A 72,089-nucleotide genomic window follows, 5' to 3' on the forward strand; every position below is an offset into this window, starting at 1 on the left:
TTTATGATACGAGAACAACTCATCAATATTACTCTGAAAAATCCTGATATACCACCTAAAATCCGCATTCCAAACCATTCTCTTCCTATGAGCATCCATGAATTCAATCATTCATGTGCATAAATCTCTCTCACTCTTAAAATAGTCCTGCAAGTGCTTAAATTGCTCGTCCTTCATGCAAATATTTCTAGTAAAGAATTTATTAGTTTGTTCCAAGTCATGATGAAGAGAGTTAATAGAAGGACTAAATCTTAGGAAATTGAATCACAAAATATCTCGACTAACCGAAGGCATATCTCTAGGAACGGAGGGTGGAGGTGGGTTAAATTATTGCTTTGCTAAAGTCAAATGTCAATTCTCCTTAACATGGATAGTGGTCAAAGCCGGGTTGGGCAATCTAAGGGGAAAACTATCCTTAACTACAAGACTATACTCATATTCCTCATGGCGAATAATATGAGTGGTTAAACAAAAATTTAGATCCATTCGATAAACATCTTCAATCATTTCAAGACCACTCAGATCATAACCTAGTATTACCGCAATATGAATAAGCAATTCTCCTAAAACAATGGGGGTAGAGGAAGAAACCTTTCCTAATGTTACCAAGGCCTTTAAAAAATATATCCAGAATTAATAGATACATTTTCTATCATTGTCGATAAACAATACAAGTCAGAAAGTCTTACAATTCCTTCTTTACCGCCCGTCCAAATATCATGTTCCTCATCATCATATAGACATATCGAAAAATTGGGTTAATGATACTAGTACCATTAGAAACATGTGGATTAAAGTGAGACTACCCACAAATTTATTGCCATAAGTTTGAATTTTCAAAAGCACGTAGAATTTTATAAGTTCCATCCCTAGGCAAATCATAGCATGCATTAAAATCCTCAAGACTCCATTCATAATCATCATCAAACAAACAGAATTTTAATTTCCCTCCTCCTTGAACATTATCAACAATGATGGAGCTTAAAATTTCTAAAACGATACGAGGGTAAGTTGAGTATTTCATAGTCATTAAGGTAGTCCAACCTATTCTATCAAGCAACCAATCAATATCATTCCTAAATCCTAACACTTCCAAGGTTTCTTGGTCCATAAACCTAGTGCCCAAAATAGAACGTTTAGATAAAGAATAATAACGATGCAATTGTTCATCACTAGAGAAAGTAATGCTGAAGTTGTTAGATATACCTTTGAAGCATGCATTTCCCTTGTTTGAGACAGCCAACAACTCCTTTCCTTTCCTTTGACGAGAGCTTCCTTCGATGATATTCGACATCACGGATGATGGGAGAGGTAGATTTGAATGAAATGAATGTGGGTGATGGGTGGTAGCACTTTGGGAATTTGTGGGAGGAAGGAAAGAGAAAGAGAACATGAGGAAGGGGATGAAGTTGGTGGCACGGCCGTGTAGGTCTCCTCACACCTGTGCCCTAATAGAGGTGGGGTTGGGTCGGGTCGTGTAAGACTCTACACGGCCTCAATTTCTTGGCTTTGCACAGTCGTGCCTGTTGGCACGGCCCCTCCTTTATTCCTCTCTGCTAAGATAGCACAATCGTGTTAATCGACACGGCCCGTGCATTCTTCTCCTCAGGTGGCTTCGCACGGCCGTACCAGTTGGCACGGCCCCTCCTTTCTTCCTCTTGGCTAAGAACTCACGGTCGTGTCAATCGACACAGCCCATGCATTCTTCTCCTCGGTTGGCTTCCCACGGTCGTGTAGTATTACACGGTCGATTCCCTTGCGTGTGTAGTGCCTTGCCTTTCTCTTGTTTGACCCCTCCGACACCCCCACACCCACGAAACAATCACGGATAGCTCATGGAGGCTAATGTACACCCTGAAAACAAAGACCTAACAATAAAAATACTTGATTGAACTAATTAAAAAAAATATAGAAGGACAATTGGATAACGAATTAAAATGAAACCCTTGGGTTACCTCTCAAGAAGCGCTTGTTTTAGGTCTTCAGCTCGACCCTGTATCAATTAATGTGGACTAAACCCATGGAGGCACGGCTCTCCTCCAAGGGTTAATGCTACAGTTTGCTCCTTCAGTTTCACTCATGCAGGACAAATATACTTCTCATTGCTTGTTGGAGGCAACCTCTCAAGCTTTGCCGAATCATGCATCATGTCCGGTGGCCTCCCATGGAAACTGCATTCCTCAGCTTTGTGTATATTTGATTTGTTGGAATTTCCATGAGAAGAAGAGATGCAGTTAGGAGAATCAGATAAATCAAATTCTAACCTTTCTTTACCGATCACCAAGGATAATTTGTGACTTTTCACATCGATGAGGGCTCCAGCGATGGCAAGGAATAGTTTTCCAAGGATGATTGGGATCTTGGGATCCTCCTCCATATCCAGGACAACAAAATCTACGGGAATGATGCATTCGCCTATCTCTACTAGCACATCTTCCACTATACCCATTGGGTATCTACATGAATGGTCCGCTAATTGTAGTGTCATAGTAGTAAGTCTGATGTTCTAGAGTCTTAGTTTCTTGTATAACGAGTATGGAAGTAGGCTAACACTCACTCCCAAGTCGCAGAAAGCCTTGTGTATGAGCTTAGAGCCTATTTTACATGGTATAGAAAAACTTCCTGGGTCCTGGAGCTTCGGGGGAATGTCTACCGTGAGTAGAGCACTGCACTTCTCCGTCAATGCTACAGTCTCAAAATCACCTTTCTGTCTTCTGTTAGATAGAATAGCTTTTAAAAATTTGGTGAACTTTGGCATTTGGTGCAATGCATCTATCAGAGGTACTTCAATACAAATTTCTTTAATCTTCTTAAGGAATCGGTGGAACTCTTCATCTTTTTGGGATGTTATTAGCTTTTGAGGGAAAGGAATCGTCTCGTTTTGTGAGGGAAGTGGAAGAGCCCCTTTAACTTTCTTGGTAATCTCCCCCTATCCTTATTTTGGACCAAATTAGGGATGAGAGGAGAGGGCTCTTCTTCTAATTCAATTCCATTCTGGGCAGTCATCTGGAGATGTCCCAAAGTTTATCCGCTCCTTAGCTCAATGAGGTTACAATGTTCCACTGGATTTATGTTGGGCTTTCCCAGAAATGCTCCTGGCGTTCTTGAAAAGGACTGGGCTATCTGGGCGATCTAGCTATCTTGCATCTTTTGATACTTTTCAGAATTCTCCATTCTTTGATTCAATTGCTTAATTTTGTTCTTCATTTCTTTTTACTTCAAGAGAGCTTCTTCAAGCATCTTTTCAATTCTGGATAAGTTGAGAGGATTGCTGTTGTTGATGAGTCTGTTGTCCAAATTGGTAGCTTTGTCGCCCAGATTAGTAGCTTGGCTTTGCTGGTCCTTGATCTTGATTGCCCCAGTAAGAAAATTTTGGATGGTTCTTCCACCCAGGGTTGTATGTGTTGGAGTAGGGATTATTTTACCTTTGGTTATATCTGACTATCGCATCGCATTGCTCAAGTTGGTTTATCTGTGCTAGTATTGGCCCTAGGGGGCAAGTATCTTGAGCATGATCCGAACTTCCACAAGTTTCGCATACACACACTATTGCATTGGCTATGTTGTTCCCCATGGTCTCAAACTTCTTGGTCAGAGCATCCAGCTTTGCAGACATGAGCATGATTGCATCTACGTTAAATTTTCCTGATGCCTTGACTGGATACCCAGGGAAGGAACCTCCAAATCTCTCAGTTGCCCACTGATGATGATTCTGGGCCACATTCTCTATTATCTCTTCAACTTCATCAAGGCTCTTGTTCATCAATGCCCCTCCTGCTGCAGAATCGATGGACACCTTCGTGTGATAGTTGATTCCATTGTAGAATGTGTGTAGCACCAACCACTTCTTGAGGCCATGATGGGGACACTGTCTCAACATACTCTTGAATCTGTCCCATGCTTCGAATAACAATTCTGAGTCTATCTGTTTGAAACTTGCAATTAAATTCCTCGTGTGCACAGTTTTACTCGGTGGGTAGAATTTGTCTAGAAATTTCTGTTCACACTGCTTCCAAGATGTAATGTTGTTTGCTGGTAAAGAATTAAGCCACTGCTTGGCTCTGTCTTTCAAGGAAAATCCAAAAAGAAGTAACCTTACTGTTTTTGGCGGGACCCCATTCACTTTCATAGTGCTACAAATCTTATAGAAAAGCTCCAAGTGATGATTTGGATCATCATGCAGTCCTCCTCCAAATTGATTTTGCTGGACCATGTGGATTGTTGCAGGCTTGATTTCAAAATTGTTGGCTTCAATTGGTGGTCGGGTGATACTAGACCGAAGCCCTTGTGCATAAGGTGATGTGTAGTCCTTCAAAAGCTTATCAGCTATTTCGGAAGTTTCCTGTTCTGTTTGGAGTTTCTGCAAGTTTCTTCTCCTCAGGTAAGTTCTATCAATTTCTGGATCAAACGGTAGAAGTTTTCCTGAAAGATTAGCTCTTCGCATGTAAGAACAATATATTGAATAATCCAAGTATATAGTAAAAGAAACACTACAAGAAAATTGGGATTCTACAACACTTAAATGACAACGTTTTTTATAAAAAACGTTGTCTATTTTTTTTAACAACGCTTTTAGTGAAAAGCATTGTCTATTTCATTATTTTCTTATTAATAGACAACGATTTTCTAAAAACCGTTATCTATTAGTGATTTTTACGGGTCAAAGACAACGCTTCGTAAAAAGCGTTGTCTATTAGACTTTTTTTTAGTGTCTACGACAACGTTTTTTAAAAAGTGTTATCTATTATTATATTCTCATTTAAATCTTGATTAATACAAACCGTTGGATCTAAGTAAGGAGTAGAAAACCTGAACCCTTCTCCCAATTCCTATCTTTCAATCGTTTTTCATCCCGAACCCTTCTCCCAACTCCTCATCTCATGCGGCCTTCTCCATCCAACTCCCCTCCAGCAAACCCCTCTCTGGCGAACCCCTCTCCGCGAACCACTCCTCCGAACTCCTCTCCGGCAAACCCCTCTCTGGCAAACCCCTCTCCACGAACCACTCCTCCGAACTCCTCTCTGTCAAGACCACACCTTCGTGAAGCGGCAAATCCCGGTGCTGAGGCGATCGACCACGACAGATCGACCCATCTCTTCGCCTCCTTCGCCCCCAACGTTGAGGCGGTGATTGGTATAAGGAGGACAAGATGAGCGTGAGTCCAGTGTCGGCCTCGGACACCCATGGTAACCTGGACGAGCAGATCGCGTAGCTCATGCAATGCAAGCCGCTCGCCGAACAGGAGGTTACATCTCACCCTTTCCCTCGCTTATTTTCGTTCGATCACTCCTTCGATTTATTCCTTCTCTGGTCAGGATGTTTGTTTTGGGGGTTTTCTGCTCGATTCATACGTATTCTTTACATATCTGAGGTTGAGTGGGTGTTTAGCAATTTACAGATCTGTGATGCTATTATGGCGTGTGGTTTGGCTGAGATGTTTGTTTCTAGTGATTACTAGGATCTGTATATGTAAAATGGTAGATGTTGGCGTTAGATCTATTTTAATCTTTAGTCGATCTTTCTTCGTTACGAATTGGTTCGGTTGCAGGTCTTTGATCCGGTTCCCTGGATTGTTCCACATATCCTATGATTCAAGCTTTAAACAATGGAGTTTGTAGAGAAATTTGAGCTCTTCCCAGACTTGAAACTGCTAATGTAGAACTGGCCAGTCCATATTTCATTCCTGGACTGTAATGATTTTCTTTGTTGGACTATGGGGTTGGTTAGTGTCGCTTGTTAATGAATAATCTGATGATTTAATTATCCTATGTGACTTAATTTTTTCTCCTTGATACAATTATAAATGCTTTAATTTGTTAGAGACGATGGGAAATAGTTTATCTGATCAGCATGTCATTCGGAATTTAGTTTTTGATTGAACTAATTTTTCTTGTAAGTTATATAGAAAAAATATTCGTAGAGGTTTCTATTGTATCTTTTCATAAGCCTCTGGAAATTTATGAAATATTACTCAAGTTATAGGAGGACTCCTCTAGTTACATGCATTAACTATTTGTTCTATTAACAAGGAATAGAGGCAAATGCTTCTATTCCCTTCTTGTGTCTTGCTAATTGCTAAAAGTTCACAATGAGTTCACATTGTTAAGACATTAGCTTTTGCAGTCCAATGTTTGTTTAGTGTTCTTTTTTCCCTATGAAAATAATATTTGGAATTTCTTGCTTATCATTGTGAGTTAATAACTATATTTATAAGTTTTTAAATAAAATTTCAGGTTAGGGTGCTTTGCGAAAAAGCTAAGGAGGTTTTAATGGAAGAAAGCAATGTTCAGATAGACATTACTTCTTTTAAGTAAGTTATTCAATCGTTAAGGCCCTTGTTAAAGTATAACACTGTTGAATTTCCTTGAAGTTGTTCACTCGCATGCTGGCCATGATCATTCTCTATTAAAATTAAAAAGGAATGTAAACAACACAAACCTCAACTGAAGTCTCATAAGAAGTTCTTATAGAACTTCATTGGTTGTAGGCGTAGAAGCTTACTATAGATCTGTATTATTGATCTTTAGGATATTTGCTTGTATTACAAGATATATACTTTATGTAAATAGGAAATAAAAAACACAGATGTAACATAAGACAAAAACTGAGAAATGGATGTTATACTGAGTACTACAAACCATAGTTTATCATATTATAGTTGATTCTCTAGCAAAGTTTCACATTTTGAACTCGTTTATTTTGATTTGAAATGTCTAAAACTTTTACTAATGTTTGATGGTAAAATTTGGTGTTTGGTTCTTTATGCAACATTTTATTGTTTGCTATGAAGTCCCATAGCAATGTTGTAAACTTCACAACTCTAATGTTGATCAATACCAGTGGGTATTCTCTGAGTACCTCTATTTATGTTCGGAAGTTTCTTATATGGGTTGTTCACCTTTTTGGCATTTCTGTTTTGAATGTGGCTTTTGAGCTGTTTCTAGAACAGGACAATTCCTGTAAGGTCATTGGTATGTTGATTTGTTAACCTTGTATAATTGGTTAATGTGAGTATTCATTCATTCATCTCCAATGATTGTTTTGTTTCTTTTGAAAGCCATCAGTAATGCTCATGTATGGACTTGAAACATATTATTGCTACTTTTGTAGGTGGATACAGGACAGTCGAGATTAGTATACTAAGGAGCATTTCTGCAACAACAGTGCTTTTTGCAAGAAAGCGTTTGCAGAGAAGAAAGCGTTTCATTTCTGCAAGCTTTCTTTCTGCAGTTTGAAGAAACGTTGCATTTCTACAAGCTTTCTTTCTTTCTTTCTGCAAGCATTCCATTTCTGAGTAATGAGTTTTGGTTCATTTATAGAAAATAACTAGTAGAAGTAATTTTTTTGTTCAAACTATTGACTATAATTTTTTGTATATATTTCAGGCCAACTGTTCAATCTGTTCAAAGCTCACAAAAATCCTAGACAAAATCCAATTGCTTATTCCTGTAATAGATTGAGAAAGACCAGCTACTTCTTCAGTATTGTGGTAGTAATTATTGTACTATTTTGTCCCGTTCTCAAGCCGATAATAATTTTTAAGTGTAGCTAGTAGAAGTAAACAGATTGTTGGCTTCGAGGTCGGCTAGTTATTTTGTGCTCTTTTGTTTTATTTGTGAATATCACTATCTACTTTGAAACAGAATTAGTGTTAATTTTGATATTTACTAGCTTCACATGTAATTAAATACTAATATTAGTTCAATGTCATAATTCTATTATTTTGGTATGAGTTTGAAATCATTAGCTGAGTTGATTATATATAAAATTTGAATCTAGACATGGTAAAAGAAAAATAATAGTTTCGTAAATATAAGAATACTAATTTTTAAATAATTTTTTTTTATTTTTTTTCTTTAAAACGACAACGCTTTTAAAGCGTTGCAAAAAGTGTTGTCTTTGCATAAACCGACAACGCTTTTAAAGCATTGCAAAAGCGTTGTCTTCGCTACAAACGACAACGCTTTAAAAGCGTTGTCATTGAGCAGACTTTTAACAACAGTGCCTTTAACAACGCTTTTTCAGGCACAAAGACAACGCTTTAAAAGCGTTGTCTATTAGCTTTTTTCTTGTAGTGAAAGAGTAAAAAAAAATTTATGTTTTAAAAAGAATGCAGAAAGTAAAGCGAAAATAAAGAAAAACAAAGTCTAGTATAATTCAATATGATTATCACTCATGTTATAGACGTAGTCCCGAGCAACGGCGCCAAAAATTTGTTACGCTTCCATAAGTGCATGGATACGTCGTCAGTAATAAAAGATTATCGATCCCACGAGGACTGGTTATAAGCACTAGCGATTGTTCACGTAGAATTAGCTAAACTACTGATGGTTGTAGGTGAACTATTTCTTAAGAAGAAAATAACTTGGGAAGTAGATGTGAGAACTAGTGAGAGAGAGAGAGAGTTTTACACGGCTTGGGAAGAGCTCTAGGAGTTTGGTTTCATTGTGGTAGTAGTTGATGTATCATGTTCTATCCTTTCCTTATTGTCAATCAACACATACTCATCGAAAGTTCAAGTTACTACCCTTAAGCACTAAACAGAGAAGATTCCTGTGAAATCCTATTACGGTTAACCCCTGTCACTAGGGCGCCTCGGTAGATCACAAGAATGCGAATCTAATCAATATCATTAAGGATAGAGATAGGGGTTTGGTTTGGTTTCCTACTTCCTTGTGAGGAATTGCCTCTCCTTTCAAGGGAGTATCCTAGATGTCCGTGAACAGGTTACCCCTGTCACTAGGGCCCCACGGGTATACGATCTAAGATCCTATCTTTACAAAATTAGTAATTCCTACACAATCAATTAATACAACATGATAATCTGAAGCAAGTTTCATGAATATCAAATAGAAACAAGACAAGTGAAATCATTTAATGAGAAAAAGGCATAAACATTAGTTTTACATTAATACCTATCCATAACTACTCCTTGATCCTAGAACAAAGAATCTACTCCATAGACGCGGAAGAAAAACTCGAAGACATAATATAATTAAACATATAATCCCAAACAAGAAGAGAGAGGGAAAAGAGATGTTTATTCAATGTTGTCCAGTGATCTTTGGATCCAATCCTTTGCTTCTGGAGTTGATGCGGTGATGGAGGTGATCTCGGATGGTCGAACGGAGGTCCAGGATGGCATGGAACGGCACCAAGGTATATATCTCTCTGATGGCTCGCCCCCCCCCCCTCGGAGAAGGGTTAAAGGCCCTTTTTATAGTCTAGGGCACGGGTGCCACACGACCCGTGACACGGTCATGCGAGATCCGCTCGGCCAGCTCCTCCCTCTCTTCAGGTTGAATGGCACGGTCGTGCGAGATCCACATGGCTGTGTCTTCCTTTAGCTCTGGTTTGCATTGCACTGTCGTGTGAGGTTCACACGGCCATGTGCTTCTTGGCTACTGGTCGTGAGGCACGGTCGTGCGAGGTTGCACGATCGTGTGCTGCTCTCTCTCGGGAATGGCGATACGGCTGTGCAGGGTTGTACGGTCGGTGTCAAGTGGCTCCTTGCTTTGCTCCGATGCGTCGACAATCACTCCAAAAGTTATCCCTGTTAATACAAAACCAAACAAAGAGTAGATCTCTGACAAAAGAGTAATTAATGCAGAATAAACAATAGGAGATATGATTGTGTAAAGAATATATGCAAATTAAGCAAATGAATGTGCGTTAAAACATGCATAAACGATCATAATATTACGCACATCACACCCCCAGACTTGAACATTTGCGTGTCCTCAAGAAAAACGTTGCAATCTATGTCCATGAGTTCCTATAGTGTATCATAATCTCTAGTGCATTTGCCTAACTCTATCAATTAGTTTCATTGATAAGCATGATTGTGGAGTAACCCAAGTATGGCCTAAGTATAAGTTATTTGTACTCGGTGCAATAAGTGACTCAAACTCTTCAAGTTTCAATTTTCTGTCCTAGTCAAGTCGTCATACAATAAAGTTCCTAGTGTTCCTGGTGATAGGCACTTACCTACCACACATTTGGTTCATTTTCCTTAAATTATACAAGGTCTCCAAGGATACTACTCAGAATCAAGAGAAACATAACATTTATTTCCCCAGTAACCTAACTCGATCTCAAAGGGGTAAATTGTTAGTTTCTACTCAAGACAACTATTTTTTATCCCTTATTCAACTCTTTTTTTTTTTAGAAACATAGAAGTGTAGCACTAATCACAAATACACGATGCAAATGTTGGGATTTAGATTTTCATGAGCTTCCATGATCCGAGGTCATCCAGTAACCAAAATGTAACTAAGGAATACCCATGGGAACACAAGTACTAAACAAATTGGATGAATCATAACTATTTCAAAATATTTCCACTATTCAAGCTTAAGTGAAGTGAAAGTAAGATCCTTAAGGTTAGGCCAAGACTTATACTAAACTCCGTACAATACTTAGCTTATTTCATACTACTAAAGATAGAGAAAGGAGATACACCAAACATACTAACACTATCTCTACAACATATGAACTAAGAAAATACACGTGCTAGTCATTTTACTATCGGACAAGTCAACATAAAAAGTAGAAGGTTTGATGCTCTCAAGTATACCTCTAAACTATTTTTCATTTTTTTCAAAATAAACACAATGAAAAACTACAAGTAAGAAAAGAACGTGCAATATGAGAATGAAAGATAAAATGAAATGCAAGTAGATAAAGCAAACTAGATAAATATGCAAAAAGAAAAAGAAAAGAACTCGACTCAACTCAGGTTGTGCAAACACAATTCCCCCCCCCCAGACTTAGACTTTTCATCATCCCGATGAAAATCAAAATGGGCGATGAGGCTGAAGGTTGGGGAAATCGGGAAGCTCAGGGTAAATCTTAACTACCCATCTCAAGTCCCTTACCTGTTTATGATACGAGAACAACTCATTAGTATTACTCTGAAAATTCCACATATACCACCTAAAATCCGCATTCCAAACCATTCTCTTCCTATGAGCATCCATGAATTCAAGCATTCATGTGCATAAATCTCTCTCACTCTTAAAATAGTCCTGCAAGTGCTTAAATTACTCATCCTTCATGTAAATATTTCTAGTAAAGAATCTATTAGTTTGTTCCAAGTCATGATGAAGAGAGTTAATAGCAAGATGAAATTCTTAGAAATTGAATTGCAAAATATCTTGACTAACCGAAGGCATATCTCTAGGAACGGAGGGTGGAGGTGGGTTAAATTATTGCTTTGCTAAAGTAAAACGCCAATTCTCCTTAACATGGATAGTGGTCAAAGCCGGATTGGGCAATCTAAGGGGAAAACTATCCTTAACTACAAGACTATACCCATATTCCTCACGGCGAATCAAATGAGTGGTTAAACAAAAATTTATATCCATTCGATAAACATCTTCAATCATTTCAAGACCACTCAGATAATAACCTTGTACTACCGCAATATGAGTAAGCAATCCTCCTAAAACAATGAGAGTAGAGGAAGAAGTCTTTCCTAATGTTACCAAGTACCATAAAAAGAAATATCCAGAATTAATAGACACATTTTCTATCATTGCCCATAAACAATACAAGTCAGAAAGTTTTACAATTCCTTCTTTACCGCCCCTTCCAAATATCATGTTCCTCATCATTATATGGACATATCGAAAAATTGGGTTAATGATACTAGTACCATTAGAAACATGTAGATTAAAGTGAGACTGCCCACCAATTTCTTGCCATAAGTTTGAATTTTCAAAAGCACGTAGAATTGTATAAGTTCCATCCCTAGGCAAATCATAGCATGCATTAAAATCCTCAAGACTCCATTCATAGTCATCATCAAACAAACAGAATTTTAATTTCCCTCCTCCTTGAACATTATAAACAGTGATGGAGCTTAAAATTTCTAAAATGATACGAGGGTAAGTTGAGTATTTCATAGTCATTAAGGTAGTCCAACCTATTCTATCAAGCAACCAATCAATATCATTCCTAAATCCTAACACTTCCAAGGTTTCTTGGTCTATAAATCTATTGTCCAAAATAGAACGTTTAGACAAAGAATAATAACGCTGCAATTGTTCATCACTAGAGAAAGTAATGTCGAAGTTGTTAGATATACCTTTGAAGCATGCATTTCCCTCGTTTGAGACAACCAACAACTCCTTTCCTTTCCTTTAATGAGAGCCTCCTTCGATGATATTCGACATCACAGATGATGGGAGAGGTAGATTTGAATGAAATAAATGTGGGTGATGGGTGGTAGCACTTTGGGAATTTGTGGGAGGAAGGAAAGAGAAAGAGGATATGAGGAAGGGGATGAAGTTGGTGGCACGGCTATGTAGGTCTCCTCACACCAGTGCCCTAATAGAGGTGGGGTTGGGTCGGGCCGTGTAAGACTCTACACGGCATCTCCTTCTTGGCTTTCACGGTCATGCCTGTTGGTACGGCCCCTCCTTTCTTCCTCTCGGCTAAGATCGCACAACCGTGTTAATCGACACGACCCGTGCATTCTTCTCCTCGGGTGGCTTCGCACGGCCGTGCTAGTTGGCACGACCCCTCCTTTCTTCCTCTCGACTAAGAATGCACGGCCGTGTCAATCAACACGGCCCGTGCATTCTTCTCCTCGAGTGGCTTCGCACGGCCGAGTAGAATTACACAACTAATTCCCTTGCATGTGTAGTGCCTTGCCTTTCTCCTTTTTGACCCCTGCGATTCCCCCACGCCCATGAAACAATCACGACCAGCTCATGGAGGCTAATGTACACCCTGAAAACAAAGACCTAATAATAAAAATACTTGATTGAACTAACTAAAAAATATATAGAAGGACAATTGGATAACGAATTAAAACGAAACCTTTGGGTTGCCTCCCAAGAAGCACTTGTTTTAGGTCTTTAGCTCGACCCCGTATCAGTTAATGTAGACTAAACCCATGGAGGCACGGCTCTCCTCCAAGTGTTAATGCTCCAGTTTGCTCCTTTAGTTTCGCTCGTGCAGGACAAATATACTTCTCATTGCTTGTTGGAGGCAACCTCTCAAGCTTTGCCGAATCACGCATCATGTCCGATGGCCTCCCATGGAAACTACATTCCTCAGCTTTGTGTATATTTGATTTGTTGGAATTTCCCTAAGAAGAAGAGATGCAGTCAGGAGAATCAGATAAATCGAATTCTAACCTTTCTTTACCGATCACTAGGGATAATTTGTGACTTTTCACGTCGATGAGGGCTCCAGCGATGGCAAAGAATGGTCTTCCAAGGATGATTGGGATATTGGGATCCTCCTCCATATCCAGGACAACAAAATCTGCGAAAATAATGCATCCGCCTATCTCTACTGGTACGTCTTCCACTATACCCATTGGATATCTACATGAATGGTCAGCTAATTGTAGTGCCATAGTAGTAAGTCTGATGTTTCGGAGTCCTAGTTTCTTGCTTAACGAGTATGGAAGTAGGCTGACACTCGCTCCCTAGTTGCAGAAAGCCCTGTGTATGAGCTCAGAGCCTCTTTTACACGATATAGAAAAACTTCCTGGGTCCTGGAGCTTCAGGGGAATGTCTACCGTGAGTAGAGCGCTGCACTTCTCTGTCAATGCTATAGTCTCGAAATCGCCCTTCTGTCTTCTGTTCGATACAATGCCTTTTAAAAATTTGGTGAACTTCGACATTTGGTGTAGTGCATCTATCAGAGGTACTTCAATACAAATTTCTTTAATCTTCTTTAAGGAATCGGTGGAACTCTTCATCTTTTTGGAATGTTATTATCTTTTGGGGGAAAGGAATCGTCTGGTTTTATGGGGGAAGTGGAAGAGTCCCTTCAACTTTCATGGTAATCTCCTTGTTCTAGACCAAATTAGGGATGAGAGGAGAGGGTTCTTCTTCTAATTCAATTCCTTTCTGGGCAGTCATCTGGAGATCTCTCAAAGTTCATTCGCTCCTTAGCTCAATGCGGTTGCAATGTTCCACCAGGTTTATGTCGGGCTTTCCGGGAAATACTCTTGGCATTCTTGAAAAGGATTGGGCTATCTAGGCGATTTGGCTATCTTGCTTCTTTTGATGCTTTTTAGAATTCTCCATTCTTTGATTCAATTTGTCACGCCCCGGAGGAGTCCCTGTCCGAAGAAATTTCGGCAGCATCTCCCCAGTACGGTGGACAATCTGAAACTTTCTACATCACCATATACCTCATCCACATGTGGATGGAATAATAACAATAATAAACAAACAATAACACAGACATCCACGCAGTTTATATCAATTTCAACCTCTGGCTGACACAACCACGCAGTTAAATAGTAAACAAACTGAACAATGATAAGCAGACTCAAAACCAACCCTACTCCACTACACTCATAAAACTCAAATCCGACAATAAAATCAACTCACCTCTTCTGCCATCCAGGAAGGCTTGTAGTAAAACAAATCTGAATGAAAATCATCGACAGTGCAATATCCATAGTACAAAAACCATAATCCAAGTGTATCAAACAGAACTAGTATGATAAAGAAAACCAAAAGATAAACCACACGTCCTCGCGGTCTGTAGGGGACTAGCGACTGGAACTCCTCCGGACAGCATCAACCTGAAAATAGCAACGGAGGAGGGTGTGAGTCCAACACTCAGCGGGTAACAACTGATATACATAGTAAGGAAATAACATCTAGCACTAATCATGCATATAGTCTCCTGACGTAATAAAGGTAAATGCAAACTGAAATAAATAGGAGAATACTGTACTAACCAGAACCTGGTACAAGGATAAAAGTCCGAGAGGTATAGAAATTCTGTATGCATGTCAAGCATGGGCATCCAACCAATATGCAGCAAATAAATGCAGCAAACACAATCACAAGAAATAAATGCATCAATGCGTATGATGCCAATGCAGTCATGGTCACCCCTGACGTCAGTCAGCCATCTCACACACAATGGTGGGATCGAGTGGGTAGAGCTGTGACAACCGTGCACTCTGCATCATTACTCCTGATGAGTGACCGAGTGGATGGGATGCTGTCGGAGTACACACATACTCCTACCCCAAATCATAAATGGGGGAGCACAATGCTCTCATCTCCCGGTACACCATGACGGGGAGGGATCCATGGCGTGCTACCACGCTGCGTCACACCACCCATGAGTAGACCAACGGAGCACCGAACAGAGCAAAACTGACGTGCTACCACGCTGCGTCACGCTACCCATGAGCGGACCAACGGAGCACCGAACAGTAATGAAATTGGCGATGTGCTCGACAATAATGGAGCAATATATCACACAGCATGAAATCATGCGAATGGTGCAAGACACTAAGCATGGTAATATACTGAACTAATCTATATACATATATGATGTGCACCATAATCAATAAATCATATCAAGGGTACACAGATCAGATAGGGTATCACACATAGGTCCTAAACATGGTGAAGCATGTTTATATCACTAACCCTATAAGCATGTATAATCAGGTAAGTAATAACATGAGATGCAAAACAAGCAATCAACTAAGCATGTAACAGGTATCGGGTAGTGACTAACCGAAGCAAATAAGAAACATAATTATTACTATTTGTTAAATTCACTACTATGCATATCAAAGACATAAAGTCAAAAGTACCCGCCTTCAAATAACAAGATCCAAATCGGTCCAAATCTGACGTCGAGATGCTCGTCTCGCGTCAAGGCCCTGTGTAACCAATTGAATATATTTTTATTTAGCTACATTCTTATAAATAGCTAAATAAACTCTCTAACCCTAAATTAGGGCAAATCCCTAATGAACACATAAACCTAATTCAACCCATACATGATCAATAACATATATCAAATTCCTATGCCTTACCTTAAACTCACAGTCGTTTATCACTGTTGGAAGTAGGGTCGTTTGCTGCTGGAATCTACCTGCTACCGGAGATCAAACAATGCTGCAGGAAAACATTCACTACCATAGTGATCAGCCAAATCCGTTCAGCGCAAGACCCCAAATCAAAATCCAAATACCTAACATACCTTACCTAAATCTTCTTCCTCTCTGTCAATAGGCTATAGCAATCTGTTGATGCCCGAAATCCTGTGGCCGACCGCAACATAGAGGGAAGAAGGCTTGTTTACCGACACTAGGGCAGAGGAACAGGTTGGCTACCGGTACTAGGGCAGAGGCAGAGGCGGCACAGTGAGGCTAGGTGGCTGCGGCGGTGGAGAACTAAGGCACTACTAGGCGCATCGGTGGCACGACAGCACCTGGTGATCAGCAACCAGTGCCGAGGCGTGAGGTCGGCAAAGAGGGGCGACCGTCTGTCATCGCTAGGGCAAAGGAAAAGAGAGTTGGCTTGATCGGCACTGCTCAGGGCTTTGGCCGGCGGTAAAAAGAGAGGAGATGGGTCGGCGGCGGTGCTAGGGCTCGGATGCCGAAAGAAGGAGAAGGTGGCCGGCGTCGCTGACTGCCTAGCTTCGGGCGGCGGCTCACAATGGGAGTAGCGTCGGGCGTGCGTGAGGAAGAGATCGGCTTTTCCTTGGCTCTCGTCGGCCGGCGAGGATGGATTGACCGAGAGAAGGAGCCGACGGTGCTCTTGTGGTGGTCGGCTGGAGGCGCGCTGCAAATCTAGGGCACAACAACACGAAGAAAGGGGAAAAGAAGAGGGAAATCAGGTTCGGCGAGGAGGTGAAAACTGCTGTGTAGCGGTTAGGGCAGAAGATCGGGGAAGAAGGAGAAGGCACGAGGGGGAGGGGGCGCGGCGTCAAAGAGAAACCGGAGGAGAGAAATTAAATAAAATAAAATAAAATAAAATAAAAAGCAAACTTTTTCTCGCTTAAATGGGTAGCCTAAACAGGCTTTTCCGGACCCCATTTTTATCCCCGTTAACTCGTCCGTACGAGCTCCGAAAAATCCCCGAAAAATTTCCAAAAATTCCGAAAAATTCCCTTATCATTATTTGCCATTTTTTCGGTATTTTACACAATTGCTTAATTTCATTCTTCATTTCTTTTTGTTCCAAGAGAGCTTCTTCAAACATCTTTTCAATTCTAGATAGTTGAGAGGATTACTGTTGTTGATGAGTCTGTTGTCCAAATTGGTAGCTTTGTTGCCCAGGTTGGTAGCTTGGCTTTGCTGGTCCTTGATCTTGATTGCCCCCAGTAAGAAAATTTTGGATGGTTCTTCCACCCAGGGTTGTATGTGTTGGAGTAGGGATTGTTTTAACTTTGGTTATATCTGACTATCGCATCGTATTGCTCAAGTTGGTTTATCTGTGCTTGTATTGGCCTTAGGGAGCAAGTATCTTGAGCATGATCCGAACTTCCACAAGTTTCGCATACACACACTATTGCATTGGCTATGTTGTTCCCCATGGTCTCAAACTTCTTGGTCAGAGCATCTAGCTTTGCAGACATGAGCATGATTGCATCTACGTTAAATTTTCCTGATGACTTGACTGGATACCCAGGGAAGGAACCTCCAGATCTCTCAGTTTCCCACTGATGATGATTCTGGGCCACATTCTCTATTATCTCTTCAACTTCATCAAGGCTCTTGTTCATCAATGCCCCTCCTGCTGCAGAATCGATGGACACCTTCGTGTGATAGTTGATTCCATTGTAGAATGTGTGTAGCACCAACCACTTCTTGAGGCCATGATGGGGGCACTGTCTCAACATACTCTTGAATCTGTCCCATGCTTCGAATAACAATTCTGAGTCTATCTGTTTGAAACTTGCAATTAAATTCCTCATGTATGTAATTTTACTCGGCGGGTAGAATTTGTCTAGAAATTTCTGCTCACACTGCTCCCAAGATGTAATGTTGTTTGCTGGTAAAGAATTAAGTCACTGCTTGGCTCTCTCTTTCAGGAAAAATCCTAAAAGAAGTAACCTTACAGTTTCTTGCGGGACCCCATTCACTTTCATAGTGCTACAGATCTTATAGAAAAGCTCCAATTGATGATTTGGATCATCGTACGGTCCTCCTCCAAATTGATTTTGCTGGACCATGTGGACTACGGCAGGCTTGATTTCAAAATTGTTGGCTTCAATTGGTGGTCGGGTGATACTAGATCGAAGCCCTTATACATAAGGTGTTGCGTAGTCTTTCAGAAGCTTATCAGCCATTTTGGAAGTTTCTTGTTCTGTTTGGAGTTTTTGCAAGTTTCTTCTCCTCAGGTAAGTTCTATCAATTTCTGGATCGAACGGCAGAAGTTTTCCTGAAAGATTAGCTCTTCGCATGCAAGAACAAGATATTGAATAATCCAAGTATAGAGTAAAAGAAAGAGTAAAAAAAATATATGTTTTAATAAGAATGCAGAAAGTCAAGCAAAAATAAAGAAAAACAAAGTCTAGTCTAATCCAATATGATTATCACTAATGTTATAGACGCAGTCCCCGGCAACGGTGCCAAAAACTTGTTACGCTTCCCTAAGTGCACGGATACGTCATCAATAATAAAAGATTATCGATCCCATGAGGACTGGTTATAAGCACTAGTGATTGTTCACGTAGAATTAGCTAAACTACCGATGGTTGTAGGTGAACTATTTCTTAAGAAGAAATGAACTTGGGAAGTAGATGTTAGAAGTAGTGAGAGGGAGAGAGAGTTTTACTCGGCTTGGGAGGAGCTCTAGGAGTTCGGTTTCATTGTGGTGGTAGTTGATGTATCATGTTCTACCATTTCCTCATTGTCAATCAACACATACTCATCGAAAGTGCAAGTTACTACCCTTAAGCACTAAACAGAGAAGCTTCTTGTGAAATCCTATTACGGTTAACCCTTGTCACTAGGGCACCTCGGTAGATCACAAGAATGCGAATCTAATTGGTATCATTAAGGATAGAGATAGCGGTTTGGTTTGGTTTCCTACTTCCTTGTGAGGAATTGCCTCTCCTTTCAAGGGAGTATCCTAGATGTCCATGAACGGGTTACCCCTGTCACTAGGGCCCCTTGGGTATACGATCTAAGATGTTATCTTTACTAAATTAACAATTCCTACACAATCAATTAATATGACATGATAATCTGAAGCAAGTTTCATGAATATCAAATAGAAACAAGACAAGTGAAATCATTCAATGAGAAAAAGGCATAAACATGAGTCTTACATCAATACCTATCCACAACTACTCCCTGATCCTAAAACAAAGAATCTACTCCATAGACGCGGGAGAAAAATCCGAAGACATAGAATCCCAAATAAGAAGAGAGAGGGAAAAGAGATGCTTATTCAATGTCGTCCAGTGATATTCGGATCCAATCCTTTGCTTCTGGAGTTGATGCGGTGATGGAGGTGATCTCGGATCGTAGAACGGAGGTCTGGGATGGCGTGGAACGGCACCAAGGTATATCTCTCTCTGACGGTTCGCCCCCCCCCCCTCGGAGAAGGGTTAAAGGCCCTTTTTATAAGCTAGGGCACGGGTGCCACACAGCTCATGCCATGCCCATGCGAGATATGCACGGCCAGCTCCTCCCTCTCTTCGAGTTGAGTGGCACGGCCGTGCGAGATCCGCACGGTCGTGTCTTCCTTCAGCTCGGGTCTGCATTGCACAGTCGTGTGCTTCTTGGCTACTGGTCGTGAGGCACAATCATGCGTGGTTGCACGGCCGTGTGCTACTCTCTCTCGGGAATGGGCACACGGCTGTGCAGGGTTACACGGCCGGTGTCAAGTGGCTCCCTGCTTTGCTCCGATGCGTCAACAATCGCTTCAAAAGTTATCCCTGTCAACACAAAATCAAACAAAGAGCATATCTCAGAAAAAAGAGTAATTAATGTAGAATAAACAATAGGAGAGATGATCGTGTAAAGAATATATGCAAATTAAGCAAGTGAATGTGCGTTAAAACATGCATAAACGATCATAATATCTATGCACATCAGGGATCTTAAGGAGTGACCCGCTCAAGCTTCCTTAGGAGGAACCGGAGACTTTAAACCTCCATTGTCAATTGGAGATCTTAAGGAGTGACCCGCTAAGGCTTCCTTAGGAGGAACCGGAGACTTTAAACCTCCTTAGTCAATTGGATATCTTAAGGAGTGACCCGCTCAGGCTTCCTTAGGAGGAACCAGAGACTTTAAACCATAATACACAGTCGATCAAGGATCTTAAGGAGTGACCCGCTCAGTCTTCCTTAGGAGGAACCGGAGACTTTAAACCTCCATAGTCGATCGGAGATCTTAAGGAGTGGCCCGCTCGAGATTTCTTAGGAGGAATCGAAGACTTTAAACCATAATATATAGTCGATTGGGGATCTTAAGGAGTGACCCGTGTTGCTGCAGTGGGGCTGGCAAGAGGGGAGGGGTGAATTGCCTAAAAAATATACCCTCTTCAAAACTTTCAACTCAAAAATAATAGCAACAATAAAATAAGACAGAATAACAGAAAAGAAAAAAGACTCAGCATTTTGACTTGGTTACAAGAAGGTTGTTAATCCAAGGCGGTTGAAAAAAAGCGCACTAGAAAAGTCTCCTTCTCTAAAGGCGGAGAAGCCTTTTTACACACTAGAAGCTCAAATAGTTGCTTGGAAGTTGATACATAATTGATTGAATTATTTCCTAGCTCCAGGGGCCTTTATATAGCTCCTAGAAAACTTATCGCGAGCCTTGAGGGTGCCTCCAATCGAGGTGAACGGATAAAACTTTATCCACACGCAAACAATCGAGTTAACCAAGTTGAGGGCGCCTCAACAATATTGAAGGTGCCTTCAATGTTAAGGGTGCCTCCATCAGTGTTAAGGGTGACTTCAAAGTTTAGGGTGCCTTCAACAATGTTGAGGGTGCCTCCAATGGTTTCTTCAGCTTATCTTCATCTTCTCGAAGGCTTCCGAAGTTCCGATCGCTTGGGTGATTGTGGCCAACCGAAATAGGGCTCACCTGAACCTAATTTCCGGCCTTCTCCTCGAGCAAGCTTTCATCCAAGCTTCTCGTCCCTTGAACACCGTGCATGTTCTTCTCGTCCACCGGTGTACTCTTCCGCAGCTCTTTCATCTTTCGGACGCAACGAGCCTGTCGTCTCCCTACCCGTGTCATCCTTCTCGCTAGCTGCATTTTCCGCTCGACTTCCAGTGCTCCTAAGCTCTTGCACACTTAGACACAGTGATCAAATAACAAGCAGGACCTAACCTAACTTGGTTGATCGCATCAAAACAATCACGGGGTCCAACAATCTCCCCCTTTTTGTTGTGCATCAACCCAAGTTCAAGTTAGGGAAAAAATAGACAAGTAATTAAAGAAATTACTAAACTAACATTTTAAGCAAAAAGGTTGCAATAAAAGAATTTGCAACACTAAGTAAAAAATTTTAAAAATATTAACTCCCCTAAAGCTTGTTGGGTTTTTCGGGCCGCAAAAATCACTTTTTGCGTTACGGAAACCCTAAAATTCCCATGCCACGGATCCGTGCGAAGTTTAATAAACAAAATTTCATGTACGAGTTTCTCTAACCTAGATCTACACTAGATTTACAAAGGAAAGGAGGTTACCCTTGATGCAAAGCCCTTCGCGTAATCCCGCTCGTCCAAAGGTTCGTCAGATCTCGAGAGTATCAAGGTAGATACTCCTCTCTGTGTATCCACACAAGCAAGAGATGGAGAAACCTAACACAAATGTGTGCTAGCACCTTTGTAAGGTTCGGCCAAGGGTGGAGGAGGAGAGGGAGAGAAGAGAGCCTGAGGAAGAAGATGAGAGTTACAACTCAAAGCACACAATTGCACTAACTCTCTCATCAAAAGTGGCTGGCCACTTTAAGAGGGAATGTAACCTCCATGGAATGCCAAGAGTCACAACTCTTGGTAACTCCCATGATGTGGCATCCCACTTAAGCAACCATGATGATGTGGAGCATCATCATTGGCCCACTTCATGCCAACTCACCAATGAGGTGGCAAATGGTCAAGTCAAAATTGACCCTTCATCTTCCTCTCAAGTCAAGTCAAACTTGACTACTTCTCTCCCTTGGTTGATCAAATCTAACCATTGGTTCAAGTCAAATTTAATTTAATGAATCTCTATTCATTGAATTAAATTAATTCAATGAGTTTAAGGCCAAATTAGACTCATCTAATACATGAACCAAATTGAGTCCAACTCAATTAGCCTACTTTGGATTACTTTTAATCCAATTTGATTCATCACATGAACCTAATCCTTTAGGTTTATCAAATGAACCTAATCTCCATCTAATTGCCCTTTGTGTGTGACCCTATAGGTTCTTATAACGTTGACAATGCTCCTAAACCCATTTAGAAGCATAAGTAATGAGCGGTATCTAGCAACACATCATTACTACCCAAGTTATAAGAATGTTGAGATCCAACATCACCTTGTGACTACTAATTGTGACTCCTCACAATATATGACATTGTCCTTCTATCCTAGACATCTAGATTGATCAATATGAGGCATAGACCATGTCATCCTCTAATCAATCTAAATCTTGAACTCCAAGTAGACTCACTCAATCAAATGAGCTCAATATCTCATATTGACTCATTTGGGCATGGTCATGCACTTCATGGTCTTACTCTATCAAGAATATCGATGTCACTCCCGTCATATAGAAGGGATAGATCCCATCTACATCACTCACATCCCTCCGCATAATTTGTTACATACCCAGTAATCGCCTTTATAGTCCACCCAGTTACGGGTGATGTTTGACGAAGCCAAAGTACGTAACTCCTTATGTAGGGAACCATGGTGACTTCAGGTCCAAGGACTAGTAGTCATACTAATAGCCACATGAGAAAGTATATGACACTCATATAACGATCCATGATACTTTCTCATGGCGGGGCATTCAGTATACATTCTCCAATGCATACCCATGTGTCAAATTGATATCTCCATATCCATGACTTGTGAGATCAAGTCATCGAGTTGACCTACATGCTAGTCTCATCGCATTAACATTGTCCCTGAATGTTAATACTTGACTAGGAATGATTAAGAGTAGTGTTCCCTATTGTTGGGTTTTTCGGGCCATAAAAACCGCTTTTTGCGTTGCGAAAACCCCGAAACCCATGCCACGGATCCGTGCAAAGTTTATAAAATTTCGAAAAACTTCATGTACGAGTTTCTAACCTAGATCTACACTAGATCTACAAGGAAGAAAAGAAATTTACCCTTGATGCGAAGCCCTTCGCGTATCCCGTGTAACGCCCGCCCTCCCTGCTAACCCTAAGGGACGGGGCTACAATACTCTATGTACAAGTTTTTCTTTTTAAAACAGCGGAAGACTTAAAATAATTTTCTTAGTTTAATAAAAACTTTTCTTTTGTTTTTCTTTTCATCAAATCTGAACTACACTATCATGGCATCAATAACATGATATCAAAATTAGTAGAAACATAACATCAAGTCACACATACGGTACCACAATTCATGATACCAAAGCATAGTTCTTTAAAAGTTTTAAAGCAGGTTCTTATTTGGTTGCCTAGCCACTGCCACACACATCTCCTTGCCTCTCCTGCTGCTCCTTTAGCTCATCCAGCTTTTTCCTTTATCTGTGGTACAAGGAAAGTAAGCTATGAGCACTCATGGCTCAGTAAGTTCCTTTCCTACTCACTAAAATCGAAAATCATCACATAATCAAAGAATGTCTCAACATAACATGATCTTAACTAGTCATGGCATAACATATCATACTCTTTAAGCATATCATGCAACATAACAAAATCATAACTAGTCATGGCATATCATCTCTTAAAGCATAGCATGAAACATAACATAATCATATCTAATCATGGCATATCATAGTATCATCATAAGGTGGCATGGCATATCAAGCTCTTAAAGCATAGCATGAAACATAACATAATCATATCTAATCATGGCATATCATAGTATCATCATAAGGTGGCATGGCATATCAAGCTCTTAAAGCATAGCATGAAACATAACTTAATCGTATCTAATCATGGCATATCATAAATCATAGCATCATCACAACCTGATCATAAGGTATATGCAATATGATTTTGAAAACATGTATCTGAAAAAACATGTGTATGTCTCATGATCTTTAAAACCATTTCTTCTTACATATATACTTGAACATAATATCAACATAATCAGGGCCCCGGCTTGTACCACACATAGATAAATCACGTAGATATGCGCGCTTCCTAAGTATATCCAAGGTAGCAAGTCTTGAATCATACTAGGAACTAGGTCCGAATCACACAGCCATAGACCTAGGGGCGTACTAAGGAGCCCATCCCTTTATTTTTTCTAGCCTGGATCACACAGCCAAAGGCCTAGGGGCTGATTAGGAGCCCACCCTTGGTACAAGCCTTACAAAGTAAAGTAGCATGTATAAAAAATGCATCATTTAGTCACATATCATATCATAGAAGTATGCATCACTTAGGCATACGTTATGTCATAAAAGTATGCATCACTTAGGCATACATCATATCATAAATAGTATGCATCACTTAGGCATACATCATGTCATAAAAAGTATGCATCACTTAGGCATACATCATGTCATAAAAAGTATGCATCACTTAGGCATACATCATGTCATAAAAGCATGCATATTTTCACCACATAGCATATCATGAGAGCATGCATATTTTAGGCACATAGCATATCATCAAAGCATGCATATTTCTATCCACATAGCATATCATGAAAGCATGCATATTTTAAGCACATAGCATATCATCCAAGCATGCATACTTCTATCCACCTAGCATATCATGAAAGCATGCATATTTTAAGCACATAGCATATCATCAAAGCATGCATATTTCTATCCACATAGCATATCATGAAAGCATGCATATTTTAAGCACATAGCATATCATCCAAGCATGCATATTTCTATCCACATAGCATATCATGAAAGCATGCATATTTTAAGCACATAGCATATCATCAAAGCATGCATATTTCTATCCACATAGCATATCATGAATGCATGCATATTTTAAGCACATAGCATATCATCCAAGCATGCATATTTCTATCCACATAGCATATCATGGAAAGTATAAATCACAAGCATACATGTTTAAGCATAAGGGTGTATCATGTGATTATACTATCATAAGAAACATGGTAACATAGTTAGCTTGGGTTCTAAGCTTCCTAATCCCTTGGGTTCTTATTATGGCCAAACCCCCCCTTAGATCTCAATCTAGGTAAAAACAACCTCCAAGCATGTGGAACCTAAATTATCATCACATCAATTTCATAGGAAGCATTATAAGCATGATTAACTTGGTTTCTAAGTTCTCCAAGTCCCTAAACTTCATGTGGCCGAACCCTATCAGGTGTGAAACAAGGTCCCAAATGTCATGAAAGCATGGAAACCTTAAACCATATTTATAGCATTTTTTCCAAGTAACATAGTAAGCATATTTGAGCTAGTTCCTAAGTTCTTCAAGCCCTTAACATATGTCATGGCCGAAATTTAACAAGTATTCATTAGGGCTAAAAGCAAGCATACAAGCATGTGAACTTGAACTAACATCATGTATAAATTCATAATAAGGCATCATACAATGGGTATGGCCGAAACTTACCCTAGCCTCATTTTAGGTCATTAAACAACATATTGCATGAGAACTTTGGCTTTCTACTTATCATATTTCATGTAGAGTGACATGAGCATATTTAATTTTTGTTCTAGGGTTTCTAGGGCATCTATCCCTTCATGGCCGAAACATACAATGGTCCATTTAGGTCATGGAAAAATTATACAAGCATGTGACTCAATCAACATATTATCATATTTCCATAAGAAGCATTTTTAACACAATTGGTTTCAATTCTAAAGCCTCTAGGTCATTTAAACCCTACTTGGCCGAGACTCATTAGTGGTTAAATTTGCTTCAAATAGCCTAAAAGCATAGGAAGTCATACAAGTTTCATAGCATGTATAAAGACAAGCATAATAAACATACATGTAAATTGTGTCTTAGGCTTCCTAGGTTTCTTTCCTTTTTCTTTTATTTTTCCTCATGACCGAAACCTACCAATCTATAAACTAGGTTTTAAGTGGCCTAAAGCATGGAAAACCTAAGTAAGTTTCATGGCAAAAATTACTAAGAACATCATATACAAATTTGGTTCATAAACAAGCTAGGACCCTTATGATCTTACATGTCATATATCATGTAACTAAATTCTCTATACCCTAATTAAGCATGAGAGCATTAAACAACTTTCATATCTTAATATCACAGAGGTCTTGAGCATGTTAAAATTTTGTTTAAGCTTTTCTAAGCTATCCATCTTATCATGGCCGAAAATCTTAATGAAGAGTTCATAAATTTCTAGCAATATTCAACATGCAATTCTTTAAGAGAACTCTATATTCTATCATATAAACATGGTTACTTAAATTTAAAGGTCTTCCTAACCCTAAGCTCTTTTCTTGGCCGAAACATATGAGTGGATTTCTTTTGGTTCCAAGTAACTTACAAGCAAGAAAAACCAATAAAAGACCCTTAGTAATTCATGGAGGAAATCTTGTACTAGTTTGGTTAAACAATGATTTCCCTAACCTCTTTAAAATATTTTTGGCCGAAATTCTAGGGTTAGGTACTCCTCTGACCAAGCATCATATAGGTATAAAAACATGAAGGAAAACCTTCCTACATAGCATAGAAAAATATCATGAAATGAGGACTTGTTTAAAACTTCCTAGATTTGAAAACTCTTCTTTGGCCGAATTTTTCTTAAATTCTATTCTAGGTTTTCTAATCCTCATAAAATCCGAAAAGCACATACCACAGGTGAGGGGAAGCTTACATCCTTTTCGCTTGTGGTTCTAAAGTGTGGTGATGGAAGAAGAGGTCTCTTCTTCTTGTTCTCCTCCTTTGATTTCCCTTGGTAGCCTTCCTTGTATTCTAGGAGGAGCCTTGTTTTTGGGGGCCGAAAATGGAGGAGAGGGGGCTGAGGTTCTCGGTGATGGAGAGGAGAGAATGAGAGAAATGAGAGAAAAATTAAAATCTCCTCTTTACATACTCTCTTTTATGTTAAGGGGGAAGAGGTAGCAAAATCGGTTTTTACTTTCCTTCTCCCTTAGCCCTTTTTTTTCTATTTTCTTTTATTTATTTTATTTTCTAATTTATTCTCATCATTCATGATGAAACAAGGGGGAATGAATCCCCTTAATTCTCCATTTAAGTCACGGCAAGAGAGGGAAAAGAGAGAGGAAGGGAGAAAGGCAAGTTGCCTTTCTCTTGCTCTTTTCTTGTTTTCTCTTCTTAGATCTTTACTCCTATCTTTATCATGCCTTCCCTTTCCTTACTATCAATATCTTCTCTCTATCCCAATTGGTTTCTACTAATTAATTCTATAAATTATAATATAAGAGGTTCAAGGTTCAATCCTTGACCTCCTCTTCTTTTTATTTCATTTTATTTCTTTTTGCTTCAACTCACTTCTTATTATTTTTCTAAGGAAAAATTCATCATTCTCTTATTTATCTTAAAAGCTTAGTGGGTGTTACATCCCGCTCGTCTAAGGTTTGCGGGATCTCGAGAGTATCAAAATAGACACTCCTCTATGTGTATCCACACAAGCAAGAGATGGAGAAAACAACTAAAAGGTGTGCTAGCACCCTTAGAAGTTTCGGCCAAGGAGGTGGAGGAGAGGGAGAAGAAGATGAGAACTTGAGAGAGAAGATGACTTGAATGAAAAATCAATTCAAGCTTGTAACTCCAAAAAAGTGGTCGGCCACATTGAAAAGAAGGCTTTTAAACCTCCATGGGATACCAAGAGTCACAACTCTTAGTCTCCCTCATGAGGTGGCACACACATGCGCTAGCCTTGATGATGTGGCACATCATTATTGGCCCACTTAATGCCAACTCACCAATGAAGTGGCAAATGGTCAAGTCAAACTTGACCCTTCATCTTCCTCTCAAGTCAAGTCAAACTTGATCACTTCTCTCCCATGGTTGATCAAATCTAACCATTGATTCAAGTCAATTTTAATTTAATGAATCTCTATTCATTGAATTAAATTAATTAAATGAGTCTAAGTCTAAATTAGACTCACTTAACACATGAACCAAATTGAGTCCAACTCAATTAGCTCAATTTGGATTACTCTTAATCCAATTTGTTTCATCACATGAACCTAATCCTTTAGGTTCATCAAATGAACCTAATCTCCATCTAATTGCCCTATGTGTGTGACCCTATAGGTTCTTATAACATTGGCAATGCTCCTAAACCCATTTAGAAGCATAAGTAATGAGCGGTATTTAGCAACACATCATTACTACTCAAGTTACAAGAATGTTGAGATCCAACATCACCTTATGACTACTAATTGTGACTCTTCACAATATATGACAAGTGTCCTTCTATCCTTGATATCTAGATTGATCAATGTGAGGTATAGACTGTGTCATCCTCTAATCAATCTAAATCTTGAATCCCAAGTAGACTCACTCAATCAAATGAGCTCAACATCTCATATTGACTCATTTGGGCATGGCCATGCACTAGTGGTCTCACTCTATCAAGAATATCGATGTCTCTCCCGTCATATAGGAGGGATAGATCCCATCTACATCGCTCACATCCCTCCGCATAATTTGTTATATACCCAGTAATCGCCTTTATAGTCCACCCAGTTACGGGTGACGTTTGACGAAGCCAAAGTACGTAACTCCTTATGTAGGGAACCATGGTGACTTCAGGTCCAAGGACTAGTAGTCATACTAATAGCCACATGAGAAAGTATATGACACTCATATAACGATCCATGATATTTTCTCATGGCGGGTCATTCAGTATACATTCTCCAATGCATACCCATGTGTCAACTTGATATCTCCATATCCATGACTTGTGAGATCAAGTCATCGAGTTGACCTACATGCTAGTTTCATCGCATTAACATTGTCCCTGAATGTTAATACTCGACTATGAATGATTAAGAGTAGTGTTCCCTATATCATCTCACTATCGATTCAACCAATCGATTGATATAGGTAAGAATCTTCTACTCAAGGACGCTATTATAATTAGTTATTTGGCACCAATACAAGTATAATAACCAAAACAAATGCCTTTATTTATATATAGAATAATATGATACAATGATTCCATACAACAATCATCAAATGATTGGCTCTAGGGCTCTAACTAACACCTATATCATCTCACTATCGATTCAATCAATTGATTGATATAGGTAAGAACCTTCTACTCAAGGACGCTATTATACTTAGTTATTTGGCACCAATACAAGTAAGTATAATAACCAAAAACAAATGCCTTTATTTATATACAAGAATATGATACAATGAGTTCATACAACAATCATCAAATGATTGGCTCTAGGGCTCTAACTAACAAAACTCCCCTTAAACTTGTACCTATCTCTCCCCCCTTGGTCACATCAAAAAAAATGGGGTAATAAGATAAAAAATTTCTAAGTAAAAGTTCAAGTTTTTTAAACAAATCATTTTCAAAATAATTTCTAAGAAAAAAAATTAAGTTTTTGCAAACATAAATATTTTTGAGAATTAGTAAAGAAAAATTTAAGCAAGAAAAAGTTTCTAATAAAAAATTATAACTTAGGCAATTGGAAAAACATTTTAAAGCATTATTTACTTTCAATGTTTTATTAGTAAGTTAATTAAATATTTTATTTCAATATATTGGCTTCCAGGCAATGGCGAGGCACTAGGCCTTCTTGGTTATTGGAGCAACAACCACTTTCTTAGACAAAGTCTCAAAAGAAATTAACTGTTTAATTTTTCTTACTGAAAGCGTTAACTTAAAAATTAAACTAGAAAAGATTTTGAAATCCAGTATAGGTTCTTTCCTACTGGATTAATCAAGAACTTAGGGGGTACATAACTTTTGGGAACTTTTCTAAGTTGTCCCTGATGTTTTCTAATATACCAATTCAATTTTCCATAAATTCTAATTTTTGATTTTGGAAATTTATTTAAGCATGCATTATTTTTTAATTTTTCATTTTATGATTTTAGATTATCGTACATCTCAAGAGGGCATGCTTTAACTAAGTTTAATTTTAACTCGTTGTTTTCCTTTTCTAATTTAACTAAATCTTTAGTGAGCACTTAATAAACTGAAAGGACTGCTTGGGAGTTAGAGAACGTACCTTACTTACCTCTATTTCTGATGCTCCCCCTTCATCGCAGTTTTCTTCTTCTGATGATTCTCCCCCTTCATCTATGCTCATCTCCGAGCTGGTTTCTTCAAAGATTTGATGGTTGGCCATCAGTACTACTCCTGAGAATGCTTCGACTTCTGATTCCAAGGATGATGATTCATCTCATGTAGCCTTTAGACTTTTGCACTTCGAGGATGTCGACCTTTGAGACTTCTCCTTGTCCCTTTTCTTTAGTTTTGGGCAGTCATCCTTGATGTGCCCTTCCTCATTGCAGTTGTAGCATTGGACCATCCTTCTATTGCGTTGATGCTTTCTCGACTGCGATTTAAATTTATTAGTTTTAATAAACTTATTTAATTTTATTACCAATAGAGCCACTTCAATTTCATCGATCGACGCTTCAGAGTCGGGATCGTCCATCTTGGCTTGTAGGGCAACATTGAGATCTGATTTCTCTATTTGTTTCGGCTCTGCAATTCAAGACTCGTGAAGTTCGAAAGTAGAAAATAAATTTTCTAAAGTACTTACCTCAAAGTCCTTAGAGATGTAGTAAGCATCTACTAAGGACGACCACTGTGGAATTCTTGGGAAGGCGTTGAGTGCATACCGGATAGAATCTCGGTTCGTTACTGATTCTCCGAGATTAGTCAGTTGAGTTATCAGCTCCTTAATTCTCGCTTAGAGTTGCGCTACCTTTTCACCGTTGTTCATCCAGAGATTTGTCAGTTGGGTCCGGAAAATGTCGCGCCTTGCTAATTTTGCTTCTGAGGTGCCTTCGTGGAGCTCCAAGAATTTTTCCCAGAGGTCTTTGGCAGAATCGTAGCTTCCGATCTGACTTACCTCCTGGGGTGGCAGCACGCTGAGCAGATGGAACTCTACCTTTCCATTGGCCACGAAATTCGATTGCTCCTTCTTCATCCATTGGTATTCTTCTTTTTCTTTTGGAGCTGTAAAACCATATTTCATAATTATAAGAATATCGAAATCTATTTTAAAAAATACCTCCATTCGTCGTCTTCACGTAGCGAACTCTCCGTCGAATTTCAAGGGATGAATATTTGCACCGGCTATCGTTTTAATCTTTGTGCTTCAGTCAGCGGTCAGTCCTTCTGAGGCGGTCTAGCTCTGATACCACTTTTTGGTGCAATGGGGCCGGCAAGAGGGGAGGGGTGAATTGCCTAAAAAAATGAGGCAGGATCTCCGGGACCACTTTTTTGTGGTCCAGGGGATTTTCCACTCGCATTTGCGGCCAGATCACGATCGTGATCCGACCGCAAATGGTTACGATCCCTTCCTGGGTTCACTGTCCTCACCATATTATAGTTTTTGTTTGGAGCGAGCGGCCGGAGGCCACTCGGAGGACACCCTTGCTCGGCGCCCAGTAACTTGGCCACTTATTCACCACCGGAGGCCTTCGGGCGACCTCCGGCCGCCCGCTCCAAACAAAAACTATAACCTGGTGGGGACGATGAACCCAAGAAGAGATCGCAACCATTTGCGGTCGGATCACGGCCGCGATCTGGCCACAAATGCGAGTGGCACATCCCCTGAACCATAAAAAAGTGGTCCAAGAGATCTGAGCTAAAAAAAAAATACCCTCCTCAAAACTTTCAACTCAAAAATAATAGCAACAATAAAATAAGACAGAATACTAGAAAAGAAAGAAGACTTAGTGTTTTGACTTGGTTACAACCAAAAAGGTTGTTAATCCAAGGCGGTTGAAAAAAACGCACTGGAAAAGTCTCCTTCTCTAAAGGCGGAGAAGCCTTTTTACACACTAGAAGCTCAAACAGTTGCTAGGAAGTTGATACAGAATTGATTGAATTGTTTCTTAGCTCTTGGGGCCTTTATATAGCTCCTGGAAAACTTATCTCGAGCCTTGAGGGTGCCTCCAATGAAGTTGAGGGCGCCTCCAGCCGAGGTGAGCGGATAAAACTTTATCCGCGCGTAAACGGTCGAGTTGACCCAATTGAGGGCGCCTTCAACAATATTGAAGGCACCTTCAATGTTGAGGGTGCCTTCATCAGTGTTGAGGGCGCCTTCAATGTTTAGGGTGCCTTCAACACTGTTGAGGGTGCCTCTAATGGTTTCTTCAGCTTATCTTCATCTTCACGAAGGCTTCCGAAGTTCCGATCGCTTAGGTGATTGCGGCCAACCGAAATAGGGTTCACCCGAACCTAGTTTTCGGCCTTCTCCTTGAGCAGGTTTCCTTCCCGACTTCTCGTCCCTCGAACGCCGCACACGTTCTGTTGGAACCCCAAGGTAGTTTTGGTGTGATCAACAAGTTAAGTTAGGTCCTGTGTGTTTCTAACCTGGTGTCTAAGTGTGCAGGAGCTTAGGAGCACAAGTAGTCGAGTGGAAGATGCAGCTAGCGAGAAGGATGGCACGCGGTGTGTCCGAGGGATGAGGCGCTGTGGAAGAGTACACCGGCGGACGAGAAGGAAGTGTGCGGTGGTTCCGAGGGATGAAAGCCGGAGCGGAAGACTGCTCGAGGAGCAAGAGACGCAGCTGGCAAGAAGGACGGCACGCAGTTCGTCTGAGGGACGAAGACTGCGGATGAGCACTCCGACGGATGAGAAGGAAACACGCAGCGATTTCGAGGGATGAGAAGCCGAAGGGAAGCCCGCTCGAGAAGACCGGAAGTTGGGTTCGAGGGAGCCCTTTTCCGGATGGCAGAGATCACCCAAGCAACCCGATCCGGAGTTGAAGACCCGGACAGAGGGAACTGAACCGGAGAAGTGGTCCCCGGATGAAAAAGTCAACATCTATTGACTTTAGGCTCCGGGGCGCCCGGAACCATTCCGGGCGCCCGGAGCAGCCCGGGGTGCTCGGAACCCTTCCGGGCGCCCGGACCTGGTTTGTTGACCAAATCACGTCAAACGCGATTCAAACATTGGGGGATAAAGTTTTATCCCCCCAGGGCGCCCGGAACCCCTTCCAGGTGCCCCGACCAAGGCTATAAATATAGCCTTGGTCCAGAAGCTTTTCAATCAGTTCAGAAATTGTAACAACGCTTATGTGCTTCCACTGTTTAGATTAGCTTCTTTCTTTCTGTGCCTACATTGCTGTAAAAGAGGCTTCTCCGCCTGAAGGAGATAGTAGTGTGATCATTTTCCTTGGATTAACAACCTCCCCGGTTGTAACCAAGTAAACATCTGGTGCCTCGTCTTTTTCTGTTTTGATTTATTGCTTTTCTATTTTATATGCAAGTGTTAGTTTGAAAAGTTGGGAAGGGTTGTGTTTTATTTTTACAGGGCTATTCAACACCCCCCCTTCTAGCCGGCCGCAACGGTCCTACAAGTGGTATCAGAGCCAAGGCGCTTCAGGAGGACTAATCGCCGAACGAAGCAACGAGATGGCCTGACCAAGCATCCACCCACTGAAATTCGAAGGGGATTTCGCCACTTGGAAAAAGCTGATGCAGGTATTCTTTACCACCAATTTTTAATTAATGCTTACAATGGAATTTGGTTTTACAGCACCGGAAGGTAAGGAGAAAAACAATTGGACGAAAAAGGAGCAGGTTGATTTCGTGGCGAACGGCAAAGCAGAATACCATCTGCTAAGTGTTCTTCCACCTCAAGAAGTCAACAAGATCGGGAACTACGACTCGACAAAGGAACTTTGGGAGAAGTTCCTCGAGCTACACGAAGGGACGTCCGAAGCCAAGCTCGCTAGACGAGATCTGCTTCACAATCAGCTCACCAGCCTGCGACTTGAGGAAGACGAGACAGTCGCGCATCTACACTCGAGAATAAAAGAAATCATTATCGAAGTTTCGAATCTCGGAGAAAAGGTAAGTAATCGAGACTCGCTCAGGTACGCACTAAATTCCTTTCCTAGAAATACCAAATGGGCATCATTAGTAGATGTCTTTTACATTTCTAAAGATTAAAAAAAAAATTCGTTAGAAGAATTCTTTTCAACATTTGAAGTGCATGAGTCAAGATGTGCAGGAATGAAGGAGCCCAAAAACAACGTCGCCCTCAAAACTTCAAGAGACGAACCAGAGTCGGAATTTTCTCTCGACGACGAGGAAATGGTAATGATGGTAAGAAGATTCAAGAAACTTTGTAAATCCAAATCTACTAACCATCCGCAGGGGAAGAAGAAAAGGATGATCCGCTGCTACCACTGCGATGAAGAAGGGCACGTCAAGGACAACTGCCCCAAGCTGAAGAACAAAGACAAGGAGAAGGGTAAGAAGCCTATCCAAAAGCGAAAGGCCCTAAAGGCGACGTGGGATGATACGTCGTCGGAGTCGGAAGTCGAGGCATTCTCCGGACTTGCTCTAATGGCAAGTCATCAAGACGATGACTGCGGGTCAAGCTCTTCCGAAATGAGTATCGAGAGCATCGATGAAGGGGGAGTCACGTCGGAAGCAAGCAGTAGTTCAGGGGGAGAAACAGACGAGATCGACAAGGTAAGTCAGGTATGATCTCTTCCTCCCGACAAAATGTTTAAGTTCTTTAAACTTTTAACAAAAGATTGCTGTAAATTAAAAAATGAAAATAAAATTTAAAAGTAATTTTAGCTAAGTCCTGTCCCTTAGAAGAATTAGACAAATCAAAATTAGAAAATGAGAAATTAAAATTAGAAAATAAAGATCTGAAAATTCAAATAGATAATTTGAAAAACCATGCATGCTCATCTAATTTTAGAAAATTTAAAAATTTGAATTGGTATTATAGATATCACCAAGGACAAATTAAAAATATCTCTAGAAAATATGTCCCTAAGAAATTTTTAATCAATCCAGTAGACTGGAATCTTTATTGGATTCCTAAATCTTGCTTAGTCTAAATATTAATAAAAAAATTAGCACTTTCAGTAAGAAAATTAAACAATGAATTTCTCTATAAGGCTTTGTCTAAGGAAGTGGTTGCTGCTCCAATAACTAAGAAGGCCTAGTGTCTCGCCGCGACCTGGAAGCCAAAATATTGAAATAAATGTTTAATTAACTTTCTGTCAAAGCATTAAAATTAGAATTAATTAATGCTTTTAAAAGTTTTTTTCAAAATATTTTTATGCTTAAAAAAATACTTTTACGTGAAATTTTTATTTAGAAAAATCTTAAGTTAGGATTTTTTTAAAATAATTTTTGCAAAGACTTAAATTCATAGTTAGGAAAATTTTCAGAAGATTTTTTTTGCTTAAGTTAAAAGCTGTTCTGAAATTGAAAATTTCTGCTTAAGTTTTTGAGAATCTTCTTGTAATTTCACTTAGAAAATTTTCTTAAAATTTTACTTAAATTCTTTTTGAGACTATTTATGTGAAAATTATTGCAAATTTTTAAGGATCTCAAAATTTTCTAAGTCTTTAACCCTTAGATTTTTTTTAACCCCATTTTTTTGTGATCAAAGGGGGAGAAGGATTAGTATAAGTCTAAGGGGAGGTAGACCAAAATTTAAATTATTTTATTTTTGCACTTAATTACAAATTTAGATAAGTTTATTTCATGTCTATTTTTACCCTAGCTTAACTTGGGTTGCTCACACCAAAAAGGCGGAGATTGTTGGAACTCCAAGGTAGTTTTGGTGTGATCAACAAGTTAAGTTAGGTCCTGTGTGTTTCTAAACTGATGTCTAAGTGTGCAGGACCTTAGGAGCACAGGTAGTCGAGTGGAAGATGCAGCTAATGAGAAGGACGGCACACGGTGTGTCCGAGGGATGAGACACTGCGGAAGAGTACACCGGCGGACGAGAAGGAAGCGTGCGGTGGTTCCGAGGGACGAAAGCCGAAGCGGAAGACTGCTCGAGGAGCAAGAGACGCAGCTGGTGAGAAGAACGGCACACGGTGTGTCCGAGGGACGAAGACTGTGGATGAGTACGCCGACGGATGAGAAGGAAACGTGCGGCGATTCTGAGAGACGAGAAGCCGGAGGGAAGCCCGCTCGAGAAGACCGGAAGTTGGGTTCGGGTGAGCCCTTTTCCGGATAGCAGAGATCACCCAAGCAAGCGGATCCGGAATTGAAGACCTGGACCGAGTCAAACTGAACCAGAGCAGTGGTCCCCGGATGAAAAAGTCAACATCTGTTGACTTTAGGCTCCGGGGCGCCCGGAACCATTCCAGCCTTGGTCCGGATTTTCAATCAGTTTAGAAATTGTAACAACGCTTTGCTTAGATTAGTTTCTTTCTTTTCGTGCCTACATTGCTGTAAAAGAGAAGGAGATAGTAGTGCGATCATTTTCCTTGGATTAACAACCTCCCCGGTTGTAACCAAGTAAACATCTGGTGCCTCGTCTTTTTCTGTTTTGATTTATTGCTTTTCTATTTTATATGCTAGTGTTAGTTTGAAAAGTCGGGAAGGGTTGTGTTTTATTTTTACAGGGCTATTCAACCCCTCCCCTTCTAGCCGGCCGCAACGGTCCTACACGTTCTTCTCGTCCACCGGTGTACTCTTCCGTAGCTCTTTCGTCCTTCGGACGCACCGTGCCCGTCGGCTCCTTGCCCGTGCCGTCCTTCTTGCTAGCTGCGTCTTTCGCTCGACTTCCTGCGCTCCTAAGCTCCTGCACACTTAGACACTGGGATCAAATAATAAGCAGGACCTAACCTAACTTGGTTGATCACATCAAAATAACCACGGGGTCCAACAACCCGCTCAGGCTTCCTTAGGAGGAACCGAAGATTTTAAACCTCCATAGTCGATCAAAGATCTTAAGGAGTCACCCGCTCGGGCTTCCTTAGGAGGAACCAAAGACTTTAAATCATAATACATAGTTGATCGGGGATCTTAAGGAGTGACCCACTCAGGCTTCCTTAGGAAGAACCGGAGACTTTAAACCTCCATAGTCGATTGGAGATATTAGAGAGTGACCCACTCGAGATTCCTTAGGAGGAACTAGAGACTTTAAACCATAATACATAGTCAATTGGGGATCTTAAGGAGTGACCCGTTCGGGCTTCCATAGGAGGAACCAGAGACTTTAAACAATCATACATAGTCGATCGGGGATCTTAAGGAGTGACCCGCTCAGACTTCCTTAGGAGGAACCAGAGACTTTAAACCATCATACACAGTCGATCAGGGATCTTAAGAAGTGACCTGCTCAGGCTTCGTTAGGAGGAACTGGAGACTTTAAACCTCCATAGTCGATCGGAGATCTTAAGGAGTGAACCGCTCAGGTTTCCTCAGGAGGAGCCGAGGAATTTAAACCTTGAATAAGTTTAGTAGCCTAACTCATTCGGGATTGAATACCTGATTGAGGTATGATAGGGCACAGGACTATATTGGCTTAACTCACTCGAGGTTACACGCCCGATCAAAATATCATGGCACGCTAAACTTCAACATATAAGTTCGCTCGGGATTACACGCCCGACCAAAATATCATAACGCACAAGAATTCATCATATTCGTTCGTTCGGGATTACACGCTCGATCAAAATATCATGGTGCGCGAGAATTCATCTTATCAGTTCACTCGGGAGTACACGCCCGACCGAAATATCATGGCGCGCGGGAATTCATCATATCAGTTAGCTCGGGATTAGATGCCCGATCGAAATATCATGGCGCATGAGAATTCATCATATCCGCTCGCTCAGGATTATATGCTCGTCTGAAAAATTATGGCACAATGGACTTTAACATATCCACTCGCTCGAAATTACAACGGCTTGATACCTTGGTAACCTGGAATGTATTTATGGTTATTCAGCCCAACTTGGGATATAAAACTTAACTAGTATTTGAGGATATCTAAAGATTCGTGAATATGGAAGCATCTACAACTTACCCTTTTATTTTTTCAAGAAGGTGGAATTGGTGAAACTTCACTCTCGCAAATCACAAGCAGGCAAGGAAGAATCTTGAAGTTTCATAATTAACAACAGAAGCAAGAAGCAAGTAAGTACCAAGTTTCATAAGTGCCTTTTCAATTCAAATAATACAAAATACAAATACTCAATTACTAGTTCATTACATGCTCTTTATTACATCCTCATTTGAAACTGCTAACAAGGTCTTTAGGTAGCTCCTTATTAAGTCTACAATGGTTTATAAAATAGGGAGGAGGCTCCTAAGATAAATAACCTCCCTCCCTTAGCTGCTGAATAACATTGTCTGCAGAATGGTTTAGAGTCCCTATGATGCGTTGCACATATTCATCCTTAAACCATGGAGAATCCAAGTAGGATAAGCGCTTATTATCCCAACGCTCTTCTTCACCTTCCTTATAACTTTGTAGCTCAACCTGTAGACTAGACACCTTGTCTTTGAAAGAGTCCCTTTCTTTCTTAACCTGTTCTAGCTCCTTTGAAAGAGAAGCTATGTCTGCATCCTAGGCCTTCGTTTGTTCCTGTCCTTATAGCAAGGCAAAGTCCTTTGAGGCGGAGTCTTGTGCCTGTTCAGAAGAAAAAACATTGTGAAGTTTTTCCACCTTTTCTAGGACAGTGGCTTTATGGGAAATGTCCGAGAGGGCTTTTTCTTTTAAAGTAGTTTCCATCCGAAATCGAGAATTTAATCCATCCATTTGTAGTTCCAAGGTCTTTTTCTCGTCTTCTTTGGTCTGCAATAATTGATGGTGATGTTGCAAATCTTTTTCTAGAATAGACAGTTATTGAGCTTGGGAATTTACTTTCTCTTGCAACTGAGTGAGCTCATTATTAGGAGGAGGAGGAGCGGTTCTCAACTCCCTTATTTAGTTCTTTAAAGTATTATTTTCTCTTTCTAAGGTCATAGCTAGGTGGCCCATATGTAGACTCGAAGCAAAAAACTGAACAGAATAATAACTCAATTATATAGGGTGATTACAAATTAATAAAACATGAATAAAATACTTACAGCAGTAGCCTGGCAATTGTGATGGTCAGCACAATTAGAAATACTCGTCCCCTATATGAATGCCTGGCTTTGTAGCCAGGAATCAGCTAGGAGGCCTTGTAATTGAAGGTGTCCATAGGTAACAGGGATAGAGGCATGTCCCATCTTAGGATGGGATTGAAAGAGGAAGACGCCAGACTCTAATTTTTTAGGATAAGAAAACATGAAGAAATTCTTAAGCATAGGAGGAATGTCCAAAAGGAGAAATAACATATATAATCCACACAGGTAACGAAAAGTGTTAGGAGTAAATTGTTGTAAAGGAATATCAAAATATCTGCTTATTTTAACCAAGAAAGGGAGAATGGAGAAATGCAAGTCGGATATCAGTTGATCTTTAAAGAAAGCAACACAGTTCTCAGGGGGAAGGTGAGGATGAGAATCTAGAGGAGGAATTATAATACGATATTCCTTACGAATTTCATATTGTGAACGAATAGCAGCTCGATCACCCTTGCGAAAGATAGAAGAAACTTGAACATACCAAGGGGTAATAGATTCTTCAGCCATTACTAAAATACAAAAACAAAGGGAAAACTACTTACTGAGGATTTGGAAAGAGGAGAATCACAAAGGAGGATCAGGAGGTAGAAAGGAGCACGAAACACTAAAGAATCGCTAGACAGCGTGAGGAAAAAGATGAAGGCAGTGAGGAGATGAAGGGGTTTAGGATTTTTTTTTTTTCGCTAAAAGGAGACTAATAACGATCGTCCTTAGATAAAAACAAAGCTCATCATGTCACGCCCCAGAGGAGTCCCTGCCAGACAAAAATCCGACAGCATCTCCCCTGTACCGGTGATAATATGAAGCATACATACATACATCACAATATATAAACATAAACAACATATTCATCAGCCCACACGGCTGGAACATACATAAAATAGAAACAACATAACCACGAAATGTATCAATTATATATATCTATCCATAGACTACAATTACTATACAGATAAACGACATCTGTAACAAAAGTGTAAAATGTAAATACAGCGAAACAAAAGTAAAACAAACCAGAAAATCAGCACGTCGAGATCTCTGAGCAACTCTATGAAAGTCCAAAATCAACAGTAATATCAAAAGGATCCCTGAGTCTGCAAAACTGGAGACCAAGGAATGTAGCAAATTAGCCAAATGGCTAAGTGGATACTCAAGAAAGATGTGCATGAATTTAATCTTATTGAAGAAGTCAAGGAAGTAGAATAAATCATCATCTTTTGTTACAACTTTAAGATTATTCTTAAAGTTCTACATTTATACATATATATGTATAATCATCTTCTCATTATCTATAATCAGGTAAAATTTTTAGATTAGAGTTTAGGATCTTCACCTTATCATCACTTGTCATCAGTAATAAAATCAATTTTTCAATCTTATTATTTAATCACTCAATTATAAGTTATCATGGTAAGATCAACATGTATATCAATAGTCTGAATCTGATAAATCAACTAAAAAGTGAATCACTGGAGCCAATATCATCAGAGTGAAATATCATATGGATAGGCTAAAAGCCTCCTAAGAGTATAAAACTGTCGCATACGTCATCTGACGTACGGGCTATCAGCCCTCACCGGTGGAAGACATAATAAACACTGACCGAGGGCTACATCACGCCAACACGCCTCGGGTGTACGGTCAGATACTCTGGACCGCGGCCGCCGCGCTACCACAATAACATGTGGGCGGTCTAGTACTCTAATATAGAGCTCTGGTATAAAGCTAGGCTCATGGTCTTCACTTTTTAATTCTTCATTTACTATCTTTATTAATTCGCCGTTATGATTATATTCATCCATTTATCATGATTATTCTCTTTTCATATTGATTGGTCAATCAAGGTAATATTTTCGTGTCAAATCTATTAATTTATCATTATAGGATCCACAGATAAAAAGCTACAAGTATCAACAGATAGAGTATCAAAAGCATGAAATATGTAAGGTCAAGCAAGTCAAAAGAGACAAGGTATCAACAGAAGATAAATTTAGAATATTTCTTTAATTTTAAAAACAACCCTCCCCATATCAATCCCAATATGAACCCACATATGAACAAGAAATAATATCAATTATTTACCCTCCAATAATTTTAATATTTTAACCCATTTCGCTATTTCTAATATCAGTTTAATCCCCATTTTGAAAACAATAATACAACATATACATATTCTAATTTATATATTTATTCATGCACAAGGAAATAGACAAGAGTAGATGTATCCACCTTATATACAGCAAAAATCTCCGAGTATCGGCAGGTCACCGTGCTCCACTCGAGCTCGGATCTACAAACATAATATCAAACATAACTTAAATAATCAAAATACTATCTAATAATAATAATGACCTAAAATCTACACATTAACTCTGATTCAAAATCAGTGAATTATTTTGATCTCGATACCTCGTACCACTTCGCATTCCTAAATACAACATCTGTTCTAATCTAGATAACCCTTCTAACTACACATCAATTTAACCAAAAGCAACCTAAAATATACCTTCTAAGGGTTTTGTGTGGCTGCTGGAAATTAGGGCAGCAATTAAGGTTCTTTGTCGGCAACTCCGGCAAGCTGCGGCAGCTAGGGCTGCTGTTGGAGGAAACAAAAGGCAGCAAAACTGCTACTGTTGGTGGGGAAAAAGGAGAGAGCAACTAGGGTTTTGTTTCCCCTCTTTTCCCGGTGGTTTGGCGAGCTCCGGCGAACTTCGAGGAGCTCTAACAGTGCTGCCGAGAAGCAGAGAAGAGGAAGCAAAGGAGAAAACAGTGCTCTGCCCTTGCTGGTGGAGGAGAAGAGGTGCGGGAGGAGAAAACGAGAGTTGCTTGAGAAGAACGGGAGAGAAATCTGTCGTTCGTCGCCGCTAGAGAAGAAAAACGAAGAAGAAGAGAGGAGGAAGGGTTTGAGGCGTCGGTGGGGAAGAGAAGAAAAAGGAGGGGGTATGGGAGAGGCTTGTACACGTGGATGGCATGGATAGATTTGATATTTTTTTTTTTTCAAATACTTAACACATCAGGGTAACCATTGATCTATTAGGATATAACATATAAGAAAACGTCATTTACAAAGCGTGCAGGCCATGATGTCACTGAGTAAAAGGGAAGGGCACATGTCTATTACCCATAAATGGGCATTTATGATGGACACGACAAATCAAATCATGCCCAAGCCAGTGCAGTATCAAACATACAACTTCAACATCCTCTTTCCGTTGAAGAACCAAATCACCGACGAAGGAGTGGCGAAAAAAGATGTTCGATTTCCTAGGTGTAGTAAAGAAAAGAATAGGGAAATGATATAAAATAATAATAAATCAAAACTATAGCTTGGTCAGTCAAGCCTCCTTTGATTAGATTTAAGGGACAAAAATACGCTCGGTAGGCAAAGACAAACTGGGCATAAAAGCATTCAGTTTTTTAATATAAGACCAGTCGAGATTGTAAGGTCGACCGAGCTTATATTGATTAAGAACTAAAATGTCACTAGTTATTTCACAAGCACAACTCTCGAATTCTTATAAACAATACACGGCACTTCACATTAACATTAGTAATGTCACAATCATAACTCTTAAACTTCCATAAACAAATACAGTAAACCCCCACCAATTTCGTTGTTCGGAGTTAGTGAAACATTCTACCTATTCACAGTAGGGGTATATGGTAGAATAACAACCTAAACAAATTTTGAAACAAAGGGAATGAACAAGTTGACTCATTATCACGTTCTGTGTGATGAAAATAAATTTTACCCGATATTATTACCGATAGGAAAATTTGTCATCCAACGGAATTTAATTTTTATTTGGAACCACCCGATTGTTCTTCCCATCCTAAGTGTGGGAGAGTAATAGAGTGACAGCCCGGATGAAAGGGGGAGGCTCGTCCTGTCCTCTGACGCTTGTATTGTTCACCCTCTGAAATATGTGACTGAGAGGTCATCTCTAACCCAATATGATCCAACTCAACTTTTAGAAGATCCACCTTAGCCTTCTGCTGGTCCAAGACTTGTTGTTGTTGAGATATTAGTAAACCATCTACATGAACTTTTCTGGTTAAAACGGTTATCTCTGAAGTGTGCTGGACTTTTAGATCATCCAACTCCTCAGTCTTTTGCTTCAAATCTAGGTAAGCTTTTGTTGGATCGCAGCGGCCGGCTAGAAGGGGGGTTGAATAGCCTACAAAAATAAGAACACAAAAAACCCTTCTCGACTTTTCTTAAACTAACACTTGCATAAAATAAATAAGCAGAAAGTAAAAGAAGAGGCTTACAAAGATTTGACTTGGTTACAACCTGGGAGATTGTTAATCCAAGGAAAATATCGTACTAGTACTCCTTCAGGCGGAGAAGCCTCTTATAGCAATAACGCATAAAGAAATAGAAGCTAAACTACAACTGGAAGCGCACAAGTGTTGGAATACACAATTTTTGAGTTGATAAAAAGCCTCTAGACCAAGGCTGTATTTTTAGCCTTGGTCGGGGTCCCCGAAGTGTTCCAAGCGCCCTGGGGGGATAAAACTTTATCCCCAATGCATAGATCTCGATTTGACTGAGATCTGGATATATTTTCGACCTGGGCGCCCGGAGGGGTTCCGGGCGCCCCGGCTGGGAAAGTCAACCTCGTTGACTTTTTCAGCCCGGGTCTTTTACTCCAGCGTCGTTCGCCTTAGACCAAATCTTTCGCTCGCTTGGGTGATCTCTGCCATCCGGAACAGGGCTCACCCGAACCCAACTTCCGGTCTTCTCGAGCAGGCTTCCGCTCCGGCTTCTCGTCCCCCGGAATTGTCGCGTGCTTCCTTCTCGTCTGCCAGCATACTCATCCGCAATCTTTGTCCCTCGGTCGCATCCCGTGCCGACCTTCTCGCTAGTTGCGTCTCTTGCTCCCCGAGCAGTCTTCCATTCCGGCTTCTCATCCCTCAGAACCACCACACGGTTCCTTCTCGTCCGTCGGTGTACTCTTCCATAACACCTCATCCCTCGGATGCACCGCGTGCCGTCCTTCTCGCTAGCTGCATCTTCCGCTCGACTACCTATGCTCCTAAGCTCTGCACACTTAGACACAAGGTTAAAAACACACAGGACCTAACTTAACTTGTTGATCATACCAAAATAACCTTGGGGTTCCATCAAACTCCCCCTTTTTGATGTGAGCAACCCAAGTTTAGCTAGGGTAAATAGACATAAAAAGACTAAACTAACTAATTTTGCAATAAAGTGCAAAAAGATAAAAAAATTTAAATTTTGGTCTACCTCCCCCTAGACTTATACTTTTCTTTCTCCCCTTTGATCACATAAAAATTAGGGTTCAAAGAAAAACTCTAAGGGAAAAAAAATTGAAACTTTGTAAAGTTTTGCAATAATTTTCAACGAAGGAAAAAAATGTTCTTAGTAAAACTTTAAGTAAGAAAACTTTCTAAGCAAAAACTCTAAATAAGAAAATTTTCTAAGTACAGCTTTAAGAAAAAAAATTCTAACTCAGGAAAAAAATTTCTAAGTAAAGATTTAAGCATAAATTTCTAATTTCAGAAGAACTTTTAACTTATGCAATTTTAGTTTTACGCAAAAAAATCTAAGTCAAAAAATTTTGAAAAAAAATGTTTAAAAAAACTTTTTAAAGCATTATGTTTTATCAGAAAGTTAATTAAATATTTTGGCTTCCAAGTCGTGGCGAGGCACTAGACATTCTTGGTTATTGGAGCAACAACCACTTCCTTAGACAAAGCCTCATAAAGAAATTTTAATGTCTAATTTTCTCGCTGAAAGCTCTAAATCTAATTAGTTCAAGTTCAAGTCAGACAGGACTTTGGAACCCAATATAGGTTCCAGCCTACTGGATTGACTAAAAACTTCTTAGGGAAATATCTTTTTGAAATGTTCCTAATTTGTCCCTTATGATATCTAAAATACCAATTTAAATTGTTAAATTTTCTAACACTATGGCAAAAGGCAAATACGCTCACCCCCAGCGCCCCCCCCCAACCCGTCCCAGGGCCAACACGGAGGAGGTAAATCACGGGCAGCTACTAGCCTTTGGAATAGTGACTAGCACATAAGGGAGGCATTTATCTCGACTTTGCCGAAATTCTAACCCCGGACCTCATTATGGCAACACTTCATGTGCTAGCCGCTAGACCCATCCGAGGGGACTTAAATTTTCTAACATTGGTCTTAGATGAGCATGCATGATTTTTCAAATTATTTACTTGTACTTTTAAACTAGCATTTTCTGATTTCAATTTCTAATTCTAATTTTTTAAAATATTCTACTAGACAAGATTTATCTAGAATTAATTTCAATTCTTTATTTTCTTTTTCTAACATGTAACAGTCTTTATTTAATAACTTTACAAATTTGAACATTTGGTTAGGTGGTAGGGAGCGTACCTGATTTACCTTGTCACCTGCTGATGCTCCCCCTGTTGAGCTGCTTTCTTCCAAAGACTCTCCCCCTTCATTGGTGCTTTCAATGTTCATTGAGGATGAACTTGCTTCGTCTTCTGGTAGATACTCAGCTATTAAGGTTGTTCCGATAATTTCCTCGGTTTTAGATTCTTCCGATGATGACTATGTGTCCATTAAGGAGTTTGATGCGGCTTATTTTGGTTCTTCATGGAGCTTTAAGAACTTTTTCCAAAGTTCTTTTGCACTCTGATAGTCGCCGATTTTGTCGAGATCTTCAACCGGTAGTACGATTAAAAGGTGAAATTTAGCCTTACCATTTGATGTAAAATCATCACGCTGTTTTTTGGTCTAGAGGCATTTTTCGATTTCTTCTTCGTTCACATTCTTTGGTGCTTCATAACCATATCTCATAATTAATAAAATACTAAAATCTATTTTAATAAATACCTCCATTCGTTGTTTCCAAAACGTGAACTCCCCCTCAAATGGTGGTGGGTAGATGTTAGCTCCGACCATCTATTTTGCTTTGATCGACGGTTAGTCCTCCTGAAGCGCTTTGGCTCTGATACCACCTGTTGGATCGCGATGGCCGGCTAGAAGGGGGGTTGAATAGCCTGCAAAAATAAAAACATGAAAAACCCTTCTCGACTTCTCTTAAACTAACACTTGCATAAAATAAATAATCAGAAAGTAAAAGAAGAGGCTCACAAATATTTGACTTGGTTACAACCAGGGAGGTTGTTAATCAAAGGAAAGTATCGCACTAGTACTCCTTCAAATGGAGATGTTGGAGTGTATACTAAAAGCCTAGCTTTTGTATAAACATTTATTTAGAAATAAGAATCATATTGGTCAAGTATCTACATTTATATATACTAAGTGTAGTCGTTCAATTAATTTATATTGCAAATAACACGGTGTGTGGTGTCACACACAGGAGATCGTGTTATCGGTTCATTATAAATTATAAACAGTTGCTCACGACTAAGATGGAAAGGAACAAACCGTCGGTAAAGTCGTAGTGTGATTAGGGATTAGTTTATCTTGACTAATAAATTACACTAGTACACTCTAAGTGTATTGAGTAGGACCATTTTAGGTATGTTCTTTTTATATTGACTTGATAAAAGAACTAGACACTACAACAAAATTGTTAAAAGACAACACTACAAAGACAACGGTTTTAGAAGGAACTATTGTTAATTTGGTAAAAGACAACGATTTTTGACAAAACCGTTGTCTTTGAGCGCAAAAAAAAATAAAAGACAACAGTTTTGTAAAAACTGTTATCTTTGAGCGACTTTTTACAACAGTTTTCTAAAATTGTTATCTTTAAACGCTTTTTTAGGGGTCAAAGACAACAGTTTATTAAACTGTTGTCTTTGACTTTATTCTTTCGCCGTTTTTTCCCTTCGTCGAAAATTTGTTGGCGCCCTATTTTCTCCCCTTAGCTTACCCGAACCCTAAACCTCTCTCCTCATACGATCTTTCTCCTCATACGGCTCTAGGAGAGTGTGGAATTATGCCCCTTTTTAAAACGCGAGGTAGGAGCGTGGTGGTTGCTGCTGCTTGTGTAGATTGCTGGGTGGAGGCGGCGATGGAAGCGGAGGCGGCCTCCTCGGTCCTGGGTTCTCTCCGCCTTGGGGGGTCTTCTCCATGATCGCCTTCCAAGTTGCTTCCATAGAGTCGTTCTCCTCCGAGCTCTCCGCCTCCTTGTCCAATGGATCGCCGTCGAAATCTGGATCTAGGAGTTTAGGCATTGCCGGCGTAGGTCGGGGCGAGAGAGGGACGACTTGAGCAGCGGGAGGAGGAGGGGCACTCTCGAAAGACTTGATCTTCACGGCTTTCATCGCCTCCGGCGACCCGTGGTGGTGCTTTTGGTCGGAGAGCTTCCATATGATGAGGACGATGAGATGGATGATGACGAAGAGATACGGCGGTGAGAGGCAAGAGCAGAGGGGAGGGGGCAGGATGGCGCCGCTGTCGGTCTGTCGTCATCGTCGGCCAAGAGCTGGGCGCAGCAGGTTGAGGAAACGTACCAGCTCTAGCTAGCTCTGGCGCTTCAGCTATGCTCCGAGGCGGCCTGTGAGGAGGACCCTAATTTCTTGGACGCTACAGATCAGATGGTGCTGCCGGAACGTGCTGCTCCTACTTCCTTGTCCCATCGATTCTCGGTTTGGAGACAGTTTCATCCTCTCTGTATAATCTGAACCGAGCGGCGCAAGTGGCCTTCCCCGGCGAAGAGATACTGGCGAGAGCTAAGAGCTTCTCCTATGCCTTCTTACGAGAGAAAGAAGCTGCACACCAGCTGCTCGACAAATGGATCATCACCAAGGATTTGCCCGGGGAGGTAATTGTCCAACTAAAATAGATAAATTTCAGTTTCTACTTGTGTCGAATTAGTACCATATCCTAGTTTGATCAACGGAGCAGGTGGAGTATGCTCTGGATTTCCCCTGGTACGCGAGCCTGCCTCGCGTTGAGGCAAGACTCTACTTGGAGCAGTATGGAGGGGGAAGTGATATTTGGATTGGCAAGACTCTCTACAGGTAAGCTCATCTACTGATCGCAGTTCCTTACTTTAAGCTATCTACTTACTAAACTTGTTTACTTAACTGAATGATTAACTGAAAGAGTGATATGGCAGGATGCCTCTGGTAAACAATGATATGTATTTGGAGTTGGCTAAGTTGGACTTTAACCATTGCCAAGCTCACCATCAGCTGGAGTGGCTCTATCTTCAAAAGTATGTCAAATATTTCTTATTCTAATTGAGACCTGCATTGGTTCAGTGTTGTACAAGTAGTCAACCTATTCAAGTTTCAATTGTGTGGTTCCACTCAAGGTGGTACGAGGAGGCAGGCCTTGGATGGCATGGTGTGAGCAGAAGAACCCTGTTGGAGGACTTCTTCTTAGCAGCCTCTTGCATATTCTAACCCGAACGCAAGACTGAGAGGTTGGGTTGGGTTCGAACCCTGGTTTTCTCGAAGGCCATTTCAGCCTACTTTGGCAGGGACTCATGCACTGATACTATGAGACAAGCACTGATATTGAACTTCCTCAATGCTGATGACTGCTACAGCAATGAGCATGGCACCAACAGGTCAGTGCTAGACACCATCCCATTCAAATTTAAGAATTGAAAACTCTCGAAACAGGTCAGTGCTAGGCACCAACATTTCAGCCTACTATTCTGTCTGAATTTACTAATGGTGGCAATTATTATGTGCACGCTTGTTATGCATCCCTAGCCTATTTCTTTGGAGGTGGTGAATTGTATTGAAGATTGCTTGGTCACTGCACTTATCTGCAATCTTTTGTTCCTAGTTATATAAATGTCATTTCTATTGCATTCTTCAGGTTATGATCAGGCTGTCAAAGACTGGAATGATTACTCCACGTATGTGAATCAATGATACAACCATCATATTCAGGAACAATCTATCTGAGTAGTCAATGAAACTGAGAACTCTCAGGCGGCCTTATGGGTTCTTGACATTATTTTGCGGCAGCATGAGGAAAAATAGTATGTGAATTTCCTTCTAGTCATTTATTGTTGAAATTATGGATTACATAATTGTGGGTTTATTTGTTGCATTCTGATAGTTACCAAAATACATTTTTAGGGAATGTCTTCTTGTGAGACAATTATTTTTTCAAAACAATCCTAAAAACTTTATTGACCTTGGTGGTGGAGTCATGGGATATGGAGATTTTCCTTCTAATTTGAGGACTTCACAAGGAGGTCTTTCTTTGAGTATTGGTAAGAACTTACAATGTCTCTACACCTTTGCTATTTGTTTTTGCTTGCATTGTCATTCAATCACTTTATTGTTTTAAAAATATTATTATCTTTCTTATTTGTTGAACAAAGATGTCTCTACTACTATGATTGTGTGTCCTGTACTAGTGGTGTAACGACCCAATTTTCCTTATTTTGAGTTCTGAATATCCTTAAAAATATTTGGAAATGCTTTTAAAATATTCTAGAAATTTTTAGAGTATTTTTATGCAAATTTTGGAGTCCGTTTGGTATTTTTACCGAGTGGAGAAAGTTTAAAAAAAAAAAGAAAAATAAAATAAAAAACCAAAGTGCAAGAGCTGGGATTCGAACCCAGCTTCTCGGGCCCAAGCAGTAAGCGGCCCAACCAACCGAGCTGAGCTCGTTTTGTTAACTAAGTGGGGGAACAAATATATTTAAGTAATAGATGGAACCAAAATAACCCAGGTTATTTAAGGAGGTAAATTTCTTCCCGAGCCCTAAAAAAAAAAAAATCCTTTTTCCCTCTTTTTCTCTCCCGACGGCGCTGTTCTCCTCTCGGGCGAAACCGCAGCCAAGGCTAGGGTTCCTCCTCCCGACGCCGGCGAGGGGTTTTTTCCGGCCAGTCTCCAACCGTGGGTGACCTTTCCGGCAAGGAAAGCTCGGGGAACACAAGGAGAAGGGAGAAACGAAGCTCTACCGAAACCCTAGGGCATTTCTCTTCGGTTGTAAGTTCAAGAACCCGATGTAAGTGCTTCTCACCTGCGGTAGGAGTAGCTCTCGGGGTTTTCGTTTGCGTTTTGTTGTTGTGTAATGAATAAGAGCAGTTTTTCATTCTAGCATATGGTTTTGATTCCAAGCCTTGCTTTAACAATTCGGTTTAAGACTAGGATCATGTTCCTTTGATATTTTTAGCACGGACAGAATGTTTTCTTGAGCACGGACAGAATGTTTTCCTTGAGTGTTACAACATGTTAATTTAAATGTATTTACCTTACATTTCAAGCATGTTTAAGTAGTCATATTTCCCTCAAGTCACAGCATGATCAAAGGACTGTTAAGGTTCAGAAATAAGTTGGTTTTACAATCTTGCTGTTCGAAATTTGTTGCTGCCGTGGGCTTGACCAAATTCATTTACTATGATCAAGTAGTTTTATTGCTGTTGAGCTTTGTTTTGAATATATACTTTTATACATCAGTGGAATATGGTTCTAGAACCCCTTGTATAATGTATATAAATGAAAGAAGTACAAGTAAAGCAATACTAAGTCACAATCTGATCTTGAATTTCAGAATTTAGAATCAAAGCACACTAAGTGCTTAGATAAATGCCAAGGCATTTTATTAGAAGAAGTATTTAAAGAAGGATATAAAGAAAAGTATTTTACTTTTAAAGGGCATGTACCGGACACAAGGTCCAAGGGATGGGCTCCAAGTTGCCCCTAGACATAAGGTCTAGAAGTGTCTTAATGGTTTTGGGATTAGCTACCTCAATTCTCATTAAGAAAGGCGCGCAAAGTGGTACAATGCCGGGCCCAAGTAAAGTTGAATATTATTTTAAAGTATAAAAGTATTAAATTGGAAACAAACAGAACAAGTTCTTTTATCTCAGTTGCAAATTCTAGCAAGTTAAATGGTTGTTTCCTTTAGAGATGCAGGATGTAGTTCTATATTGCTATTTTCATGTTGAGTATGTACTCCCTGTTTTCAGTTATGCTTATGCATTCCTTATCGGATTTTGTGAGTAGAAAGCACTTACTAAGCTTTTAGCTTATAGATACTACTTTTTCCTCCTACTACAGATATGGATAAAAATAAAGGAAAGGCTAAAGTGGCCTAGAAGAAGGCGACAAGGAGACATTGATGGTGTGTGTGTGGTGGCTGTTATGGAAGCTTGGGAGTCTTGTGAATTGTTATACCTGCTAGTGTTCTTTTATTTTCTGCAAAAAGAGAATTAATCTGAAATGCTAAGTTGTGTTTTAAATTACTTCATTTATGTGTTAGAATCAAATAATGGTTAAATGCTAAGTTCATTACTTCTTTATACTCTGCTGGAATGTCTAATTTCTGGAAAGATAAATCTGCTGGAAGTTCGGATTTGATTGTAATGCTAAGTTCATTACTTCTTTATACTCTGCTGGAATGTTTAATTTCTGGAAAGATAAATCTGCTGGAAGTTCGGATTTGATTGCACAGTAGCCTCACATGTATGCTAGTATCCTATAGGATTGTTTTATGGAAAGGAGTTGCAATTGAAGTTCAGTTTTGTTTTTTTTTTAAATGCTTAGTAGTCTTATGTGAATGTTAGTATTCTATATGAATTTTGCTTAAATGGAAACTGTCACATGATTTACTTCTACCGCAGTGAAATTATTTCAATTGCAGTGAGTTGATATATATGAATAGCTAGGAATTTCCTGCATTCATGAAGTTTTATTCTGTATTCATGTGTTACACTTGTTTTCCTATGCTCGGTTTTTCTTTTGTTACTGCTGGAAACCTAAATCGGCTGTGAAGTAGTGAACTCATCATTTATTTTGGACTGCCGTGAGTCCCTAATTGATTATAGTTTGCAACCTTTATTAGAAGGGTGAAGTGATATGCTAGTATTCCGTATTCATGTGCTACTGCTGGAGTTTTATTCTGCCGTGAGGATTAAATCTGTAGGAGTTCTTTTGTCTTATGAAAGAAAAAAAATGTATCAATAAATTTTATGCTACTAATTAGAGGCATGTTCTGATATATGATATGTTTTCCAATAGTTTAAAATATCTCTGGTCTTAAAGTAAGTAGTACAGTAGTTAGTAGAATCAGTAGCGGTCACCCTCAGAGTAGTCGTAAGGAGGGTGGTCATTACATATGCCAGCAAAGGAATCACACATCAGCATCAACCTTGCCGTCTTCAAGTAAGAAAGTATTTAAGTTCTTTCTTTATTGCTTTCCTTTATTTACATTATTATTTGCAGTATGGATTGATAGTTATAAGTGAGTGAGTAAGATAAGAGTTTTATTCTTTTAGCTATTTCCTTTCTTAATAGATAAATTGGTATGTTTAGAAAGGGTAGAGAAATCATCAAATTTTCTTATTTGTTTAACTAGATGTCGAGAAGAGGACGCCCCTGCACGTCTTCGAGGACCAAGTTCGGGAGGAAGAGAGGCCAGCTCAATCGAGCCCAATCTTTCAAGTTGTTGCCCAACTTCGTAAACAAGTAGTCGAAAGCAAGTAATTGCCAACTGATGGCAAATCAACAATCCCTCCTACTCCTCAAACAAGAACCGTGGAGACTCCAGTGGTAACGAGGTTCCACCAGTCGCCCACACAGCACCCGAGACAAGAAGCTTACCTTATACAGGGTCAAACGAAACCAGAGAGCTTCTCGAGAGCCTGGGATGCCTGAGCTTGGTTCAAGGAGAGCACCATGGAGCTTCTTGACTGGCCAGAAGTTGTATCCTTCTGCTTTTCCGGAGACGCACGATGTGGTGGGAGAGAGTCAAAAGCAAGAGGGCAATCAATCGATGAAATGGATTGATTTTGAGATTGACGAGTTCTTTCGCCAAAAGATCACCAACAAGCACTACGAGGAGTTTATGGAGTTCAGACAGGGGGATCTGACAGTGGAGGAAGCAGTTAAAAGATTCAACAGGCTAGCTCGTCTCTGCCCAGAACTAGTAAGTACAGAGAAGGAGCGAGTCAGACTAATGCTCAGAATGCTGAAGCCTGTGATATCACTTAATGTGAGCAGTGGGACTCATCAGCCCCTGACTGGAGAAGAGTTGGTCAGTAGAGCCTTAGTAGCTGAGCACTACCTGAGCAGCATGAAGGCACAAAGAGAGCAACACAAGCCAATCAAGATGGAGACCAAGACTGGGGGAAATCAGAAACCCCAGTCAAATAATCAGAACTGGAAAGGCAAGGGCACTAAAAGAAAGCAGTGGAATTCAGGAAGTAACCAGAAGGGAGGACCAGAAACCAAACAGACTAAGCTCCTTCCCTGTCCCAAATGTGGGAGAACACATCCAGAGCCTGCCTCTTGGGTAAGACTGGATGTTATTCTTGTGGTCAAGAAGGACACATGGCCAAACAGTGTCCTAACAAGTTCAAAGCACCTCAGCCCAATACAATATGGAGCCAAGCCTCAACTACATTATATGCAACTCGAAGGACCTCGATCACCAAGGAAGGTTGAAGCTCCACCAATTCCATTTGACAATGCTGAGTATTCTCCTTACCAAAGAGGAAGTCGCTAGTGCCTCCCATGTCAAGTAGTTATTTTTCAGCATATAGCTACTGTACTATTTGACATGGGCGACCCATTCTTTTGTATCCATACCTTTTGCAAAGAAAAAGTAATAGAAGCATGAATTCCAAGTTCGACAACCCTACTCCGGGAAGTCATGGAATCTAGCCCAGATCAAGAGAGCTATGTGTTAATCCAGTCCTCGCTATGATTTCGATATCATTTTGGGTATGGATTTCTCAGCAAGTACAATGCTTCGTGGACCGTCGCAGAAGAAAAGTGATCTTTAGTCCAAGGTGAACCATCCTTTGAATTTACAGGAGTACCAAAGAGGAAGACCCTAAATTCCTCTCTACTCTCACCAGATGTTAGCTAAAGGGTATGCTGGTTTTCTTGCATTAATTGTGAGTACAGAGGAAGAAGAAAGACTTAAGCAGGAGGAAGTTCAGGTAGTCTGTGAGTATCCAGAGGTGTTCCCAGAAGAGCTACCTGGACTACCTCCGAATAGAGAGGTGGAGTTTGAGATTGAACTGGTTCCTGGTATCGGTCCAATTTCAAAAGCTCCATATCGCATGTCTCCAGCAGAGCTAAAAGAGTTACAAGAGCAACTTCAGGAGCTACTTGACAAGGGTTTCATTCGCCCTAGTCACTCACCATGGGGAGCTCCTGTGTTGTTTGTCAAGAAGAAGGATGGATCTATGCGGATGTGCATAGATTATAGAGCTCTAAATCAAGTGACCATCAAGAACAGGTATCCACTGCCCAGGATCGATGATTTATTTGATCAATTGAAAGGGGCAACAGTGTTCTCCAAGATAGATCTGCGCTCTGGGTACCAGATATGGGCACTATGAATTTGTGGTCATGCCTTTTGGTGTGACTAATGCACCTGCAGTCTTCATGGACTTGATGAATAGAGTGTTCAGTGAATACCTTGACAAGTTTGTCATTGTGTTCATCGACGACATTCTAATCTATTCCAGGACCCCAGAGGAGCATGATGCGCATTTGAGAATAGTCCTACAGACTCTTCAGCGGAGACAGCTCTATGCTAAATTCTCAAAGTGCGAATTTTGGTTGGAGCAGGTGGCATTTCTAGGTCACATTGTTTCAAAAGAAGGCATTCAAGTGGATCCAGCCAAAGTAGAAGCGGTCAGCAACTGGAAGAGACCCAAGAATGTCAGGGAGATCAGAAGCTTCCTTGGTTTAGCTGGGTACTACAGGAAATTTGTGGAGGACTTTTCCAGGATAGCCTCTCCCCTTACATCCCTCACCAGGAAGGACAAGAAGTTTGAATGGTCAGATAAATGTGAGCAGAGTTTTCAAGAACTCAAGAGGAGACTGACCAGTGCTCCTATACTGACTGTTCCAGAGGGTGACAAGAGTTTTGACATCTACAGTGATGCTTCCAAGATGGGCTTAGGAGCTGTACTCATGCAGGAAGGAAAAGTTATAGCTTATGCTTCAAGACAACTCAAAGACTACGAGAAGAACTATCCCACTCATGACCTAGAGCTGGCAGCTGTGGTCTTTGCACTGAAACTCTGGCGACACTACTTGTATGGAGTCCAGTGCAGAATTTTCACAGACCATCAGAAGTGGCTAGAGTTGGTCAAAGATTATGACTGTGAAATCCTCTACCACCCAGGTAAAGCTAATAAAGTGGCAGATGCATTAAGCGTAAAGTCCAGTGCATCCTTGATGTCCTTATCATCGTTAGCCCTGCCACTACAGAAGGAATTGTCAGATTTTGGACTTGAAATTATTTATGGGCAACTCTCTGCATTGACCCTAGAGTCAACCCTGCTTGAGGATATACAGAAAAAGCAAAGTGAAGATCCAGATATCCAAAAGATCAAGCAAGGAATACAAGAAGAAGGAAATTCAGAATTTCAAGTATCAGACAGTGGAATTCTTTATCAGGGAAATCGCCTTTGTGTTCCCAATGATGAAGAGAAAGAGAATTTTAGAAGAGGCCCATAGTACACCATACTCTATGCATCCTGGTTCTACCAAGATGTGAAACAGAAGTTCGGTGGTCGGACTCAAAAGAGATGTAGCTAAATATGTCAGTACCTGCCGACATGTCGAGGGTCAAAGTAGAACACCAGAGACCAGGAGGAGTTACAACCTCTTCCTATACCAGAGTGGAAGTGGGAAGACATCTCTATGGACTTCATAACAGGTCTCCCAAGAACTACAAATGGATATGATGCGATATGGGTAATAGTGGACAGATTGACCAAGTCTGCCCATTTTCTAGCCATCAAGGTGTCCCATTCTATAGAGCAGTTGACACAACTGTATGTTAAGGAAGTGATTAGACTTCATGAAGTTCCAAAATCTATTGTTTTTATAGAGATGGATGCTTCACCTCTCACTTTTGGGAGTGTATTCAGAATGCACTAGGCACCAAACTCAAGTTCAGCACAACCTTCCATCCTCAGACTGATGGACAGACAGAGCGAGTAAATTAGATCTTAGAAGATATGCTCAGGGATTGTGCACTAGATTTTAAGGGAAGCTGGTGCAAGTATCTGTGCTTAGCTGAATTTACCTACAACAATAGCTATCAGGCCACCATCAAGATGGCACCATATGAGGCGTTGTATGGCAAGAAGTGCAGATCACCCATTTGCTGGCAAGAAATAGGTGAAAGAAAAGAAATGGAAGTAGAGTTGGGCATCCAGACTGAGATGATAGATGAGACCACTCAGGCTATTTAGAAGATCAGACAGAGGATTGAGAGTGCCCAGAGTAGACAGAAAAGTTATGCTGATACATAGCGTAGGCCACTGGAATTTCAAGTGGGAGATTCAGTTTTTCTCAAAGTTGCTCCTATGAAGGGAGTGATGAGATTTGGCAAGAAGGGCAAATTAAGTCCTCGCTATGTAGGACCTTACCTGATTATACAGACTGGACTTACCACCAGACATGTCAGCAATACACAATGTGTTTCATGTCTCCATGTTAAAGAAGTGCCTCCATGACCCTAGTCAAGTGATTGAGCCTCAGTCAGTGCAGATCCAAGCGGATCTTAGTTTTGAGAGTAGACCTACACAGATAGTGGACAGAGCAGTCAAGAGACTAATAAGCAAAGAAGTACCACTAGTGAAGGTCGTCTGGCAGAACCAGGAACACGAGGAAGTCACTTGGGAGCGGGAGGATAGTATGAGACAGAAATATCCAGAACTATTCTAAGTTCGAGGACGAACTTTTTATAAGGTATGGGGAATTGTAACGACCCAATTTTCCTTATTTTGAGTTCTGAATATCCTTAAAAATATTTGGAAATGCTTTTAAAATATTCTAGAGATTTTTAGAAATTTTTAGAGTATTTTTATGCAAATTTTGGAGTCCGTTTGAGAAAGTTTAAAATAAAAAAGAAAAATAAAATAAAAAACCAAAGTGCAAGAGCTGGGATTCGAACCCAGCTTCTCGGGCCCAAGTAGTAAGCGGCCCAACCAACCGAGCTGAGCTCGTTTTGTTAACTAAGTGGGGGAACAAATATATTTAAGTAATAGATGGAACCAAAATAACCCAGGTTATTTAAGGAGGTAAATTTCTTCCCGAGCCCTAAAAAAAAAAAAATCCTTTTTCCCTCTTTTTCTCTCCCGACGCCGGCGAGGGGTTTTTTCCGCCGGTCTCCAACCGTGGGTGACCTTTCCGGCAAGGAAAGCTCGGGGAACACAAGGAGAAGGGAGAAACGAAGCTCTACCGAAACCCTAGGGCATTTCTCTTCGGTTGTAAGTTCAAGAACCCGATGTAAGTGCTTCTCACCTGCGGTAGGAGTAGCTCTCGGGGTTTTCGTTTGCGTTTTGTTGTTGTGTAATGAATAAGAGCAGTTTTTCATTCTAGCATATGGTTTTGATTCCAAGCCTTGCTTTAACAATTCGGTTTAAGACTAGGATCATGTTCCTTTGATATTTTTAGCACGGACAGAATGTTTTCTTGAGCACGGACAGAATGTTTTCCTTGAGTGTTACAACATGTTAATTTAAATGTATTTACCTTACATTTCAAGCATGTTTAAGTAGTCATATTTCCCTCAAGTCACAGCATGATCAAAGGACTGTTAAGGTTCAGAAATAAGTTGGTTTTACAATCTTGCTGTTCGAAATTTGTTGCTGCCGTGGGCTTGACCAAATTCATTTACTATGATCAAGTAGTTTTATTGCTGTTGAGCTTTGTTTTGAATATATACTTTTATACATCAGTGGAATATGGTTCTAGAACCCCTTGTATAATGTATATAAATGAAAGAAGTACAAGTAAAGCAATACTAAGTCACAATCTGATCTTGAATTTCAGAATTTAGAATCAAAGCACACTAAGTGCTTAGATAAATGCCAAGGCATTTTATTAGAAGAAGTATTTAAAGAAGGATATAAAGAAAAGTATTTTACTTTTAAAGGGCATGTACCGGACACAAGGTCCAAGGGATGGGCTCCAAGTTGCCCCTAGACATAAGGTCTAGAAGTGTCTTAATGGTTTTGGGATTAGCTACCTCAATTCTCATTAAGAAAGGCGCGCAAAGTGGTACAATGCCGGGCCCAAGTAAAGTTGAATATTATTTTAAAGTATAAAAGTATTAAATTGGAAACAAACAGAACAAGTTCTTTTATCTCAGTTGCAAATTCTAGCAAGTTAAATGGTTGTTTCCTTTAGAGATGCAGGATGTAGTTCTATATTGCTATTTTCATGTTGAGTATGTACTCCCTGTTTTCAGTTATGCTTATGCATTCCTTATCGGATTTTGTGAGTAGAAAGCACTTACTAAGCTTTTAGCTTATAGATACTACTTTTTCCTCCTACTGCAGATATGGATAAAAATAAAGGAAAGGCTAAAGTGGCCTAGAAGAAGGCGACAAGGAGACATTGATGGTGTGTGTGTGGTGGCTGTTTATGGAAGCTTGGGAGTCTTGCTGAATTGTTATACCTGCTAGTGTTCTTTTATTTTCTGCAAAAAGAGAATTAATCTGAAATGCTAAGTTGTGTTTTAAATTACTTCATTTATGTGTTAGAATCAAATAATGGTTAAATGCTAAGTTCATTACTTCTTTATACTCTGCTGGAATGTCTAATTTCTGGAAAGATAAATCTGCTGGAAGTTCGGATTTGATTGTAATGCTAAGTTCATTACTTCTTTATACTCTGCTGGAATGTTTAATTTCTGGAAAGATAAATCTGCTGGAAGTTCGGATTTGATTGCACAGTAGCCTCACATGTATGCTAGTATCCTATAGGATTGTTTTATGGAAAGGAGTTGCAATTGAAGTTCAGTTTTGTTTTTTTTTTAAATGCTTAGTAGTCTTATGTGAATGTTAGTATTCTATATGAATTTTGCTTAAATGGAAACTGTCACATGATTTACTTCTGCCGCAGTGAAATTATTTCAATTGCAGTGAGTTGATATATATGAATAGCTAGGAATTTCCTGCATTCATGAAGTTTTATTCTGTATTCATGTGTTACACTTGTTTTCCTATGCTCGGTTTTTCTTTTGTTACTGCTGGAAACCTAAATCGGCTGTGAAGTAGTGAACTCATCATTTATTTTGGACTGCCGTGAGTCCCTAATTGATTATAGTTTGCAACCTTTATTAGAAGGGTGAAGTGATATGCTAGTATTCCGTATTCATGTGCTACTGCTGGAGTTTTATTCTGCCGTGAGGATTAAATCTGTAGGAGTTCTTTTGTCTTATGAAAGAAAAAAAAATGTATCAAGAAATTTTATGCTACTAATTAGAGGCATGTTCTGATATATGATATGTTTTCCAATAGTTTAAAATATCTCTGGTCTTAAAGTAAGTAGTACAGTAGTTAGTAGAATCAGTAGCGGTCACCCTCAGAGTAGTAGTAAGGAGGGTGGTCGTTACAAGTGGTTGGTTTTCTTCTTGCAAATCAAAATGTCAAGGATGCATACCAACTGGACTGAAACAAGGTGATTAAGAATTTGTTCTTTATTTTTATTTTCTAGGTTTTTGAATGCCTATATATAATATACCTATTGAGGTAACTTATTTTAGCTTGCTTGTTTCATGCTTCATATTGTGTCTACTAAGATTATTTTTTCATTGTTTGTTGTTGCTAAGCTAGAAGAGCTTTGAAAATTCAAGAGTGAAGACAACTCATACAAATCAAGAATTTAAAATCATTGGGATAAGTGGCAAGCCTTACAAAGATGAAACCTGTTGGTTGCTAATCGGAAAACCTAGAGGTTCCACTGTACAAAAATTTTGTACAAAGGTCTGAACCTTTTCCTAGCTATCATGTGTTCTTTTAAATTAAATTTTGGATCGCCTACGGAACTTAACACGTTTGATCCAAAACTTAATCTATTCGTTCTTTTAGGTTTTGACTTGGGTCTCCTGCGGAACTTAACACGTTCGACCCAAATCACCTTAAGTTATTAATTCCATTAAATATTAATTTCCATAATTGGTTCCCAGTACTGACGTGGCGAGGCACATGGCCTTCTTGGATATGGGAGCAACCACCACCGACTAGACAAAACCTTTTATAGAAAGCTAATATTTAATTTCCTAAAATAACTTTAGGTTAACCAAAAAGAACAATCAAATCACAAGGAAAAAATAAAACAAAAGAACACAACTTCGAAAAACATATTCGAAATACTAGAATGTAAGCCTCTTGTATTTAGTATTATTTCCATAAATAACTAGTATGATGCGGAAAGAAAAATTACTAGTTATACCTTGTAGAAAAATAACCTCTTGATCTTCTACCGTATTCCTCTTCTAACCTCGGACGTTGTGTGGGCAACGATCTTCCGAGATGAGAAACCACCAACCACCTTCTTTTCCTCCTAGCTAGGTTCGGCCACAAAGAAAGAAGCTTCACCAAGGAAGAAAACCAAAACACTAACCAAGCCCCAAGAGATGCTAGCTTCCTCTCCTTCTTCTTCTTCTTCTCCAAGTAGTATCCGGCCACCACAAGAGCTCCAAGCCTTTGAGAGAGGTTCGGCCACCACAAGAGGAAGAGAGGGAGATGATGATGATGGCCGGCCACACCAAGGAACAAAAAAGAGGGAGAGAAAATAATAAAGGTTGTCTCATGAAGGCACCCTCACCCCTTCTTTTATATTCCTTGGCCTAGGCAAATTAGGAAATTTAATTACAATAAAATTTTCTCAATTTCCTTGACATGATTTAATTGAGAAAAATAAAATAAAATTTCCCAATTAAACTCTAATGGCCGGCCACATCAATGAAGGAAAAAATTAGACAAGTTTTAATCAACAATTAAAACTTCCTAATTTGTTTCCGGAAATTTTAAAAATAAAATTTCTTTTTAAAAATCTCTTCATGGTTGATAAAAGGAAATTTCTATAATTTTAATTTTATCAACATGTGGATAATTTTAAAGAGAAAATAAAATATCTCACCAATCTACAAATAAGGAAAGAGATCTAATCTCTTTCTTTAATCTTTTGTAGATCTTTTACAAGAGAGATATTTTAATTTTAATTCTCTTTAATAAATTATTTCTTCCACATAATAAAAATTAAAATTAAATTCTTTTTTTAATTTAATTTGGTTGGCCCCCACTAGCTTGGTTCCCAAGCTAGCTTGGTCGGCCCCCTATTGGTGGGTATAGAAGGTGGGTATAGGTGGGTATAGTACTCTATAAATAAGAGGATACGATAGGGACCGAGAGGAGGAATTGGTTTTGGTCTCCCGATAAAATTAAGCATACCGTGTTCGCCCCGAACAATTTTATCAATAATAATTCATTCCACTAAAGAACTATTATTGAACTACCGCACCAATCCCAAATTACATTTTTGGGCTCCTTTTTATTATGAGTGTGTTAGTCTCCCTGTGTTTAAGATATCAAATGTCCACTAATTAAGTGAGTTACTGACAACTCATTTAATTAATATCTTAGTCCAAGAGTAGTACCACTCAACCTTATCGTCATGTCGGAGTAAGTTCACCTGCAGGGTTTAACATGACAATCCTTATGAGCTCCTCTTGGGGACATTATCAACCTAGTATCTCTAGGACATAGTTTCCTTCTATAATCAACAACACACACTATAAGTGATACAATTTCCTAACTTATCGGGCTTATTGATTCATCGAACTAAATCTCACCCATTGATAAATTAAAGAAATAAATATCAAATATATGTGCTTGTTATTATATCAGGATTAAGAGCACACACTTCCATAATAACCGAGGTCTTTGTTTCTTTATAAAGTCAGTATAAAAGAAACGACCTCAAATGGTCCTACTCAATACACTCTAAGTGTATTAGTGTAATTATACAGTCAAGATAAACTGATACCTAATTACACTACGACCTTCTAATGGTTTGTTCCTTTCCATTTTGGTCGTGAGCTACTGTTTATAATTTATAAGGTACTAACAACATCATCTTCTGTATGTGACACCACATACTATGTTATCTACAGTATAAATTAATTGAACAACTACAACTAAATGTAGACAATTTGACCAAATGTGATTCTTTATTCATAATGAATGTTTACAAAGCTTAGGCTTTCAGTATACACTCCAACAAAACCTAACTAGTTGAGGGGGATAATGACCTTGTTTTGGATATTTTTATTTTCTAATATATGTTTATATTTTGCAGGTTCTATTGACAAAGTTTCCTAGCGTGCCACCAACGTTCCAAGTAACATCAAATGTTGTCCAGGATTTGACATCAAAGTTTTTATTGTATGAACATGGAACATTAAAGTCCTTGAGTGGCTAAGCACGCCAATGAATATTAGTATTTATTTCTTGATTGACCATAAGTTATGATGTAGGTTATTGAGGATATGTCTATACAAGTCAATGTACCTGCTCTAGCAATGGAAGAGGTAAAAATATCTTTTGGAGTTGTCTTTTAGTTTATGGTAAAAACAGTTTCGAGTCACTGAAATACAATGGTTTTGCAGGTTGCTCCATTGGCCGTCTCAGATGCGGCTATGCTTGCCCCTGAGGAGATTTTTCATGGAAAAGGAAACATCAAAGAAGAGGCAGAGTTAACAAAAGAAGAGAGGAAAAGGAGACGGGCCAACCAGAAAAGAAGATTTCGGAGATTGAAAGGTATCCTTTATTCGCTTATATTTATAGTTCTGCTTATTTTCATGCTTGTCTACAATTTGTGCATAATGGTTAAAAAAAAATTAGTGGCGAACTTGTGGCAGACATGATCCACCACTTAGAATTACATAGTTCTTGTGCACAGGATTGTATAATTTCATTCTGCTCTTTTTAGGTGTCCTCAAGAGTATTGGGAAGAATGCCGACAAGCTAAAAAAATGAAGAGACTTTAACAAATTAAGGAGCACTAGGAGCTGCAATCCCTCATTTTCACCGACATCTAAGTAGAAAATCTTGTGTTATATTATTCTACCTTTGTTTTAATAGTGTTATCATTTTGTTGGTTGCTTATGAAATTTTGTTGGTTGCTTATGAAATTTCTTCAAATGTTATAAATATTATTTTTTAATGTTAGAAAATTGTATATTAAATTTTATTTTGAAATTTAGTATTTTGAATGATTTATAATATTGGAAAATTGTGTATTAATTTTTTTTATTTTTTTCTAAAAAAGACAACGGTTTTTCACCGTTGTCGTAGATAATTTAAAACTGTTGTTGAAGACCCTATTATTAAAGGTGGATGCTCAAAGACAACGGTGAAAAACTGTTGTCTTTGAAGGAAAAGACAACAGTTTTTCACCGTTGTAAAAAATATTGTCTTTGCCTTCAAAGACAATGGTTAAAAACTGTTGTCTTTTGCCACCCATTTTAACAACACGGCCTTTAACAACAGTTCAAAATGGCCTACGACAACGGTGAAAAATCGTTGTTGTTTGACTTTTTTCTTGTAGTGAGACCTTAGTTATTATGGAAGTGTGTGTTCTTAATCCTAATATAATAACAAACACATATATTTAGTATTTATTTCTTTGACTTATCAATGGGTGAGATTTAGCTCGATAAATCAATAAGCCCAATAAGTTGGGAAATGATATTACTTATAGTGTGTGTTGTTGATTATAGAAGAAAACTGTGTCCTAGTAATCTAGGTTGAGAATGACCCCAAGAGGAGCTCATAAGGATTGTCATGTTAAACCCTGCAGGTGGACTTAGTTCGACATGACGATGAGGTGGAGTGGTACTACTCTTGGACTAAGATATTAATTAAGTGAGTTGTCAGTAACTCATTTAATTTGTGGACATTCGACATCTTAAACATAGGGAGACTAACACACTCATAATAAGAAAGAGCCCAAAATGTAATTTGGGATTGGTGCGGTAGTTCAATAATAATTCTTTAGTGGTATGAATTATTATTGATGAAGTTAAGTTGTGTGTTCAGGGCAAACATGGGAAGCTTAATTTCATCGGAAGACCAAAATCAATTCCTCCTCTTGGTCCCTATCGTAGCCTCTTGTATATAGAGATTTATACCCACCATATACCCACTTCTTACCCAACCCAAAGGGGTCGGCCAAGCTAGCTTGGAACCCAAGCTAGGGCCGGCCAAGACCCAAGGATAGAGCAAAGATTAGTGGTCGGCCCTAGCTTGAGTCCAAGCTAGGTGTGGCCGGCCACATAGAAAATAAAAAGAGAGTTTTATTAAAATTATTTCTTATGTAGATATCATGGTTTTAAAAGAGAGTTTAAAATTTAAATCTTTCCTTTTATAGCTTTCTACAAAAGATTAAGAAAAGATTTGAAATCTTTCCTTATTTGTAGATTGAAAGGTGGATTTTAATTTTAAAAAAACTTTCCTTTTTTAACCATGTTCATGATTTAAAAGAGAGTTTAAAAATTAAATATTTCTTTTATAAGTTTCTACAAAAGATTAAGAAAAGATTTGATAGCTTTCCTTATTTGTAGATTGAAAGGAGTTTTAAATTTTTCGAGATAACTTTCCTTTTTGGAAATCATCCACATGTTTAAAAGAAAGATTTTAATTTATAAAATTTTCTTTTTACAAACTACCATGAAGGGAAAAATTATTAAAGAAATTTTATTTTTAAAATTTCCGGAAACAAATAAGGGAGTTTTAATTTTGTTTAAAACTTACCTAGTTTTGGAAGCTCTTAAGGTGGCCGGCCACTTTAATAAGAGAAAATAAAATTGATTTTTATCAATTAATTTTTTCTTTTTCATGGCAAAGAAAATAAGAAAGTTTTATTAAACTTTCCTTATTTGTCAAGGCCAAGGATTATAAAAGAGGGGGTAGAGGTGTCATCATGTGTGCTAACTCTATTCTTTTTTTCCTCTCTTTTCCTCCTTGGTGTGGCCGGCCCTAGAGGTTTTTCCCTCTCCTCTTCTCTTCTTCTTTAGTGGCCGGTTTCATCTTCTCTTGAAGCTCTTGTTGATGGCCGGTTCTAGCTAGGAGAAGAAGGCAAGAAAGGAGGTTTTGTTTCTAGCATCCCTTGGAGCTTGGTGGTGGTGGTCGGACCTCTACTTCTCTTAGAGAATTGTGGTGGTCGAATCTTGCTTGGAGAAGAAGGTGGCTTAGGTGGATTCTCATCTCGGTAGATCATTGCCCACACAACGTCCGGGATAAGAAGAGGAATACGGTAGAATATCAAGAGGTTATTTGCTTACAAAGAAAGGTATAACTAGTAATTGTTTTCCGCATCATACTAGTTTTCTTTGTATAGTTATTTTTGGAAATACGAAACACAAGAGGCATATGATTATAGAGTTTTCGGATTTGTTTCGAATTTGTGTTTCTTTTGTTTTATTTTTCAAATTTGTGATTCGATTGTTCTTTTTTATTAAACCTAGAGTTATATAAGGAAATTAAATATTAGCTTTCCTTAAAAGACTTTGTCTATCCATACCCAAGAAGGTCATATGCCTCGCCATGTAGTCCTGAAAGCCAATTTTGGAATTTAATATTTAATTGAATTTATAACATAGGTGGATTTGGATCAATAGTGTTAAGTTCTGCTTGCGATCCAAGTCTAAACCATTAAGAGCAGATAAGTTAAATTTGGAATCAATAATGTTAAGTTCCGTTTGCGATTCCTAATTTAACTTCTAAAGAACGCAATAGGTTATTTAGGAAAGGTTCAGCACTTGTACAAAATTTTTGTATAGTGGAGTCGGTACGATCTTCCTAGGACTAACCAACAGGAGAAGCCTCTTACAGCAATAACGCATAAAGAAATAGAAGCTAAACTACAATCGGAAGGGCAAAAGTGTTGGAATACACAATTTTTGAGTTGACAAAAAGCTTCTGGACCAAGGCAGTATTTATAGCCTTGGTCGGGGAGCCCCGAAGTGTTCTGGGCGCCCTAGGGGGGATAAAACTTTATCCCCAATGCATAGATCTCGGTTTGACCAAGATCTGGATATATTTTTGGTCAGGGCGCCCGGAATAGTCCGGGCGCCCCGGACAGTTCCGGGAGCCCCGGCTGGGAAAGTCAACCCCGTTGACTTTTTTCAGCCCGGGTCTCCTGCTCCAACCCCATTCGCCTCAGACCGAGTCTTCCGCTCGTTTGGGTGATCTCTACCATCCGGAATAGAGCTCACCCGAACCCAACTTCCGGTGTTCTCGAGCAGGCTTCCGCTCCGGCTTCTCGCCCCTCGGAATCGTCGCGTGCTTCCTTCTCGCTCGCCAACGTACTCATCCGTAGTTTTCGTCCCTCGATCGCACCCCATGCCGACCTTCTCGCTAGTTGCGTCTCTTGCTCCCCGAGCAGTCTTCCGCTCCAGCTTCTCTCCCCTCGGAACCATCGCATGCTTCCTTCTCGTCTGCCGGTGTACTCTTCCGCAGTGACTCATCCCTCGGGCGCACCACGTGTCGTCTTTCTCGCTAGCTGCGTCTTCCACTCGACTACCTGTGCTCCTAAACTCCTTCACACTTAGACACAAGGTTAAAAACACACAGGACCTAACTTAACTTGTTGATCATACCAAAACAACTTTGGGGTTCCAACAGCTTTGTCCCGTAAATCCCTTTCTGACTGGACTTGAGATTGAGCTGCTAATAAACGTACCTCTAGTTCTCTTTGATGTGAATGATACAGATCTAGAGCTTGCATGGCCTCAGTTAAGTACTTCTCCTTCTCAAATAACAGTTGATCCCAGGGGGGAGATTTGAAGCCATAACTTCCAATAAAATTTTTAAAGAGGAAGTAAAACAAGAAGGAGCAAAGCTTGATGTTGTAGAAGGTAGGATCACACACTTATTTAACTTGCCAGAGGTATCACAGGATCATTGTAGCAGGTGTCATGGGATCATTGTAGCAGAGGTCATGAGATTATTGTCATAGATATGAAAGGTTCAAGAAAAATTAATATTTAGCAAAAAGACAAAAATATACTTAGGTCAAGCAAGCAATCCCGACTGAGGATATAAGCTCGATTGAGAATGCAAGCCCGATTGAACTAAAGCAGACAAAGGACTAGCCCATTCAGATACGCTCAATAGTCGAGGTTCGACCGAGCATAAAGTACTGGTTAAACTAAAGCAACAGAGTATCAATGAACCTAGGAACGCTCAGCAGGTAAAGCCCAGCCGAGCTTAAAGGTATGCATTCCTAAGCAATCTCTATCATATGACCGGCCAAGCGAAGACCGATTGTGTATCATAAGGCTCAACATGATTCGGTAGCAGAAGCCCGGCCGAGCATGAACATAACCCGTTTGGTAATATAATCTCGGGCAGGCGAACAAACATATAACTTACTAAGGTTATCAGAACGGGCTTGGCTTGGAAATATCCGTCCGAGTATAGGCATAATACGCTCGATAATAGAATCTCGGGCGGGCATATAGACACGTACTTTTCTAAGTCTATTAGTATAAGATCGACCTGGCGAAACCCGGCCCGGCATAAACAACCTTGTTACAGCCTTTACATATACCTGACCAAAATTAGCTTAACAGAAAAGATTCTCAATATAAAAATACATCTACTATATTAATGATATATGAACAATATGTGATCATATGACAGCCTGTTTCATTTCACGGGAAATATTTTCTAGAAACTTCTACAGGTGAACTAAATGACAAAGAAGGTACATCTGGGGTACAAAAAAGATTCCTTGAATTATTATTGCAGATGACGTCATCTCCTAATAAACTCTAACAAACCGAGGTCCACCTCATGACTACGGAGGTTATATGAGATGGTATAAAAAGAAAAATTCTCTCCGAGGGCGAGGCATCTCGGGAGATCATCGAGGGATCAGTAAGCAAACTCTAGAGAAAACTCTCTTATTGTTCTTCTTCTTCCATCTTGAAAGAAGGGAACTAACTTGAGTGTTGGAGGGTCTAGCCAGGGATTCCCATGCCGGTCCTAGGTCTCTAACGCTTTGTTGGTGGATCTCGTGGTGCGCAGGAGAGGCCCTCTCTAGCAGATTTGTTTCACCGGAGTTCTTCTTCACCGGATCTACTTCGCCAGACTTCATCCTCTTCAAATCTACTTCATTGGAGGTTTCATTCTTCAGATCCACAACACCAGGATTTTCTTCATCGACCTTCCTCATCACCCCTCGGAGTCTTGCCAGAGATCCACCGCACTAGAGCTTCTTTAGATCCTTGGGACTCATCTTCTTCATCATCTTCATCCACCAGAACACCAATGCTTCATCTCGTCGGATTTAGACAGGATCAATAATGGTGGGAAATTTAAAAATCATAAGTTTACTAAATTTTACTTAGAAAATGGGCACCATCAAGGATTCTTGTGTCCTAATACACCTCAACAAAATGGTATAGTTGAAAGAAAAAATAAAACTCTCCAATAAGCCACTAGGACAATGCTTAATGAATACCAACTACTAAAATATTTTTAGGTTGAAGCTGTTAGTACAACATGCAATGTACAAAATAGAACAACAATAAATAAGAAACATAATAAATCCCATTTAAAATTTACTATAATAAATTACCTAATATTAAATACTTTAAGGTATTGGTGTCCTGTTTACATATTAAACACAAGAGAATACTTAGGAAATTTTATCTCAAAAGTAAAAAATGAAATCTTTGTAGGGTACTCCCTAAACAGTAGAGGATATAGAGTTTACAATAAAACTACTCTAAGAATTGAGAAAACAACCAATGTAAAATTTGATGAAATTACTAATTCTAAAGAATCTAACTCAACTCAACCTCAATACCAACCAATTGATTTCGTTAGAGCTAGCACTGATCTAGGGGAGCAAGTGAAAACTTAATAAACGAATACGAAGATGACCAAAATCAACCAGAAAAAAAATGAACAAACACAAACTGAGCCTAGAACAATAAGAGTCAACTCAGACCACCCAATTGAATAAATTATAGGTGACCCCAGAACTAAGGGTTCAAACTAAATTATCATTTAGGAACCTAAGTCAAATATCCTTAATTTCTAAGGTTGAACCCAAAATAGTAGAAGAATCTCTACTTGACCCAGACTAGATTATTGCCATGCAAGAAGAATTGGCCCAATTTGAAAGAAACGAAGTATAGGACTTAGTTCTTTTACCTGGAAATAAAAATTCATTGAAACTAAATGGGTATTTAGGAATAAGTTAAATGAAAAGGGGGAAATTGTTAGAAATAAAGCCAGACTGGTAACCAAAGGATTTAGTCAAATAGAAAGACTTGAATATGATAAAACTAATGCTCCAATAGCCAGACTTGAGTCTATTAGAATGTTACTAGGCTATGCAGCTCATAAAGGGTTCAAACTCTATCAAATGGGTGTTAAGTGAGCCTTCTTGAATGGATTAATAAAAGAAGAACTATACATAGGACAACCACCTGGATTTGAAAATCTAGAACACCTTGAATATATATTCAAATTAAAAAGGCCCTATATAGTCTAAAACAAGTGCCTAGGGCTTGGTATGAATGATTATTCACCCATCTTATTTCAAAAGAATTCAAACAAGGATGAATTTATCCAAGCCTATTTGTAAAAAACCTTTAAATCTGATATTTTTATCATCCAAGTTTACGTCGATGACATAATTTTTAGATCTACAAACTTATATTTGTTATAAGAATTTATAAATCTAATAGAACAAGAATTTAAAATGAGTCTAGCAGGTAAGTTAACCTTCTTCTTAGGCTTACAAATTAAACAAACTAATGAAGGTAATTATGTCAATAAAAAAATGTACAAAGGAAGTACTTAGAAAATTTAGAATGGATTATTCTAAAGAAATAAAATACCCATGGCAATAAATAAAAATATAGATAGTGATTCAAATGGAACACCAATAGACCTAAAGTATAATAGAAGTACCATAGCTAGCCTATTATATCTAACTGCAAGTTAACCTAATATACTATTTGTAGTTAGTATGTGTATTAGAAATCAAACCTGTACTAAGGAATCCCATCTGAAAAATGTTAAAATTTTCAAATAACTAAAAGACACACAAAATATAAGAATGTAGTACCCTAGGACAATTAACTTTGAACTTCTAAGATATTTTGACTCAGACTATGTTGACCGTAAATTAGATAGTAAAAGTACAAGTGATGGATGTCAATTACTTGGATCATCACTTGTCAACTGGTTTAGTAGAAAATAATATTGTGTTACTTTATCTACAACTGAGGCAGAATATATAGCTATGGGTGAATGTGTAGCCCCATTATTATAGATGATGCACACATTACAATATTTTAACATAGAATATAAAAATATAAAAATCTTTATTGATAACATAAGTTCAATCAATTTAACGAAAAATCTAGTGCATCATTCTAAAACCAAGCATTTAGAAGTTAAACACCATTTTATAAGAGATCATGTAGCCAAAGGAAACATTGAACTTAACTATGTTCAGTCAAAACTAAATTTGTTGGCATATTACTAAAATGTTAATTATCAAAACTCGAATTTAGCAACTTAAGATGAAAATTAGGAATGTGCACGATAGACTAGGACTGTTATTAACAAATAAATTTTTAAGTGATTTACAAATTCTAGGAAAATTCATTACTTATGTTTTCTAAAAAAGTTCTCATTTTCCTAGTATTTTAAAATATGTTTTGACCTTAGTCTAGATCAAACTCATAAAAAGCATGATCCTATAGATCTAAATAACGAGCATCTTACAAACAGACTAGGTGTACCTTGATTATGTATTCAAAAACTTAGAACTGCGTGAGATGTATAGGCCTTCTATATGGACTTCAAATACTTATATTTGTGTGTCAACATAAGTCTGGGCAAAAAATACAAATAGTATATTGATCAAGTTAAGTAGTCATTTTTCAGTAAATTTTAACTGGACATTAATACTTAACTTAACTAACCAAATGAACACTACTATCTTTTGATAGTTAGTTAGTAAATAATAGTTAGTCATTTAAGGATAAATTTTAAATGAATATTATTTTTTAAAAAAAAATTAGATTCAGAGGGAGAATTTTGAAAACCACTTTTAAAAAAACTTTTTGAAAAGTTTCAAAAACACTTTAAAAAATTTATAAAATTCTTACAAATATTATCTTTTCACTTTGAAAAATAACTTTTTGAATTATGTTTGAAAAATATTTTTAAAATATTTTTAAAATTATTTTTCTTGAACAAATTCTTTGAAAATACTTTCAAATATATTTTAGAAAGAGAATTTGCAAAACCTTTAAAAAATAGCCTTGAACAATTTAAACTTTAAAAATTAATTTGCAATAAATTATTTTTTAAAAACAAGTGTTTTGAAATCTATTTAAAAAAATAATTTATATAATTCTTACAAAATTTATTTTTCTAAATGGTTTGTTTTTCAAATCAATTTTCAAAATGTTGAAATTTTTTTTGAAAATTTATGTCAAACTACTTTTGAAAAATTTTATTAACTCCTCCCTCTAATAAACTTGCAAGTTTTTTGTGATTACTTTGAACAATTTATTACTTGTTATGCTTACTTTGAATAATTTCATAATTTGGTATACTTATCTGCTTATTTTTTTGATAAATGTTAAACAAGGAGGGTTAGGGTTTAAGTAAGAAAACTAAAGAAAATATGAAAAATTTAACCCTAAAATAATAAAGAGAATAAAACTTATCTATTTCATTTTTTCTCTTAAAGTCATTTCTTTTTAAGTTTGTATATTTTTTTCTAACTTTAATTCAGATTGTCATTACAAAAAAAGGGAGAGATTATTGGTGCAGTTAGCACCAATAGTCAAACTCATGTTTTGATGAATGACAAATGGATTAAAGTTATAGGTGTTTGTGATCTAACCTTGTTACCGAGTGTGCAGGGTTGACTAACTTGATGGATCAAGAGGACTTGACACCAGGTAAGAAGTCCAGATGTGGGATTCTAGAAATAGGTTGGGATGTTTGATTCCCGACGGGTTTAAGTCCGGATGTGCGATTCCGGTAGGAGATCGGGAAGTTTGATTCCCATTAGGTGAAGTTCGGATGTACAATTCCGGTAAGAAGACCTGGTGGGTCAGATTGGATATAAAAGAGGTAACTTGACACTTGATAAGTGGAGGTAAGTAACTGGAGGAGAGTGACTCTGTGAGGGCATGTCCTGGTTGAGGGGACAGTAAGCGTCAGTCAAATTTAGGCCCATTTCATAAACCTAAATTGAGACCTAACTAGATTCTTATTTGGAGGACTGGGTCTAAGTCATAAATTAATCATATTATTATTATGCTAATTTTATTTTATAGATTAAATATTTTTATATTGGACTAACATATTTTGCAAGGCAACGAGAACACAAAAGGCCTCGGGTGAACAATACCCGAGGTGCCTTCTAGGAGATGGAAGGCGCCTTCAAGTGCTTGGAAGGAATTTTCGGACGAATAAGGAAG

General features: G+C 39.1%; 1 protein-coding gene and 2 non-coding genes across 3 annotated transcripts; all 3 read left to right on the forward strand.

Annotated features, from left to right (window-relative positions):
* The first annotated feature begins 3,851 nt into the window (after positions 1 to 3,851).
* On the forward strand, positions 3,852 to 3,957 carry LOC122033119. The gene has a single exon (XR_006126378.1). It is a non-coding gene; the product is annotated as a small nucleolar RNA R71 (small nucleolar RNA).
* A 13,639-nt stretch (positions 3,958 to 17,596) lies between these two features.
* LOC122033118 lies at positions 17,597 to 17,704 on the forward strand. Its single transcript, XR_006126377.1, has one exon. It is a non-coding gene; the product is annotated as a small nucleolar RNA R71 (small nucleolar RNA).
* A 29,511-nt stretch (positions 17,705 to 47,215) lies between these two features.
* Positions 47,216 to 48,231, forward strand: LOC122031485 (ent-copalyl diphosphate synthase 2, chloroplastic-like). Its single transcript, XM_042590596.1, has 5 exons — positions 47,216 to 47,319; positions 47,414 to 47,651; positions 47,735 to 47,844; positions 47,943 to 48,041; positions 48,141 to 48,231. The coding sequence occupies exons 1-5, from the start codon at positions 47,216 to 47,218 to the stop codon at positions 48,229 to 48,231; spliced, it is 642 nt and encodes a 213-aa protein (XP_042446530.1).
* Positions 48,232 to 72,089: the final 23,858 nt, after the last annotated feature.

This window comes from Zingiber officinale, chromosome 11A (assembly GCF_018446385.1).
Source record: "Zingiber officinale cultivar Zhangliang chromosome 11A, Zo_v1.1, whole genome shotgun sequence".
In the NCBI taxonomy this organism is placed as follows: domain Eukaryota; kingdom Viridiplantae; phylum Streptophyta; class Magnoliopsida; order Zingiberales; family Zingiberaceae; genus Zingiber; species Zingiber officinale.

What these genes read in the sequence shown, in the direction of transcription:
- LOC122031485 (XM_042590596.1), top strand. Translation starts at nt 47,216, where the DNA reads ATGACGAAGAGATACGGCGGTGAGAGGCAAGAGCAGAGGGGAGGGGGC. An exon ending in ATTTGCCCGGGGAGGTAATT is followed by an intron (nt 47,652 to 47,734) that starts GTCCAACTAAAA and finishes GAGCAGGTGGAG; the next exon opens with TATGCTCTGGATTTCCCCTG. An exon ending in GAGTGGCTCTATCTTCAAAA is followed by an intron (nt 48,042 to 48,140) that starts GTATGTCAAATA and finishes GTTCCACTCAAG; the next exon opens with GTGGTACGAGGAGGCAGGCC.